The sequence below is a fragment of the Neoarius graeffei genome, chromosome 11 (genome assembly GCF_027579695.1).
Source record: "Neoarius graeffei isolate fNeoGra1 chromosome 11, fNeoGra1.pri, whole genome shotgun sequence".
Classification (NCBI taxonomy): domain Eukaryota; kingdom Metazoa; phylum Chordata; class Actinopteri; order Siluriformes; family Ariidae; genus Neoarius; species Neoarius graeffei.
In genome coordinates this window covers 66,913,247-66,974,175 of record NC_083579.1, presented here as the reverse complement: position 1 = coordinate 66,974,175, position 60,929 = coordinate 66,913,247, and the positions used below count along the sequence as shown (strand labels likewise).

At 42.0% G+C, this 60,929-nt stretch overlaps 2 protein-coding genes across 2 annotated transcripts; one reads left to right on the top strand and one right to left on the bottom strand.

The window, feature by feature from the left end:
* The first annotated feature begins 394 nt into the window (after positions 1–394).
* Positions 395–29,287, top strand: LOC132893962 (gamma-aminobutyric acid receptor subunit rho-1). The gene is made up of 10 exons (XM_060933143.1): positions 395–501; positions 9,616–9,666; positions 10,113–10,219; positions 12,725–12,792; positions 17,545–17,768; positions 20,071–20,153; positions 21,963–22,103; positions 22,192–22,344; positions 28,195–28,391; positions 28,991–29,287. Exons 1-10 carry the CDS (start codon positions 395–397, stop codon positions 29,285–29,287), a joined length of 1,428 nt encoding a protein of 475 aa, XP_060789126.1.
* Positions 29,288–34,899: 5,612 nt separating this feature from the next.
* Positions 34,900–51,432, bottom strand: fam98b (family with sequence similarity 98 member B). The gene is made up of 9 exons (XM_060934621.1): positions 51,273–51,432; positions 50,689–50,834; positions 49,386–49,499; positions 49,113–49,291; positions 48,192–48,272; positions 45,520–45,636; positions 40,569–40,736; positions 37,700–37,859; positions 34,900–37,639 (listed from the first exon to the last, which is right to left on the bottom strand). Exons 1-9 carry the CDS (start codon positions 51,308–51,310, stop codon positions 37,446–37,448), a joined length of 1,197 nt encoding a protein of 398 aa, XP_060790604.1. The 5' UTR covers positions 51,311–51,432; the 3' UTR covers positions 34,900–37,445.
* Between the last annotated feature and the right edge of the window lie 9,497 nt (positions 51,433–60,929).

Sequence of the window (60,929 nt, the reverse complement as noted above, 5' to 3'; positions counted from 1 at the left end):
ACGAGCTGAGTAAACTTAAAAAAAAGGAGTGGGTGGGGGGATATCTCCTGTTCAGAACATCTGTACATCTGTGCAGGATCTCTTCCATCCTCGTGACTGACGTCACAGTTAAATGCAGAACACTGGATCATTAGGAGAATTGGTTCGGGGCGGTGCGAAGTGAGTGCAACACATCCGCTACTGGAGGGATCAAATCTGTGCCATCTGACACTTAGGGATTTATGGGTTAGTGAAAATTGCTTTTCCCAGTGGAGAGATTAAGAACAGAGTAGTGTTTACTGTGAGAGCTGAGCTGTGTGTTCTTCCTTGGTTCCTGTGCTAAAAGAGAATGTCCTTGGCTCTGTATTCAGGACCTGTATGTAGAATCTGACTGGATTGGCGGACTATGTGCACTATGCAGATAGATGCTGTAATTATGCTGATCTATATTTGTTTAATGGGTGCTGCTGGGAAGTCAGTCCACCAGAGGGGATATAAATCCGAGGCCTACAAGCAAAGCAGGTAAAGAGGCCATTTGCTCAGTAAAATTCTGTGTGTATACAAAAAAGTCTCTTCTTTGTTTGTAGTGACTGGGTTAGGGTCAATGGTTTAAAATGTACAATTATTCCTATAATCTACATTTTAAGCATCAAAGTGAGATTTTTTACAGTTTTGAAACTGGTAAGTCCTGATATCTGACACGTCATTCAGGTTTAGCCTCATACTTTAGCCTTCTCCCTTTTATAAAGGATATTAAATAAGGATTACAAAAAAATATTTTCTCACAATTGGCTAGAATGAGTTTGCATAAATGTTATATTAAACTGAAAGAATTCAAGGGGGAAATATGGAAAGCAACTTTGATAATACAATTTTTGGTTTGTTTTTACAAAGCAAGTTTGAGAGAAATACATTTGATAGAACATCAGAGTGGGTAGTGTTCATCTCAGCTCCATGGTCTCTGAGTTGATCCTGAGCTCAAGTTACTGTCTTTCAGTGCATATTCTCCCCATGTTTTGCGTGGATTTCTTATGGGTTCTCTGTTTTCTTTCTGCCACCTAAAAACATGCAGACAGATGGACGGGCGATACTAAAATTGGCCCAGGTGCTCTGTGATGGACTGGCCCAGTCTTCTTTAGATAGGCTCCAGAACCACTGCAACTCTGTACAAGTGGTTACTGTAGATGAATGAATGTTCATGAACTGTCACAAGTTAATATTTCGTATTATGTTAATATTTAAAGCTATATGGCCTTTTGTTTAATAAAATTGGTGAAATTTAGTTCCCTCTGAAATTTGGTCGCTGTGATACATGCTTATTTCTGTAATACCTCAGAAAAAAAACAAAACAAAAACAGGCCATTCTGTGGCTGGGAAGTTATTTAATTTGAGGGGATTCCCTAGCAAATAATGTGCATGAAATCATTCGCTTCACGCAGTCAAGCAGACAGAGTAAAGGCCAATTTATGCTGACAACGCAGTCCTCGCAGATAGCGTCGCAGATGGCGTCTGCGTAGCCCCCCCCTTCGCAGACGCTCTGTGCGCACCTCCCAAAAATTGTGACCACCGCAGAAGCCTCGCAGACAGCGTCGCAGACAAGAGGGCTCTGATTGGTCCACTCTACATCCGCTGTACACGCACTTCCGCTTCCCTACTTTCCCGGCTTGGTTTGGTTTCACTACCGCCATTTTTAAAAACACGAGCGAAGATGGAGCAGCACGAAGAGCGGTTGATCGAGGAAGTGAGGAAGTATGTACATCTATACAACTCCAGTTCTAGTCATTATAAGTAACCGGAGGATAAACACTCCACTAACCACACCCACCAACTACTCCTAGCGATTTCGCGACTTCGCGCCCCCTTGCGTTGTGCCGGTGAATAACATCGCGCACGCCTATTACTCCCCGCTCAACGATAAATTACAACTGTCTGCGAAAAGCTATCTGCGAAAGCCTTGTCGCAAGAGCATGCAGAGGCCCCAAGTCTGTATGCGCATGCGCAGGTTTATCTTCTTCTTTTTGGTTTTACACCAGCTGGCATCCACAGTGTTGCATTACTGCCATCTACAGGTTTACCTTTGACCGTGCACTGACAGTTACATCATTCTGTCGCTAAACGAACAGCTGATCACACAGAGGTGCTCGCTGACTGCCAATATTTATTAGTTTGGTCCTGCATTTCCTTTCCTTCGCAACATACCATCGTTTCTTTTCACATTCAGTTACTGTAGTCAATCTTTCACGTTTCATTCGTACACTCACGTCCTCCATTTTTCTCTCCTGTTTCAAATTTGTATCCCACAATGCCTTTGCGAACAGGGAAAGCCCACCACGTGATGCATGATGTCGTATCTTGAATTAGGTCATGGTGAAGCAGGAAAAAATAGCAGAGAATTTAGGGTCACATGGCCCTGAATTCATTAATTGTTCTATTTAAAAAAATATAAAATAAAATTAGAAGTCTGTGATTCGAATTCAGTAGCTTTCGGTCTACTAAACAAAAACAATTGGGTGTCAGGGAAAATTCTTTTTATGACCTAAAACTGAAAAATTTTAAAGGCAGTCTACCTTTAATTGCTCCAAACGTCCAAGTTAATGACTTGAAGTGGGAATTTGTCTCTGTGGAAAGCATCCTGAAACGTGATACATAGGGCCTACAATGTAATGTATTAAGACACTTGTCTTAGGGCACTAAAACAACTGGATAGGATACTCATCTGGACATTGGATACACTGAACAAACCCTGCATGAACTTCTTGTTGTGAGTTTATGATTCGAGTATTGTAGAAGAATACATTTTCAAGCTTGAAAGGAGTGAAAAATGTCTAGAAACAGTCTTAACAATCTTATATTTGCTTTATCTTAATCTCCTAATAAGCAATATTAGATAACTTCAACTATATTCAAAAGATTTTCATTTTTTAAGACTTTTCAATGCATATACAATATAATGGAATACTAAAGTCCTGGTGTATGCCCAAGACAACTAAATTCTGAAAGGGTTGTAAATTGCAATACACAATGTGCAATAACGAGGAACAACATTTTTGTTCTACACAAATTTCCATTAATTAGTAACACATTAGCTTACTCTTTATCATGGCTATACATGATGGCAACTATATTTAACCTGGTCTGCAGTATTTCATCAGTTACTTCACCTTTCTTGCCATTGTACCATGGAAATTTGTTATATGCAGTATATATTTGGTTTATTCTATCCACATTCACTGGATATGAGCAATCGCATGCTCTGATTGGCTACTCTATTATGAGGCTATTGTCAGTAACAGCATTGAGAGCGTAAGCTCGAAACAGCCTCCAAACATGTCCACCATGAACTACACTTCCCACGAACCACAGCGCCCTCTGTCTCCAGCCTATTAAGTACACCTGTCACTCATTTCCACCTTAATCAGCTCCGCTACTTAAACTCCACTCTCACTCACATTCAGCGCGAAGTATTGTTCAGTGGTTATCTCCTGTCATACCAAGCCATTTACTTTCTGCCTGCCAGTTCGCTATTCGACCTTTGTTTACGTTTCCCCAACCTAGTCTCTTTGTCTCGCCTCCGACATTCTGTTTGCCGATTGACGACCTCCGCCCGTCTCTTTGACTATGATTCTAGTCTACTGTTTTGGCTTCATCTGCAGTTTGCTTCTCCCGCTCTCCCCTGCGCCTGCATCTGTAAGTGCCTGCACCCTGATAGCTATCAGCTCATATACCGTGAGGAGAGAAAAACAAAATGGTGGCGAGTGTTGCCGAACCAACTGAGGATGGAATAAAAACTGTACTCGAAAAGAAAACCCCAAAAATTGCTATCAAGTATTTAAAAGAAAGAGAAATAGATAAAAGAATATAGTCCGTCCCGTCCCCCCGTATAGCTCCTGTTCCACACTCCAGCCCAGTCGGTGGCAGTAATGCACCGTTAAGTTGGCTTGCCAACCGCCAACTAAAGAAGAAGGAAAACCTCAAAAAAAAGCAACAAAATATGGAATAAAAGTATTAGTCATTTCGCTGGTTTGTTTAAATTCTAAGCGGAAATGATTTTGTCGGACGTTTTGTATAAAGTTTTTATTTATCGAATTTGCAAAAAATGAAAATAAAAATGTTCTGTTTCTCAAAATCCAGTGAATGTGGATAGAATAAAACAGTTATTCCACTCAATCTCATCGTACATGGCTTATAGCCGACTCAGTGCGATGCACCTCGTTGGCTATCAGCTCATGTACGACTCGATTTCGTGGAATAACTGTTAAATATAAGGTGTTAGATGTGGTAGATTTCATAATAGTATTGTGTTTAATAGAATTGTGTATAAAACATTGCACACCTTGAAGTGGGTAGACCTGCAGTTTTGTTGACTGATGTAGGCAGAAGTGGATTGGCCAGACCTCAGAGCCAAGAGCATTTGTAACCAGCTGCTGAGTGGGACAGAATGGAAAAGGACACATTACCACAACGCTCCCCCATTCTCCCGAACAGCAACACCCTGTCTTCGTCATGGCAGATTATATCAAATATCAATTTACACCTTGGCATTCCACTGCCTGATAGTCTGTGAGACAGTACACATTTTGCTTTTGTTCCTTCGGTAATCCATTTTAGGCTTTCAAATTCATTTATTGTGACCGATTTAATATTACGCATGCAACGCTTACTGTGCATAAACAGAAAATTCACGTGATGTTCACATAACAGTGCAAAAACTTCCGTGTCATCAAGACTTAAAAAGAACAAAAAGCTAAAATTGATTTAAAAAATCTTCCCAGTACTGGAAAATCCCTGTGCAGCAGCACTAGTTACCTTAACAAATTGTTAAGAAGGCACTGCAGTTCATTTTGCTGTGGTTTATTTGTGCTTATACCATAGTGCTGTTGAATTCTTGATTATGATTGGTCAGTAGGTATTGATTAATTTTCTTTATCATATGGCACGAGCTACTTCCAGTAAAATCATGTGCTCTAATTGGTTCCTTGGCAGGCAGTATTTTCCTGTAATGCCTGTGGGCGATTATAGACTTTCTTTCCAAGGCGCCGGCTCTCAGTGTTGCAAAAAACAAACAAAAGTAAAAACAAAACGACAAAAAAAATTCATCAGAAATCAAAACGGAATCAAAAACGGCCAAAAGACAAACAAGAGTCACCAAGTTATTCAAGAAATGAGCAACAAAGAGTATTCAGAAACCGCTAACCGCTAACAGAAATTCAGTTTTGAAACCGCCAGCTATTTATTCTGCATGTGTGACTCGACTACATTACAAATATGACATGACTGAAAGTAGCGTCACACCTCATTGTAACGACCGTCTATTTTAATCTTAGAAATATAAAGCTGTATAATAAATTTGTTATTAACCTCACTTGCTCTGTCTTTACAGGAAAATATTAGACCTCTGTCTTTTGTACGGACCTCGGTCTGATATTTTACTGTAAAGACCTCGCACTCATGATGGACAGATTTTACAACATGGTCATTTCTGTCAGAAATTTCAGATTCAATGTACAAAAAGAAAATACAACCAAATCGTAAAGGCTATTCCTGTACCAATCCGAACTATGGTGGAACAGGATATGGTGTACTCTGATATTTCTCCTAGACTGAGACAACTTTGGATTGAAGGTGTTGAATTTTGTAATAAAAAGTGCGATAACAAATTTTTAAGACGTTCCTTACAAAATATTTGCTTTCCTAATTCTGTCAAAAGAGATTACATATTAAAAGATTTTGAAACAGTAGAAATTAAAAAGATTAGAACTAAATATCTCTCCTTTCTAATTCCCTTCAAAGCGAAAGAAATACAGTTCAAAATTTTGAATAGAATTTACCCAACCAAAGAATTTTTTAAGAAGAAATTTAAATTTGAAACTGGTAAATGTGTGTTTTGTGAAACAGAGGAGGAGGATTTGGAACATCTTTTCTTTCTATGTGATTTAATACAAAGATTTTGGATTGATTTTCAGGCTTGGCTACAGTCTAGGGGGATTCAGTTTGCCCCTTTATCCATTAAAGAAATTAAATTTGGAGTGTTTTTAAATAATAACAAAATTGAATATGGTATTAATAATTTACTACTTTTAGGTAAACACTTTATTCACAAATGTCGTTTTTTTAAAACTAAACCTTATGTTACACACTGGAAGAATGACCTCAAGCTTTTTGCCAAATCTTTAAAGTTAGTTGAAAATAAGGATGTTGGTTATTTTATATCCTTTTTGGATGACTTTGATTTACTCGATTAACATATGTAAAGATAGTTAAGTAGCCCCTTTCTTGTTCATACTTTTTACTTTATTGCTATGTGTGTGTTTTACTTCTTTGATGTTTTTTGGATCTGTATATACATGGTGCTCTATTTGTTTGTATTTTGAATGTTTTTGGAAATAAAAAGAAAAAGAAAAAAAACCATAAAAAAAGACCTCGCACTCAGTTAAAAAATGGTTAATAACAGCAGCTCTGATAAGTAGATCAGGCTACAAGGCAATCCACAACTTTATATTAAAGTGATCATACATGAGCATTTATATAATTAAAAAAGTACATGAGGACTTGTCAAGTTTATTTGTATAGCGGTTTTAACAATAAACATTGTCGCAAAGCAGCTTTACAGAATTTGAACGACTTAAAATATGAGCTAATTTTATCCCGAATCTATCCCCAATGAGCAAGCCTGTGGCAACAGTGGCAAGGAAAAACTCCCTCAGATGACATGAGGAAGAAACCTCGAAAGGAACCAGACTCAAAAGGGAACCCATCCTCATTTAGGCAACAACAGACAACATGACTAGAACATTAACAGTCCTAACATAAAGTCAGCTCCGTTGATGCTATAAACCCCCCACCGACGGAAACCCGAGCGCAAAACTGTTCATGACAACCGCAGTCCCAAAGTCAGCAAGTCAACTGCAGTCCTAAAGTCAGCAAGTCAACTGCAGTCCTAAAGTCAGCAAGTCAACTGCAGTCCCCAGCCACAAAAGCACCACTGCAAGAGTCCAGATCGTCCTCCAGGCACGATCCCCAACTGTCCACATGGGTCCGTCCTCCACAGGAGCGATGCGATTAGACTCCAACCAGACACAGGGCACCAGGATGGATCAGGCAGGTCTGAGGAGCAGAAGAGGTCAGCATCTCGATCCCAGGACCGACATGTAACTCAGAGGGACAGATTTGGAGGGGGGGAGGGGAGAGAAGAGAGAGAAAATACAGGTTGTTAGGTATGCCCAATGTCACCTGAATAAGTAGGAACAGTATACATATTGCACTGAGTACAAGCAGGGACTCCGGCAACTAACTATGACAGCGTAACTAAAAGGGGAGAGCCAGAAGGTAACACAGGCATGAGGGAGCCCCGGGACATAAAGCAGCAGCCACTACACCGTCAACAAACTCGAGTGAGCAAGCGAGTGGGGACTGACAGCATCCATACATCCCAGTTTACCAAACCACTCTGTCTGAGGACCCTCCAGATCTACACCATTAACAAAAAGCTTAACTAAACAGATATGTTTTCAGCCTAGACTTAAACACTGAGACTTGTAAAGTGGATGCTTTGTATAAACAGATATTTTAAAAAAAACATGTAATTATTGATATGGTCAAGTTTTCTGTGAGGACCTTTATTGAGCATTTTTGGAAGGAGTCTCCAGTGTCAGCACTTTGTAATAATCAGAGGTAGAGTTGATCCTTTCAGTTTTCTGACAAGGGAAGGTTTTCATGACGAAGGCCTTTGCTGTTGCTCTGTAACATGACAAGCTACTTATTTATTCATGAGACAGAATAAAAGAGAAGCTGTTGAAAGAATGACTGTTTATAACTGAAAGAGGACATATGAAAAACTCACTTTTTCAATGCTTGTGCATATACATTTGGGTATTTGAAGCCTACCAACCCATAACCTCTGAAATAAAACAAACCAGTTAATTTCTTTTGGGCTGCCTGTTTCAGAAAACATGTGCTTTAACAAGCTGTTCAGATTTGGCTCCCCTTTCTCTGTCACAAAAGGAGTGCATTAGGATTATACCGCCCCCTTTGTGAATGAATATTCATGAGGAAAGTGTTACCTGATTGGCCAGTGGAAGAGGGGGTGGGGTAAGTAGTGGCTCATTATCATTTAAAAGAACAGGCAATCAGATTGGCGGTTTTGATCAGGGCTTTTTAGACAGGGTGAGAAGGGAACCGTGGTGTTTTATCCTTGTGGTATTTTGACCAAAGCATGTCGCAGACATATATGTTATTTACCAGCTGGGAGGTCCGTATCATGAAATACCGTGACCGAGGTCTTGAAAGTACTGAGCGAGACCCTCTGGGCTGAGGTCAGTATTCAAGGCCAAGGTCACGGTATTTCACCATACGGACCGACCTTAAGCTGGTAAATAATATATATTTTTTTCTTTACCAAATTGTAACAGAAAACGAGCGCGCCCGAAAGGGAAGACTGAACCGAGCCGAGCCGCCATTTTGAATCCTCATTCATGGCTGTAATGCAAATTGCTTCCTCCTCGGTATACAAGTGCACTTCCATGGCAGGAAAAAAAAACTACGTTTTGCCGCCTATGTAGTCCCCTATTTATACAAAATTGAGTCATTCAGGATTCAGCCATGTTTTTGCTCGGCGTTAGCAACAGTTACAGGTTTTTAGCTTTCTCCTGAAATGTTTTCTTTTATTTCTTCTTCCTCAGGGTAGTAAAACTCACTTTCGCTGTGAAGACTGTCGTTATCGCTATCCATGCTGTAAAATTAATGCTATTATGCTGAGAAATGCTGGCAAAAATTTATAAGATTTTTGATAAAAATCTTATGAATAAATCTTATAAAAAAGATAAATGTTGACAAAACTTGTACTATGTTTGTTGTTGTGAACGAGCGAGTCGCCAGAAGTCCGTAACTGGGGTCCGTACCGTAGGATACGGACTTGCTTGCCAGCCAATCAGAGCGCAGGATTTGATGGAAACCGCACTGCGAAAAAAATAAATTTCATTAAGACCTCAGGGAACTGTGTCAACTTGTGGAAAAGGGGCAGAATATTTCCCCTTCAAGTGATAACAGGAACTTGTTTCCTTGACAAAATTATATGTAATTAAAAATGAATAAAAAGTATGATGTGTGATTATTTAATGAATTAATGAAAATATTGCAAATTGCTTTGGAATAACAGATTAACTGTTCAGAATGTACTGTTATTGGAAAAGAAACTTTTCCTGTATAACAGCATCCATCCATCCATCCATCCATTATCTGTAGCTGCTTAATCTGTTCAGGGTCGCAGGCAAGCTGGAGCCTATCCCAGCTGACTACAGGTGAAAGGCGGGGTACACCCTGGACAAGTCACCAGGTTATCGCAGGCCTGACACATAGACACAGACAACCATTCACACTCACATTCACACCTATGGTCAATTTAGTGCCACCAATTAGCCTAACCTGCATGTCTTTGGACTGTGGGGGAAACCGGAGCACCCGGAGGAAACCCACGCGGACACGGGGAGAACATGCAAACTCCACACAGAAAGGCTTGAACCCAGAACCTTCTTGCTCCACTATACCACTGTGCTGCCTGTATAACAGCATGCCCAGTCATATTTTATAGTGTTATCCAAATGTTATTGAAATAATGTGACCCGATTCCTTTTTGTTTAGGTCCCGCAGAGAACTAGAAGTGGTAGATGGAGGAACTCACAAGTCTGGCAGGTCTGAATATTTTGTTTCACTTTATTTAAAGTTGAACTTCCAGTGAATAAATCTAGCTGGAAGCAGAGCTGCCTGAATTATGGATGTTTTTGTATAAATCAAACATGATCAGTATTAGAACTTTACAGTTTTATCAATGTTTCCATAGTGAGTCATTAAATGTATCTAGACATGAATATCTAGGGGAGAGTTTCACATCTGACACATTGATTGCTATTACATCCACACCAAAATCCCTAAACATTTAAGTTTTATGTTTAATGTATTAACTGTTAAACTGTGATGAGCCCATTTCAGAACAACACTAAACAAGATTTTTAGGTTAATGATATACATATTGATTAAATGTACTGTAGATTCTTTCATTTCTTGGTAAAATTGTAAATTGATGATTTCATTTTGCTAAATGAATAATTGTTAAATTATTTTTAATTGTACTGAAACAGTCCCATCTTCCGAAGAAGTCCAGATCTAACAAAATCTCCTGTGACAAAATCAGAACAATTATTAAGGATAGAGGACCATGATTTTACAATGAGGCCAGCATTTGGAGGTAAGGCTCCAATATTCTTATCCCCAGTCACTTGCATCATGATTAGCGTAAGTAGGAAATACAAATATGCCCTGATCTACTGTCAATAAGCTATGACCTCTAAAGGGACTCGAGTTCAAATTCCAGGTACATACAGCGGATATAAAAAGTGTACACACCCCGTTAAAATGATATTTTTTTCTGATGTCAAAAAAATGAGACCCCGATAAATAATTTCAAAACTTTTCCACCTTTAATGTGACCTATAACCTGTACAATTCAATTGAAGAACAAATAAATCTGTTAGGGGGAAAAACATAAAAAATAAAAAACATACAATAATCTGGTTGCATAAGTGTACACACCCTTAAACTAATATTTTGTCGACACACTTTCTGATTTAATTACAGCATTCAGTCTTTTTGGATCGGAGTCTATCAGCCTGCCACATCTAGACTTGATAATATTTGCCCACTCTTCCTTGCAAAAGCGCTCCAAATCTGTCAGATTGCGAGGGTATCTCTTGTGCACAGCCCTCTTCAGGTCACCCCACAGATTTTCAACTGGATTTAGGTCTGGGCTCTGGTTGGGCCATTCCAAAATTTTTTTAGGGTCATTGTCATGCTGAAAGATGAAATTTCTCTTTATCTTCATCTTTCTAGCAGACACCTGAAGGTTTTGGGCCAAAATTGACTGGTATTTAGAACTGTTCATAATTCCCTCCACCTCGACTAAAGCTCCTGTTCCAGCTGAAGAAAAACAACCCCAAAACATGATGCTGCCACCACCATGCTTCACCGTGGGTATGGTGTTCTTTTGGTGATGCGCAGGGTTGTTTTTGTGCCAAACATACCTTTTGGAATTGTGGCCAAAAAGTTCAACCTTGGTTTCATCAGATCATAACACATTTTCCCATATGCTTTTGGGAGAGCTGATATTTTTTTTTTTTTTGCAAAATTTAGCCAGGCCTGAATGTTTTTCTTTGACCCTACCTCATAGTCCAGACATATGGAGAATACGGGAGATTGTCATCACATGTAGTACACAACCAGTACTTGCCAGACATTCCTGCAGCTCCTTCAGTGTTGCTGTAGGCCTCTTGGCAGCCTCCCTGACCAGTTTTCATCTTGTCTTTTCATCAATTTTGGAGGGACGTCCAGTTCTCGGTAATGTCACTGTTGTCCTGTATTTTCTCCACTTCTTGATGACTGTCTTCACTGTGCTCCATGGTATATCTAATGCCGTGGAAATGTTTTTGTCCCCTTCTCCTGACTGATACCTTTCAACAATGAGATCCCTTTGATGCTTTGTAAGCTCTCTGTGAACCCTGGCTTTTACTGGAGGATGCAACTGAGTAAATGTCTGAACTTGGAGTTAAAATTTGGAGTTAATCAGAGTCATTTTAATTGATGGCAGGTGTGAACCCAAAAAGACTGAATGCTGTAATTAAATCAAAACGTACTTCAACAAAGTATTAGTTTAAGGGTGTGCATACTTATGCACCCAGCTTATTGTACGCCTACGCCCCCCCCCCCCCCCCCCCCCCCGAGTTGTTTGTTTTTCAATTGAATTGTACAAGTTATAGGTCACATTAAAGGTGGGAAAAGTTTTGAAATTATTTATCATGGTCTCAATTTTTTTAATGGGACGTGTACACTTTTTATATCCACTGTATTTAGAATGAAACTACTAGGCAGTCATGTAAAATTTCTGCAAACATACAAGCAAATTACTCGTGACATTTCAACAAGATATATCTGGAGAACTCATTGCTATGACTCTTGTAAGAGAAACTAAATTATCATGCTAACCTGCTTAATCCTCAAAAAGAGCCATTGTACTATGTCACAGACTCTGACAGACTGAATACACTGATACAAGAGCAGTATCCTGTGGTAATATTTGAATATACTCATGCTGAACATGACTGCAGGATTTGTTTGTGGTTGATGGTCAGTTTACAGGGACTTATTGTGATTTCATGGTGAACAGAATTAGAAAACCTTTGTATCTACAGTATAGACACTCTCAGTATTTTGCAATGAAAGCTGAAACTACAATAAATGGCAGTGACATTACTAATGTTCGAAAAATGTAAGCTCCATGTCCTTAATGTGATGAGGACAGTCATGAAACTGTCATCTTCTACTTTGAATGTTCTCCGTTGCCAGGTTTAGCTACTGCTGTACCACGTCATCATGACCGCTTTAAAATGACCTCATGAAGGCCAAACAGAAACCTGGTCACAAGCCAGATGTAGGAACATTAATCCACTGTGACCTAAATGTATTTTTTTGATTATGGGAAACTATTTTGAGTCAAAAACCAAAATAGGGTAAATTCCTGTGCACCATGAGCATCATATCATCAAATTCTCATGGATTGATAAACACTCTTATTTACGCAGAACACATTTCGTGACGTGTCTAACATTTGTAATTCTGGAGTGAATACAAATATATGAAAATAGATTAAAAGGAATATCCTTGCTGTGCTTATTTGCTATAATTGTGTATTTACATACAGGACCTCCTATACCCGTAGGAGTAGATGTTCAGGTTGAGAGCCTTGACACTATCTCTGAGGTTGATATGGTGAGTACTTAGATAATCAAAGAGAGAATTTTTAACTACTTTTGTCAGAGTCAGAAGGTTACATACACTTGGTTAGTATTTGGCTTTGAAATGTTGAACTTGGATTGAGCATTTTGGGTTGCCTTCCACAAGTTTCTCACAATATCTTGCTGGAATTTTGGCCCATTCCTCCTGACAGAACTGGTGCAGTTGAGTCAAATTTGTGGGCCGCCTTGCTCGCACACGCCTTTTCGGTGCCACCCACAAATTTTCTACAGGATTGAGGTCAGTATTATTTTTTTTTTTCTCCACGGAAACTCATTTTTGAGTCACTTTCAATGTTCAAAAACTCTCAAATTTTGGCACACTGATCAAACATGCGTAAAATCACAAAGTTACACTGAGCAAAGGACTGGGCGTGGTCCCAGAGCTCTATAGCGCCCCCGAGAACAAGCTATAGTTGAGGTGAAGTTGCTCGGATTGGCATGAGATTTGGTGTGATCGATACTCTTGTGATACAAGACAAAGCTCACTTGGTTGTATTTGATTCCACCCAACAGGAAGTCAGCCATGTTGGATGGAATGTGGGATTTTGAAATTTTCCCCCACTGTTTTGAGGGGCTTATGATGGTTAAAAACTCATGAAATTTTACACATACTCAGGGCTTTCTGATGGCCACTCAAATACCTTCACTTTGTTATCCTTCAGCCACTTTGCAACTAATTTAGAGGTATGCTTGGGGTCATTGTCCATTTGGAAGACCCATCCACACCCAAGCTTTAACTTTTTGGCTGATGTCTTGAGATGTTGCTTCAATATGTCCACATAATTTTCTTTCCTCATGATGCCGTCTATTTTGTGACGTGCAGCAGTCCCTCCTGCAGCAAAGCAGCCCCACAACATGATGCTGCCACCACCATACTTCACAGTTGGGATGGTGTTCTGAGGCTTGCAAGCTTCCCCCTTTCTCCTCCAAACATAACGATGATCATTATGACCAAACAGTTCAATTTTTGTTTCATCAGACCACAGGACATGTCCCCAAAAATTAAGATCTTTGTCCCCATGTGCAGCTGCAAACTGTAATCTGGCTTTTTATGGTGGTTTTGGAGCAGTGGCTTTCTCCTCGCTGAGTGGCCTTTCAGCTCATGTTGGTACAGAACTCGTTTTACTGTGCATAATGATACACTCTTCCTGGTTTCAGCCAGCATCTTTACAAGGTCTTTCGCTGTTGTTCTAGGGTTCATTTGCACATTTCACACCAAAGCACATTCATCTCCTTCCTGAGCTGTATGATGGCTGTGTGCTCCCATGGTGTTTATACTTGCATATTATGGTTTGAACAGATGAACGTCGGCCCTTCAGGCAAATTGGAAATTGTACCCAAGGATGAACCAGACTTGTGAAGATCCACAATTCTTTTCCTGATGTCTTGGTTGATTTTCTTTTGATTTTCCCATGATGTCATGCAAAGAGGCCCTTGTGTTTGAAAGTCTCATCTCATCTAATCTCATCTCATTATCTCTAGCCACTTTATCCTGTCCCACAGGGTCACAGGCAAGTTGGAGCCTATCCCAGCTGACTACAGGCGAAAGGCAGGGTACACCCTGGACAAGTCACCAGGTCATCCACATAGACACAGACAACCATTCACACTCACATTCACACCTACGGTCAATTTAGAGTCACCAGTTAACCTAACCTGCATGTCTTTGGACTGTGGGGGAAACCGGAGCACCCGGAGGAAACCCACGTGGACACGGGGAGAACATGCAAACTCTGCACAGAAAGGCCCTCGCCGGCCACGGGGCTCGAACCCGGACCTTCTTCATGTGAGGCGACAGCGCTAACCACTACACGACCGTGCCGCCCGTGTTTGACAGTGTGCCTTAAAATACATCTACAGGTGTGCCTCCAGTTAACTCAAATGATGTCAATTAGCCTATCAGAAGCTTCTAATGCCAAAACATCATCAGGTGGAATGCTCCAAGCTGTTTACAGTCACAATCAACTTGGTGTATGTACATTTCTGACTTTGATGAAAGTAATTAAAAATTCTCTTAAAAATTCTCTCTCTGATTATTCTGACATTTTACAAGTGTCTTTTTCTAAACTGTATGTAAACTTCTGGTTGCAACTGTATCTATAAATTATATTAGTTATAATGAATGCATATAAATGATATGACAAATGCATGATAAACTTTTATGCTCGTTTGGTGATAGCTGGGGGAATCGGGGTGTGATTAGTTTTGCTTTTTGCTTCATTTACCTGCAGGCATGGATATAAAGCATGGGCAATAAAACATAACTTCTGAGGTGCAGCTTAAAATACTCTCAAGCAAACCATAAAATAGATTAAAATAGTTTCCTTAATTTCCTTCAGGATGAGTAAAGTATCTATCTATCTATCTATCTATCTATCTATCTATCTATCTATCTATCTATCTATCTATCTATCTATCTATCTATCTATCTATCTATCTATAAATGACTTGTTTTATTGATTCAAATGTACAAAAAAACCCAACTAAACTGACACAGGAGCACCTCCACACTTTAACACTTGTTTAAATAACAGGATCTATGAATATACATGAATATGTTCATAAACTACTCAGATAGAGGCAGGCTTGTAGTACTCGAGTCCAGGACTCAGACTCGAGTCTGACTTGTGCCCTAATTTTAAGGACTCTTGACATGACTTGGACTTGAGCACTGATGACTCGGACTCCGGCATTAACTGCATTCGGATTTGTAAATTGGAGACGAGGACTCTGATTTTTTCTTTATTTTTTGTAACATGCCATAATAATTTGGCATAAGATATTTATATCTACATTCATTTTTGTGTCACACCTACGCATCTTGGCGCGTGCATCAGATAGACTCTCGGGTGCGCTCCGGACAGCGCGCACACCAAGCAGACTCTCACGCGCTGTAAACGACTCACACCTGCACAGGATTAAGGCACAATTAGTGCGCCTGCATAAAAACTGTGAAAACGCACATACTTTGCAAAGTATTGAGTTGTGTTGCTGACACATTACCGAGCCTTGTTTCCTGATCCCTGATTTCCTGTTTCTCGTCTTTGATTCTGCCGAGTCTACGATAGCCTGTTTGTGCCTCGCTCAACCTATTGCCTGTTTCACTGTTTTATGATTTTGCCTGCCATTCTGGATTGTTTACCTGTCTTCACTTGTGTTAATAAACACACCTTCTACACTGACATCTATCTCCCAGCCATCTCTGACAGAATACTTCACACTCCCTGACAAAGAGAAGCACATTCACCTGTTCATACGTCATGTTCAGGAACAAACTAATGTTAATGGTGCTAAAACAGCCACCGTCAAATGGTGCGGTTGGAGTCTTGTTCTCAGACTCGACTCGGATCAGTAGTGGACTTGACTCGGACTTGAAATTTTTTTTAATGACTTGGACTTGGGGTGGCACGGTGGTGTAGTGGTTAGCACTGTCACCTCATAGCAAGAAGGTCCTGGGTTTGAGCCCAGCGGCCGACAAGGGCCTTTCTGTGTGGAGTTTGCATGTTGTCCGCGTGGGTTTCCTCCGGGTGCTCCGGTTTCCCCCACAGTCCAAAGGCATGCAGGTTAGGCTAACTGGTGACTCTAAATTGACCGTAGGTGTGAATGTGAGTGTGAATGGTTGTCTGTGTCTATGTGTCAGCCTTGTGATGATCTGGCGACTTGTCCAGGGTGTACCCCGCCTCTTGCCCATAGTCAGCTGGGATAGGCTCCAGCTTGCCTGTGACACTGTAGGACAGGATAAAGCGGCTACAGGTAATGGATAGATGGATGGACTTGGACTTGAACACTGGGGACTCAAGACTGGACTTGGACTCGAGGTTTAGTGACTTGACTACAACACTGGATAGAGGTGTATATATCAGTGCTGGTTAACATCTTGAGTCTCAATTCTTGAGTCTTGATTTAAATCAAGATGTTCTCAACTATACCTGTCAAAATTAGCTAACTTAGCTTGCATGTTTTGTGGCTAAATAGTTTTTTTTTTTTTTTTCCAAGGGGTAGGCGTGGTGTTGTACTACATCATTCTCTAACATTCCTCTAATCCTCTAATCTCCAAAGTCTGGACAGTATTCATTTTACCTAGAAAATGAGACTCATGTGTTTTGTTAGTAAAGTTGACCTGAAACCCTATCTATGAAAATGGAATCATCCATCCAAGAGGAACTGTAAAAAATCATGTTTTTGAGTTCAGGGGTACTTAAAACGAATGCTTATAACGTGCTATGTTTACTTTTAACTGATTTTATTGTGTAACTATTATGAAATGTTCCAACAAAAGCAGACAGTATACAAATGTTTGACATTAATAAAACTGCAGTGATTTCTCAGTATATGCTCACTCATACAAATCTGCATCATATGGATTTATACAGTAGAATGGCCTCTATTTTCATGAGACTAGTCAACAGGAAATGTTGAACAGATGTAATTATGGTGTAGTATGGAAGAGAAGAGGAATTGAAAACAGAATAAGCATTTTAAAATCCTTCTTGATGACTGGGGCACCTAGTCGAACCATTTACCGTAATGTAAAAGGTATAACCTCTAGTTTAGCATGCGTGTTCTGGGACTAAATTATTTTTATTTTTTTCTCAAGGGGGTGGGGTTGGTGTTTATTTTTAAATAGAAAATGAAAGATATGTGTTGAATATATTGTTGAATGTCTTAGCATTAAAAAGGATATTATTGTTTTTAAATTGTGTATAAATATATTTTTATGTTCCAGGACTTTACGATGACTCTTTATCTGAGACATTATTGGAAGGATGAGCGCCTGGCCTTTCCAAGCACCAACAACCAGAGCATGACCTTCGACAGTAGGCTGGTGAAGAAGATTTGGGTGCCTGACATGTTCTTTGTTCACTCAAAAAGATCTTTCATCCATGACACTACTACGGACAACGTGATGCTGCGGGTTTATCCTGACGGAAACGTACTCTACAGTTTACGGTACAGTTGCTTCAACCAAAACATATCTAAGACAAATGGATTCATGGTATTATTATTATTATTATATTTTTTTTACATAGTTTGTGTATATGTATTTTAGCCAGCAAAGAGACTAGTTGTAGCAGTTTGGAAGTTTTGTGCCTTGCTCAGGGCAGAGCAGCTGGAGGAAGGGATCAGCTGGAGAGCAAACAACTATGTCCAAATGTTCCTTCCTCCAGGCTACTGCTGTCCACAATACACCAATTTTAGTTAAATTTAGAACATTCCACTCAATATTGAACTCATGGACCTCGGATCATGCTGCAAGGGACAGCATCACTGAACGATCACCTCTCCTCTTCTCTCTCTTCCTCTCCTGTCTCCTCCTCTCCTCTCCTCTCCTCTCCTCTCCTCTCTTCTCCTCATGCTCACACTCAGTTTAGTGTAACCTAAGGGCTACACTACACATATGTCACATTTAGGGATTTCAGTTAGTTTCTTAAAGCCTGCAGCAAAGGGGACACATGGCCTGCATAAAGTGGTAATCAAGGGAAAAACGAACCCTTTATGTCTTCCATATGCCTCTCACATGGATTATTAAACTAATAAACCTCATTACTATGAATAGGAACAATCTAATTGGCATATAGTTAAAACTAGACGGCCTTTCGATTTCATAAAATCGGTGAAATTTAATTCCCTCTGAAATTTGGTCATTGTAATATATGTTTATTTCTGTAATATCTCATCTCATTATCTCTAGCTGCTTTATCCTGTTCTACAGGGTCGCAGGCAAGCTGGAGCCTATCCCAGCTGACTACGGGCGAAAGGCGGGGTACACCCTGGACAAGTCGCCAGGTCATCACAGGGCCGACACATAGACACAGACAACCATTCACACTCACATTCACACCTACGGTCAATTTAGAGTCACCAGTTAACCTAACCTGCATGTCTTTGGACTGTGGGGGAAACCGGAGCACCTGGAGGAAACCCACGCGGACACGGGGAGAACATGCAAACTCCGCACAGAAAGGCCCTCGCCGGCCACGGGGCTCGAACCCGGACCTTCTTGCTGTGAGGCGACAGCGCTAACCACTACACCACCATGCCGCCTATTTCTGTAATATCTCAAAAAAAAAAAAAAACAGGCCATTCTGTGGCTGGGAAGTTATTTAATTTGAGGGGATTCCCTAGCAAATAATGTGCATGAAATCGCTCGCTTCACACAGTCAAGCAGACAGAGGAAGTCCATGTGTGCATGCGCGTGCTTACCTTCGTCTTCTTCTTTTCCTTCATCTTTTTTGTTTTACAGCAGCTGGCATCCAGTGTTGCATTACTGCCATCTACAGGTTTACCTTTGACTGTGCACTGACAGTTCCATCATTCTGTTGCTAAACGAACAGCTGATCACACCGAGGTGCTCGCTGACCACCGATATTGATTAGTTCTGTCCTGCGTTTCCTTTCCTTCACAAAATAACGTCTTTTCTTCTTGCTTTCCGTTATTGTAGTCGGTCTTTCACGTTTCATTTTCATCCTCCATTTTTCTCTCTGATTTCAAATTTGTATCCCACAATGCCATGCGTGAATGGGGAAAGCCCACCACGTGATGCATGACGTAGTATCTTGTATTGCGTCATGGTGAAGCAAGAAAAAATAGCTGAGAATTTAGGGCCACGTGGCCCTAAATTAATTAATTGTTCTATTTAAAAAAAAAACTAATAAAATTTAAAGTCTGTGATTCAAATTCAGTAGCTTTCGATCCACTAAACAAAAATAATTGGGTGTCAGGGAAAATTCTTTTCATGAATTACACTTGAAAAATCTGAAAGGCAGTCTGCCTTTAACATGTAATACACCATTCATAAGCTGAAAATGTGAACAAATTTTTTTAAATTCTATATTTATCAGCAAACACAGAGAAATACTTAGTGTGTTTGATATTCAACAGTGTATTCCCTGAAAACATTGTAAATTGTTGACTAATCATAAGATTACATGGGAAAGCCATGGCCCAAAGGTTAGAGAAGCAAAGCAGCTTTAGGACCAAAAGGTTGCTGGTTCAATTCCCTGGACCATCAGGAATGGCTGAAGTGCCCTTGAGCAAGGCATCTAACCCCCAACTGCTCCCTGGGCTGCCCACTGTTGTGGGTATGCCAGTCTCCTGTTAAGAATTGCCCACAATGTACATTACATTACAGGCATAGTGAATATTACCTATGAATATAACATCAAGAATATGTTTGCAAGACTGTGCCATTTGAATCGGATGAAACTGTCAAGATAATAGGATTAAATTATTATGTCATTGTGTTTTGCAGAGTAACAGTCACTGCCATGTGCAATATGGACCTCAGTCGTTTTCCCCTGGACACACAGACCTGCTCACTTGAGATAGAGAGCTGTATGTAGATTTGGAAAAAATATATATATTTATTGAATTATTGTTGTGAAGTATTATATAGAAAACATGTAGGTTTCTTTGAAAGCAGTGTAGTACAGTAATCAGTATTGGCTGGTGAACATACCATAGTGATACATTACCTAATTGAGCACTAGAATGATGTGAAACAATGACCTTAGTGACTTTGAATGTGTCACTAGGCACTAGGCTGAAAAATCCAGCTTGCAAACAATTCCAACTCAGCAGGTAGAAACGCGTAGTCAATAAACAGGCAGAGGTCAGGCGATGAGAAAACATGAACTCGGCAAGGCAATAATCAGGAAACCAGAACAATAGTCTAAACCAGAATAGCAACGTGACAATATATCAAGGCTTGGTAACGACAGGTAGGATTACACTGGGCATATACTTTGCTATGAACTGATGGAATGAGTCTCCTTATACACTGACCGCCGATATTGTTTAGTTTGGTCCTGCGTTTCCCTTCCTTCACAAAATAACGTCTTCTCGCTTTCCGTTACTGTAATCGGTCTTTCACGTTTCGTTCGCATCCTCCATTTTTCTCTCCAATTTCAAATTTCTATCCCACAATGCCTTGCGCGAATGTGGAAAGCCCACCACGTGATGCATGACGTAATACCTTGTATTGCGTCATGGTGAAGCAAGAAAAAATAGCGGAGAATCTGCGATTGTGTCATAGAGTCCAGGTGTGTGCAATCAGAATGAAGGTGAACGGGAATGGGAAAGGGAGAGTTTGTGATGGCTGGGTGTTTGGAGGCCACATTTGTTGACTGCACTGAGTTCTGGGAAGTGTAGTTGAACACCAGTTCATGCTTTGACATGACACTGTCAAGCTGGTCAAGCTGGTAGAATATCTTTGCCAGCTGGTAAGTTCTGGTAGAAAGAAAGAGTTTCTGAATTATTATTGGTAATGATGCACTGTAATAACACAACAGTAAGGTGATTAAAAAATCTTGATCATTTATTGATCAATGTAATCCTGTAATAAGGAAGCTGGAAAATAACTTGCCACCTGTCAAAGCAGAATTGTTGATTCGAGCATCTCATAGACAGGTCACAAGTGAGGAAACCACATCCAAATTCAACATGCCACTCTAAGATTTATCAATTATTTGTCTTGAATATGCTGAAAACCATATCGGGTGCCGCTGTTGCTAGCAATAACCAAGAAAGGAAACTGGAAAACAGTTGCCTGGTCAGATAAATCCAGCTTACAGTTTAATCATGCTGATGAAGAGCTCAAAATTTTGTGCAACATGAGTCCATGGAGTCATTCATGTGTGAAGTGAGGAGTGAAGGCCAGTGGTAGCAGCGATGGTGTGGGGAATATTTTACTGCAACACTTGAATTACTATGATATACACTGAAGAACATAGAAATGACAGAGTATCGAAATGTCATTGTTGATCAAGTACATTTCTTCATGGCGGCATATCATCCAGCCTGGTATGTACCATTAATGAAAGGTTACAGGCACAACTCAACAAGTTGTCATTGCTTCTGAAATCAATACAAGGTCAAAATTATTCATACAGGATCAAAAATTTACATATGGCCATTTAGGTTATTAATTCAGTGGTGCTGAAAGTTCCAAAATGTCTTTGAACTTGTCCAGGCCATGGCCTCTTAACTTCCTGTTAGTGCCTCATGCTACTAGATAGGTATACCTAATAAACTGGCAACTCACTGTACAAGCAAAACCAAAGAAAGCGAAGAAAAGTAGTGATCAAGGAATCTTCTATAGAATGGCTGGTATATATTGTAAAATATGTTGTATCACCACTGTAGATGCATACACTGATGATGACCTCATGTTGTACTGGAAGAAAGGGAATGAGTCTTTGAACACCGATGACAGGATCTCACTGTCCCAGTTTCTCATCCAGAAGTTTCACACAACTACAAAGCTGGCTTTCTACAGCAGCACAGGTAATCCATCATACTGTGTTACAGTTACAACACTACTATAAAAACTGGCACCCACTATGGTACTAAACTTTGGGGTTTTTTTTTATAGGCTGGTACAATAGGCTGTACATCCACTTCACCCTTCGGCGCCACATCTTTTTCTTTCTGCTGCAGACGTATTTCCCTGCCACGCTTATGGTCATGTTGTCCTGGGTGTCCTTCTGGATCGATCGGAGGGCCGTGCCTGCTAGAGTACCTTTAGGTTAGTTCAGAAGGACATGTTCCTACCTAAACCTAACAGAGTACAGTAAGACATCTGACTCGTATTCATTTCCAAAAATGATTTTCATTTGGAGTACTTGTTAATGCTACATGATGTAACTTTTTTTGAATTAAAAAAAAAATAAGTAGCATTATCAGTGGGTAGCACAGTGATAAACATTGTTGCCTCACAGCAACAAGGTTCTAGGTTTGAACCTTGTGGCCTACTGGGGCCTTTCTATGTGGAGTTTGCATGTTCTCCCCGTGCCTGCGTGGCTTTCCTCTGGGTGCTCTGTATCCTCCTATAGACCCTTTTCAGTCACGTGACCTTCGTAAACGCGACCACCATTTTGGACATGTAGTGGACTTCGGCTCGAATCAGTTTGAATGCGAGGAAGGCGACAAACGAAAAACATAAAAGAAAAAGGAGCGAGATGCAGAAAACACCTTCACTATCCAGCGACGTAGGGCATTTACAGGGCGAGCAGAGGGAGAGGTATTTGCAAAAATTGAGGTTAGCAGGCTTAGAGAACGACGTTTACCTGCTTCCACCAGGATTGTTCACTGACGTACGCTCCGGCTTGCTCCCCCTCAAATTAAGCAGCGCGCTCCGGCTTGCTCCCCTTCAAATTAAGCAGCGCGCTCTGGAAGCCGGAGCGCGCTGCTTAATTTGAGGGGGAGCAAGCCGGAGCGCGCTGCTTAATTTGGGGGGGAGCAAGCCGGAGCGCGCTCCGGAACCTCGGCCGGAGCACTCCGGGAGCAAGCCGGAGCGCACTGCTTAATTTGAGGGGGAGCAAGCCGGAGCGCGCTCCGGAACCTCGGACGTTGGCTCCGGCAGCTATTTACACTGGATCCGGTGTAAATAGCTGCCGGATCATAATTACAGTAAACTAGTAAATACAGTAAAGGAAAAACTTGAGACTGAAAGGTTTTAACAGTCATCCAAATGACTGAACGTAAACATTGCTACAGTAACATACTAGCTACTATGTTGTTGACATTAGCTAGTCAACAATAGCTACTACAGAAGAACAAAGAGGTTACAATGGGTTATTTTAACCTATTTGGTTACACACTCGCCGCCACAGAATGTTAACAGCAATGTAATGCCTTTTCTGGCTAATTTTATTCTTCTTACTTCCAACAAAGTGGTCACTACACAAGCATTGGTATGCCGAGGGCTGCCAATCTTTCCTGTTAATGGCCGCTATCCATCTTCTCCGTTGGGATCCGATAAAATGATAAACCTTGCCTTGTTTGTTGATGGTTACTACATCCAGGTGCACAACAATATAGTGGCATGATGGAAGTCTTGCTGAAAGTAAAAACTTTCTTTGCTGCCATTCCTCAATGTTGGCTGTGGTAAACTACTGGTAGTACATGTCCAAAATGGCGGCCGCGTTTGTCGTGACGTCACGTGAAAAGGGTCCATAGAGGCTTTGCACCGTCATGTGACCCCATAGCAATGGTAACTACGCTGCCATGACAGGGGACACACTTGTAGTGCTTCATTCAGATGAGTTAGTCGTTACTGATCAGTATGGGAAGGTTTTGCTGCGTTTTTGGATGTGCAAATCATTTTGAACGAAACAAAGACATCAGATATTTTAATTTACCAAAAGTAATTCATCATCAGAGGGAAAAACTAAAGAGATTTCTAAATGTAGAATGGAAAAATGGGGGGGAAAACATTCCGTGGGACTCGGTGTCCAACAAAGAGGTCAAAAATGTATGCTCACTTCATTTCCACAAAGGTAAGAATTCTAAAAAAAATTTATTTCACAACTGCAGCAAGGTGCACATTGTTATACAGTGAAGTGAACATGGGAAGCATAGTGGCTCGGCAGACTCTAACCTTCACCGAGACTTAAAGTGCATTTACATTTGGGGATCCTTCGGAGCATGTTGTGCGTGCGCTTGGGACCCAGTCATTATGGGAAACACTTGATGCTGATCTGAGTGGAATCAGCACGCTGTTTTGGCAGAGACTTTGTGAAGTATTCTGTCAGGTATGTGGCGGTAGATGGAGCTAACTGCAGGAAGAGTGTTTATTAGCAGGAGTGATATTTACAAAAACAAAACCGAAAGCAGAGTCATAAACAGGCTCCAAACAAATGTGACAGTGATAATGATAATACTTACCAAAGCCTCTGTGTCCTTATACGTGTGTGCTGATTGTACTCAAATCAGCATCAGGTGTTTCCCATAATCACTGGGTCCCAAGTGCACGCACAACACCCTCTGAAGGATCCCCAAATGTAAATGCACTTTAAGTCTCAGTGAAAGTTAGGCTGTGCCAAGCCGCTGTGTTGCTCATGTTCACTTCAGTGTATAACAATGTGCACCTTGCTGCAGTTATAAAATTAAATTTTTTTTTTGGAATTCTTACCTTCGTGGAAATGAAGTGAGCATACTGTCAGGTTTTTGACCTCTCCGTTCGACACTGAGTCCCATGGAATTTTTTTCTCCCATTTTTCCCTTCTACATTTAGAAATCTCTCTATTCCCCCCCCCCCCATTAATTACTTTTGATAAATTAACAAATCTGATGTCTTTGTTTCATTTCAAAATGATTTGCACATCCAAAAACACAGCAAAACCTTCCCATACTGATCAATAATAACTAAATCGGCTGAATGAAGCACTACAAACATGCCCCCTGTCATGGTGGCGTAGTTACCATTGCTATGGGGTCATGTGATGGTGCAAAGCCTCTACAGTCCAAAGACATGTGGATTAGGTTAACTGGCTACTCTAAATTGCCCTTGAGTGTGAATGGTTGATTGTCTCTGTGTCCCTGCGATAGATTGGTGACCTGCCCAGGCTGTACCCCACCTTATGCCTGAAGTCAGCTGGGATTGGCTCCAGCTTCTCCCGCAACCCTGATGGATAAGTGGTATAGATAATGGATGGACAGAAGTAGGATTATTAACTGGGAAAAATACACTACAACAATATATTCTTGCACTGAAAAGCAAAGTACAGACTTTCCAAATCCCTAAAAGTTATGTACAGTTGTGGTCAGAAGTTTACATACAGTGACATGAATGTAATCTTGGATATGAATGTCATGGCAATATTTGGGCTTTCAGTCATTTCTTTGAACTGTTCTTTTTCTGTGACAGAATGATTGTACAGCATACATCTTTAATTAAAAAAACCCCACTAGAATTTGGTGCATAAGTTTAAATTTCCTTTGGGTTTTCTGAAATCAACACAGGGTCAAAATTATACATCAGGGTCAAAAATATACATACAGCACACCTAATATTTGGGTAAAATGTCTCTTCGCAAGATTCACCTTGACCAAACATTTTTGTTTACCATGAACAAGCTTCTGGCAGAATTCTGGTTGGATATTTCATGACTCTTCATGGTAGAATTGGTAGAGTTCAATAAAAAAAAATTTTTCTTGGCATGGACTTGACTTATAAGCACGGTTCATATATTTTCAATAGGGTTGAAGTCAGGACTTGTTTTAAGCTTAATGTTAGCCTGCTTTATCCTTCACAACCAGCTCTGATGCGTGTTTGGGTTCATTGTCCTGTTGTAAGTCCCAAGTCGTGTTCAAGTTTTTGATGGTTTCTGCTGAAGAATTCTGAAGTAGTCCTCCTTCATTATTCCATCCACTTTGTGCAATGAATCAGTTCCACTGGCAGCAAAACAGCCCCAGAGCATGATGATCCTACCACCACCACCAGCTGGTACAGTGTCCCTCTGTACATGGTGGTCATTGTGGCCAAACAACTCAATCTTTGTCTCATCTGACCATACAGCTATCCTCCAGAAGGCTTTTTCTTTGTCTGTGTGGTCAGCTTCAAACTTTAGTTAAGCTTGAAGGTATCAATTTTGGAGCAGGGGGTTATTTCTTGGATAGCAGCCTCTTAGGCCCTGTCCACACAGCAACGGATTCAGGTGAATCTGATAAAATTGTTTATCGTTTCGGCCTGGCGTCCACACGGCACCGGCATTTTGGGTGCCCCAAAACGAAATCTTTTGAGAACGGGTTCCAGAGTGAAAAAATCTGGCAACGGCGCCGTTGCGAAGTCGTCTGGATGAGTAGAACGGATTTGTTTACGATGACGTCACAACCACATGACTGTCAGTGCTTCAGGCTGGGTAGAAGTGTAACGAACTCGATGCGAGTTGTCAACAAATCCTATAACTTGGTTCATGAAACGCGCTTACAAAATATTTTCACTGTGAATATTTATTGTGTAATGGTGCAAAGTGAGAGAGAGAGAGAGAGAGAGAGAGAGAGAGTGAGAGAATAGCCCTTAGGGCAGAGTCTTTAGTCCAAACACTGCGGAAGCAGTACCAAACCACGCACCGCCTGTGCGCTTTCCAAAAACAAAAACAATCCCGCCAGCAAACACAGGAAAAAAAAAAAGGAGCGATCTCACCTCTTCAGATGTTGGTTTAAGTCCAACAATACATTCCTCAAAAAGGGCGTAGAAGAACAAAGTAATCCATCAACATGTAGCATTCAATTTATTCCAGACCATTAAAGAATTCTGGAGGATATCAGAATGTTGGCGTACCGGCTTCCATCTACCCCCATTCATTCCTCTTTCCGCGTCTTTCGTTTAACGCTACTGATTAATAATCAAAACTTTATGCGGCTAATGCTACAGAAGAAGGGGTTTATGCGCATGCGTCTACTTCTTCTATTGTTCTGGTGTCTCCGATGGGACCATCTTACAGCGCACGTAGTGGTGTGGCATGTGTATTGCATCGTTTTCAGCAAGCGTTGCGTTGCCATATGTACCTGAAATTTTACTGATCCGTTGCCCATGTGGACGCGATATTTTAAAAAAAAATCTTTTTGCCGTTGTCGTGTGGATGTAGCCTCAGTCCATGGTGATGTAAAACTCACTGAACTGTAGACAACGATCCATCAGCTTCCAGTTCATGGCAGGGCTGTGCAGTGGTGGTTCCCAGGTTGTTCCTGACCATCCAAACCAATTTCCTTTCAGCTGAGGGTGACAGTTTGGATTTTCTTGAAGCAAAGTGGCTTGGCAAAATGATTACACCTCACAATAACTTGCATACAATTGTTTGAACTGATCTTGGAATTTGCAGTTTTTTTAGAAATGGCTTCAAGAAACATTCCGGAGTTGTGTACATCTGTGATCCTCTTTCTCAGACCTGCACTGAGCTCCTTGGTCTTTCCCATTGTATTGTGTGTTGGTCAATCCAATGAGTGCTGTAAACAAACCCTTTTTATGAAGGCACAGAGAAGCTACCAGCTATAATCAATCATGATCACTAACAGGAAGTTAAGAGACCTCGGCCTTGGCAAGATAAAAGACATTTTGGAAGTTTCAGCACCTCTGAATTAATTATCTAGGTAAGTGTATGTAAATTTTTTGACCCTGTATGTATAATTTTGACCATGTGTTGATTTCAGAAAACCCAAAGAAAATGAAAGCTTGTGCATCAAATTCTAGTGTTTTTTTTTTTTAATTAATGATGTATGCTGTACAATCATTCTGCTACAGAAAAAGGACAGTTCAAAGAAATTACCGAAAGCCCAAATATTGCCATGGCATTCATATCCAAGATGATATTCATGTCACTGTATGTAAACTTCTGATCACAACTTTACTGTTTCTTTAATGGTGCAAATTGTAATGCTTCCAGACCTACTATACAATAATAACACAATTTCAAAGTTATTTCTAATTCATAGTATTGCATGAAGTAGATCAGGTTAGTCTCTTCATGTGAGGCTGTTTATATATATATATATTTTTTTCTGGAAGAAATCTATCACATCTCCACTGTTGGATATAAAACGAAGCTTCTTGTAAGATCATACTGCCCTCATACAGCTGTTTACTGTTACTCAGGTATTACTACGGTTCTTACAATGTCCACCATCATCACTGGTGTCAATGCCTCAATGCCACATGTGTCCTACATCAAAGCAGTGGACATCTACCTGTGGGTCAGCTTTGTGTTCGTGTTCCTCTCTGTTATTGAGTATGCAGCTGTCAACTACCTGACCACCGTGCAGGAGCGCACAGAGAGGAAGCTCCGAGAGCAAGTGAGTATATACACAATGTCAGGCCAATACAACATAAACACACTTTATGGCAGAAAAAACAAAGTTGTAAACCAGCTGTATTAATTCATATTTGATACAGGAGCTTTTTATTGACAGGCAGGATATCAAACCGTTAACTAAAGTCATTTTGTACATACAGGAATGAGACAAATTACTGTATAGCATGCTCAGTTTGGTGCTTGTAAAACTTTAGAGCTCTTACTGACTGAGTGATTTCACTCCATATAAAAGGACGACAGTTTAACTCACAAGGTTCCGTTATGTAATGTTGCATTTCAGAAATGTTTCACATAGATGCTCTTTCAACTAGAAGGGCACTCGGTAGAGTGCATACCTCCGCCAAGCCACATATTCGGATTTGCATCAAAATCTAATCCATTGTTCCTTGGCCCATGGCTCACCTTTCCTCAAAATTGCATCAAAATCCATTCACTACTTTGAGTTACATTGGGAACAGACAAACAAATGGAGGTGAAAACATAACCTCCTCCAACAAAGTTGGCAGAGGTCATTAAAAAGGTATGTGTTGATTCCACCCACCAATTACTGTTCATCCTGTTAATGTTCTGACTCTTTAGTTACCCTGCACATGTGGTATAGCGCACCCAGGTGAGGACATGATGGTGACTACTGCCTATAGTGACATAGACCAAAGCACCACGGGGAATTATGGGATGCCAGAGAACGAAGTGAGACAAGAGAGGATCTTTGCTCAGTTCACATTAGCAGACAATCAGACCACCAGTCAGGTGAGGAACTTAAGAAGCTATGTCAACATCTGGATTGACACTCACGCCATAGACAAGTACTCAAGGGTGATTTTTCCTGGTGCATACACCCTCTTCAATATCGTCTACTGGTCCATCTACTCCTAACACACCACCGAGCAACAGGACTGGAGTAGTCCGAACTATCAAACGCTGGGATAGACTTTGTAAATGTGCAATGAATATTCACAAGAAGAACAAGAAGCTAACATCGGCGATGGAAAAAGTATCACTTCATCCATTTGCTCTTCCTTCTTGGAGTTTTTACAAGAAGTCTGAAACCTTTCAAATAATTGTTAATAGGCAACATTTTGACAAAAAGTTAGTTCTTTCATTTTGTCTCTTTTGCTGTAGGTCACCTTCATATGAGAATTTCATGAAAATTGTTGAAAACACAAGCGTAATAGGATTTCAGATAATGAAGATCATAGCTTCTTAAATATTTTGTAGCCAGGGACCACTTTAACGATGAAATTAGTTCCACAGACTTCATCAGTACATATTTATTTCATGAACATTAATAAATAGAAAAATATTATTGTATTGTACAAACTCATCTCATCTCATTATCTCTAGCCGCTTTATCCTGTTCTACAGGGTCGCAGGCAAGCTGGAGCCTATCCCAGCTGACTACAGGCGAAAGGCGGGGTACACCCTGGACAAGTCGCCAGGTCATCACAGGGCTGACACAGAGACACAGACAACCATTCACACTCACATTCACACCTACGGTCAATTTAGAGTCACCAGTTAACCTAACCTGCATGTCTTTGGACTGTGGGGGAAACCGGAGCACCCGGAGGAAACCCACACAGACACGGGGAGAACATGCAAACTCCGCACAGAAAGGCCCTCGCTGGCCACGGGACTCGAACCTGGACCTTCTTGCTGTGAGGCGACAGCGCTAACCACTACACCACCGTGCCGCCCAGAATGAGTGTATATTTACAAAAAACAACAACAATAAAATGTATCAGTTTAAACATTAAATATCTTCCCTTTGTATTGTATTCAGGCGGCATGGTGGTGTAGTGGTTAGCACTTATGCCTCACAGTAAGAAGGTTCTAGGTTCGAGCCCAGTGGCTGAAGGGGGCCTTTCTTTGTGAAGTTTGCATGTTCTCCCCGTGTCCGTGTGGGTTTCCTCCGGGTGCTCTGGTTTCCCCCAAAGTCCAAAGTTACTGAGGTTTGGATTAAACCCGTTAAATTATACAGTAGTTACCAGTCAAACAGGCTAATAACTATAAGAACTAAAAAAAAGTTATGATAATTTTGATAATGGTTAATTGTGGTGTTCTTTGTTGTATCTTTATTTAAAAAACTGCGTTCCCTAGGGTTTCCCTGGAGCCCATTTTGAGAACCACTGCTGTAGATTACAGAACATCTGAAGATAATGGACTGGATTTAGAACACAATACACTCACAGAGACATCATGGGCATTGTACTTAATTATATATTTTGTCTAATATTCCTTTGAATGCTTTAGATACTTAATCCTCTGCAGCTTAGATTTATCTTCTTGTTCGAACACTATGAACACTGTGTTCCACAAAGGTTAAGGCTTTACGGTTTAATTCTGATTGCCAGTGTTCAGAAACAGAAAGAAACCTTGGAGCCTGAAACCTGAAATAAGGCCATGAGGTTGTCAATAATGCACATTAATGTCAGGAACACTTCAGCATGTTTTGAGCTATGCACCCATGTAAATTTTTTAAATTGCTGGAGCTGGAATATGTCTGCGAAGGTTCTCAGTTACCCAGGTCATCATAAACTGTAGGTGCTAAAGAAGGCAACTGGACTCGCTTGAAATCCTTGAAGATGTTTCACCTCTCATCTGAAAGGCTTCTTCAGTTCTGTCTGACTAGTGGGGAGTTCCAGGTATTTATCCAGGTGGTTCTTCCTTGGGTTACTTTTGGTCCACATACTTTGCAACATACTCAAAAAAAGTTGGGACAGCGATATTATTACCATTGTATTATATCATCTTTCCTTTTAATGACACTTTTTAATTGTATAGAATCTGAGGATACTAACTGTTGCAGTTTTGCAATTGGAATCTTTGTCCATTCTTGCTCGATACAAGACTTCCGCTGCTCAACAGTCTGCGGTTGCTGTTGTCTGATTCTCCTTTTCATGATGAGCCGTACATTCTCATTAGGAGACAGATCTGGACTGGCAACAGGCCAGTCAAGCACACGCACTCTGTATGCATGAAACCATGCTGTTGTAGCCCGTGCAGAATGAGGCCTGGCATTCTCCTGCTCAAATAAGCATGGACTTCCCGGGAAGAAACGTTACCTTGATGAATATGTCTCTCTAAAATCCCAATACTCACCTCAATATATCAATGGAACCTGGCCCTGCGATGACCTGGCGACTTGTCCAGGGTGTACCCTGCCTTTCGCCCATAGTCAGCTGGGATAGGATCCAGCTTGCCTGTGACCCTGAACAAGATAAGCGGCTAGAGATAATGGATGGATATCAATGGTACCTTCATATACATACAACTCACCCTTGCCGTGGGCACTGATACACCCCCATTCCATTACAGATGCTGGCTTTTGCACCTATCTCTGATAACAAACTGGATAGTCGTAGTCACCTTTGGCACCGAGAACTCGATGTCCGGTTTTCCCAAAAACAAGCTGAAATGTGGACTCATCTGACTACAGCACATGTTTCCACTGTCTTTCAGTCTATCAGAAATGAGTTTGGGCCCAGAGAAATCGGTGGCATTTCCGCGTAGAATTGATGAATGGCTTCCTCCTTGAGTAATACGGTTTCAGGTTGCATTTCTGGATGCAGCGGCGGACTGTGCGAAGTGACAGCAGTTTTCCAAAATACTCTCAAGCCCATGTGGCTATATTTGTCACATTAGCATGACGGTTTCTCAGGTGGTGTTGCCTGAGGGCTCGAAGGTCACGCACATTCAACAGTGGTTTCCAACCTTGCCCTTTACGCATTGAGATGTCTCAGAATTCCCTGAATCTTTTCAAAATATAATGCATTGTAGATTTTGAAAAACCTGAAATCTTGCGCGGAGAAATGCTCTTTTTGAATTGACTAACAATTCTCTCACGGATTTTGGCACAAAGCGGTGAGCCATGCTCCATCCTTGCTCGCAAAGACTGAGCCTTTGGTGCTGCTCCTTTTATACTCAATTATGTTAACAATTAACCTGCTTATTGTGGAATCTGGGTGGCACGGTGGTCTAGTGGTTAGCACTGTCGCCTCACAGCAAGAAGGTCCAGGTTTGAGCCCCGTGGCCGGCGAGGGCCTTTCTGTGCAGAGTTTGCATGTTCTCCCCGTGTCCACGTGAGTTTCCTCCGGGTGCTCCGGTTTCCCCCACAGTCCAAAGACATGCAGGTTAGGTTAACTGGTGACTCTAAATTGACCGTAGGTGTGAATGTGAGTGTGAATGGTTGTCTGTGTCTATGTGTCAGCCCTGTGATGACCTGGCGACTTGTCCAGGGTGTACCCCGCCTTTCGCCCGTAGTCAGCTGGGATAGGCTCCAGCTTGCCTGCGACCCTGTAGAACAGGATAAAGTGGCTAGAGATAATGAGATGAGATGAGATTATGGAATCTTCCAAAATGCTGTTACTTGAATATCCTATAAACTTTTATTTTGCATCTGTTCTAACTTTTTTTTAGTGTTGCAGGCATCAAATTCTAACTTCGTTTGTATTTACAAAATACAATTAAGTTGGTCAGTAAAACTACTGAAAATCTTTTCTTTGTACTTTTGTCAGTTAAATAAAGATTCACATTAATTAACGAACCCCAGAGTTTTGTTTTTATTGCATTTTGGAAAATATCCCACCTTTTTGTGGAAATGGGGTTAGTACATCATGAAATAAGACAAAAATCTTTGTGAAGAACTGCTGAAAACATTAATTTATTGCCTATTGTCTTTATTTCAGCTGACTTATTTAGCAGCCAGTGTTTTCTCTGCTTTGTGTTTCAGATCAAAAACAATTCTTCGATTAGTGGGAGAATATCAGGCTTTATTCTGTCCATGCTTTAGCACTGTGGATCATACGTCAATCCAGTGTTGCAGTCGAGTCACAAAACCACAAGTCCAAGTCATTAAAGAAAATTTCAAGTCGAGTCGGGTCCACTATTGAGCCGAGTCGAATCCGAGAACAAGACTCCACCCGCACCATTTGACGGTGGCTGTTGCTGCCTTTATGTGAAACCGTCTCTGCTACTGTGTCGGACTAACATTACTGCTCGACTGCCCCATTTTAGTTAATAGGCGACAGATAAAAAGTTCGTTCATTGCTCAGCAAGCCCCGTCCACTATCAACAGGGCAAATAACGAGAGACGGTTAATACTAGCTAGTTCAACGCTTAGCAAGCAAGCCCCGCTATCAACAGGGCAATGAACATAGCGTGTCACTTCCTTCTCTGGGTAGAGTCTTACCAAATGACGATTGAAGTTCGAGGTTGTCCCCGCCGTCTCCTTGATAGTTCCTCTACATACGGTATGGAACACATAGCAGTGCATTTTTTTCCTACTACAAGAGAAGTCTGTATAAGCAAAGCAGACAATCCTAGGGGCGTTCTCTCCAGGCATTTTAGCGCCATTAACAGGTGAATGTGCATTCTCTTGCATGAAATTAGTATAAAAATTAATGTAGATATAAATATCTTATGCCAAATTATTATGCCATGTTACAAAAAATGAAGAAAAAAAAATCAGAGTCCTCGTCTCCAATTTAGAGTCTGAATGCAGTTAATGCACGAGTCCGAGTCATCAGTGCTCAAGTCCAAGTCAAGTCACGAGTCCTTAAAATTAGGGAACAAGTCGGGTTTGAGGTAGAGTCCTGGACTCAAGTACTACAAGCCTGCATCAATCACAGCATCGTAAATAACAGAATTAATGATTTTTGTTATTGTAAGTTTCTCATCACATCTCATTATCTCTAGCCGCTTTATCCTGTTCTACAGGGTCGCAGGCAAGCTGGAGCCTATCCCAGCTGACTACGGGCGAAAGGCGGGGTACACCCTGGACAAGTCGCCAGGTCATCACAGGGCTGACACATAGACACAGACAACCATTCACACTCACATTCACACCTACGGTCAATTTAGAGTCACCAGTTAACCTAACCTGCATGTCTTTGGACTGTGGGGGAAACCGGAGCACCTGGAGGAAACCCACGCGGACACGGGGAGAACACGCAAACTCCACACAGAAAGGCCCTCGCTGGCCACGGGGCTCGAACCCGGACCTTCTTGCTGTGAGGCGACAGCGCTAACCACTACACCACCGTGCCGCCCTATTGTAAGTTTATATTTTATAATTCAAAGCTCCCACAATCTCTGGGGAAAGCAGCTCATCGGAGCCTTTAATACAGTATTTCCTAACTTTCAAACATGCTCCAAACATTGCAAAAGCATCAGAGGAAGAGACTGCATAGTCCTGTGCAGTATGCAAAATATGACAGATACACGTATTTTACAATTACAATACTATGTTTTGTCCAAGAGGACACATTGGTGTAGCAGGTAATGCTGCCTCTTTACAGCTCCAGGGTCCCCGATATGATCATGAGCTCTGGTTATTAATGTGCAGAGTTTCTCATGTTCTCCCCATGTCCACGTGGGCTTCATCAGGATTCTTTGGTTTCCTCCCACGCAAATCTTCTATCAAAACCAGCAGAATTTGTCTCACATTTAAATTTTTAAAACTCTTAAAAAAAAACAAAACAAGACCATAATGGAAACACCAAAAAAGTTTATTCATTTGATCTACTGCCAAAATTGTTACTTGTCAGCACAGTATCAGATATGTAGGGGTTCGTATCCTCATTTTTAATCACTATTACATTTTCCTTTGCTAGTAGTGTATTTAGGATACATCAGAAATAACTCATACCACTGAATAAACTTAAATGCAAAAAAAAAAAAAGCATCAGCACCATTCTGTATGTGAAGATTCTCAGTCATCCAGGTCATAGTAACTGTGGGTGGTAAAAGAGAGCAACTGGACTTGCTTGAAGATTCTTGACATAGTGTATGCAATTCAGTGCAGTGAGGAATGCACAGACTCGTATATTGGGGAAACCAAACAACCGCTTCACAGGCGTATGACTCAACACAGGAGAGCCAGTTCCTCAGGCCAGGACTCTGCTGTCTACCTTCATCTTAACAACAAAGGACACTCATTTCAGGATTGCAACGTACGCATTTTAGCCAGAGAGGATCGTTGGTATGAGTGAGGAGTTAAAGAAGCCATTTTTGTCAACCTGGAACGGCCATCACTGAACAGAGGTGGTGGTCTAAGGCTACATCCACACGACAATGGCAACGAGATTTTATTAAAAAAATATATATATATCGCGTCCACATGGGCAACGGATCAGTAAAATATCAGGTACATATGGCAACGCAACGCTTGCTGAAAACGATGCAATACACATGTCACACCTCTACATGCGCTGTAAGACGGTCCCATCGGAGACACCAGAACAATAGAAGAAGTAGGACGCATGCGCATGAACCCCTTCTTCTACCCGGCGTGAAGCACTCACAGGAACAAGCACACAACAGCAAGAAGAAGATGGCTGCGACTACGCAAGGAAATCGTGCCTTCTGTGTGTACAAATTAGTTTTATTAGCGTGCATAGTTTTATATAACTTAATTTTCTTATTGTGTGAACATTTTGAAAAGCATTTTTATATAATTTATATAACTTTTTATATTGTGTGTGAACATTTTGAAAAACAGTCTTATCCAATAAAAAAAAGAAATTCAAGAAATGGTTCAGTTACTTGTTTATTTAAAAGAAAAGCTGTATACAAAAGTGAATGCAATGCAGTGGTTCATACAAAACAGCGAGAGTGCTGCTTGTTCTAGTCATGTGGTTGTGACGTCATCGTAAACAAATCCGTTCTACTCATCCAGACGACTTTGCAACGGCGCCGTTGCCAGATTTTTCCACTCTGGAACCCGTTCTCGTTTTGGGGCACCCAAAACGCCGGTGCCGTGTGGACGCCAGGCCGAAACGATAAACAATTTTATCAGATTCACCTGAATCCGTTGCCGTGTGGACAGCCTCTAAAGGCCAATTTATGCTGACAACCCAGTCCTCGCAGATGGCGTCTGCGAAGCCCCCCCCCTTTGCAGACGCTCTGCGCGCACCTCCCAAAAATTGTGACCACCGCAGACAGCGTCGCAGACAAGAGGGCTCTGATTGGTCCACTCTACATCCGCTGTACACGCACTTCCGCTTCCCTACTTTCCCGGTTTGGTTTGTTTTCACAACCGCCATTTTTAAAAACACGAGCGAAGATGGAGCAGCACGAAGAGCAGTTGATCGAGGAAGTGAGGGAGTACGGACATCTATACGACTCCAGTTCTAGTCATTATAAGTAACCGGAGGATAAACACTCCACTAACCACACCCACCAACTACTCCTAGCGATTTCGCGACTTCGCGCCCCCTTGTGTTGTGGCGGTGAATAACATCGCGCACGCCTATTATTCCCCGCTCAACGATAAATTACAACTGTCTGCGAAAAGCTATCTGCGAAAGCCTTGTCGCAAGAGCATGCAGAGGCCCTTAGGATTGCTTTTCCTCCATGACAGGATAAATACCTGATACTCCCTACTAGTCAGACAGAACTGAAGAAGCCTTTCGGATGAGAGGTGAAACGTCTTCAAGAATCTTCAAGCAAGTCCAGTTGCTCTCTTTTACCACCCACAGTCACCATTCTGTACTTTAAAAAAAAAAAAATCGTCACAGGCAGAGATGCTAGATTCTAGCAGCTTTATTTTGAAGAAGTGTTGCACTGTTACTGCTGTCATGTCTTGATTACTCTAATCTAATACAGTATAAAGGAATGCTAATCCCTAGGATCCATCACACAAATCTGGTTATTACACGAAATAAAAAGTGCACACAAATAATACAAAAGGTGATTTAAAAAGGTGAATGTGCACCTGAAAACTAACACTATAGTACTACAGACATGTCTCTCATTCTTCCTATTTTCATAACCATGTAAAATGAAATGCACATGGCAAATCATGATCTTTCCTCTATCATCCACTCGCCCCTTCATCCAAGTCAATGCGTCACATCTGAGGTGATTTAAATACGTTTCTGATTCCTATTTCAGTTTCTGAGTACAATTTCAGGATAATTATAAAAGCAACGGAAAACCTGTGATGGACACACAAAAGCAACTTAACACATTTCAAATCATATGCATTTTCATTTCAGTACTGTGCTTAGCTTCTAATACAAAGGAAGTACCGTTAGCGCTGATAATAACCTCCCTTACCGCCCCTTCCCCCCTGGTTTCGTCCTCCACCTCCGCCCCATCCACCGCTTCCGTGTCCGCCTCCTCCGTACCCACCCCCATATCCGCCTCCTCCGTACCCACCCCCATGTCCGCCTCCTCCGTAGCCATCTCCTCTGTAGCCACCACCTCCTCCATATCCACCACCTCCTCGTCCTCCGCCTCCTCCATATCCACCACCTCCTCGTCCTCCGCCTCCTCCATATCCGCCACCTCCTCGTCCACCGCCTCCTCCATATCCACCGCCTCTGTATCCACCTCCTCCTCTTCCTCCTCCGTCCTGTCGCTTCTGCCAGGGTGGCATCTCAGGGGGAGGAGCTTCAATCTCTGAGGGTCTTCCACCTCGATCAGGAACCCTTCCCATCAGCACCTGGCAAACAAAAAATTCCTGAGCTGAGGAATGGTTCGGTTTATACAACTGAATGTGAAAATGGGAAATGTAGATTTCACTTCACAGAATAACGGTTCACATAATGTACAGTGCCTTGCAAAAGTTTTCATCCCCCTTGGTGTTTGTCCTGTTTTGTTGCAGCTGAAATTAAAATGGATTTTCGGAGGGTTAGCACCATTTGATTTACACAACCTGCCTACCACTTTAAAGGTGCACATTGCTTTTGTATTGTGACACAAACAATAATTAAGATGAAAAAACAGAAATCTGGAGAATTTTTGCCCATTCCTCAAGGCAAAACTGCTCCAACTCCTTCAAGTTAGATGGGTTGCGTTGGTGTACAGCAATCTTCAAGTTATGCCACAGATTCTCAATTGGATTGAGGTCTGGGCTTTGACTAGGCTGTTCCAAGACATTTAAACGTTTCCCTTTAAACCACTCCAGTGTAGCTTTAGCAGTATGTTTAGGGTCATTGTCCTGCTAGACCGTGAACCTTCGTCCCAGTCTCAAACCTCTGGCTGACTCAAACAGGTTTTCCTCCACAATTGCTCTGTATTTAGTGCCATCCATCTTTCCTTCAGTCCTGACCAGCTTTCCTGTCCCTGCAGATGAAAAGCATCCCCACAGCATGATGCTGCCACCACCATGCTTCATCGTAGGGATGGTGTTCTCAGAGTGTTGGGTTTGTGCCACACATGGTCCCATGATGACCAAAAAGTTCAATTTTTGTCTCATTTGACCAGAGACTCTTCTTCCATGTGTTTGGGGAGTCTGCCACATGCTGTTGGGCAAACTCCAAACATGATTTTTTAAGCAATTACTTTTTTCTGGCCACTCTTCCATAAAGCCCCACTATGTGGAATGTACGGCTGAAAGTGGTCCTATGGACAGATACTCCCATCTCCACTGTGGATCTTTGCAGCTCCCCCAGCATTATCGTTAGTGTCTTTGTTGCATCTCTGATTAATGCCCTCCTTGCCTGATCTGTGAGTTTTGGTGGGCAACCTTCTCTTGTCAGGTTTGCAGTGGTGCCATATTCTTTCCATTTTGCTATAATGGATTTAATGATGCTCCCTGAGATATTCAAAGTTTGGGATTTTTTATAACCCAGCCCTGATCTATACTTCTCCACAAGTGTGTCTCTGACCTGTTTGGAGGCTCCTTGGTTCTCATGTTGCTTGCTTAGTAGTGTAGCAGAGTCAGGGTCCTTCCAGAACAGGTTGATTTATATAGACATCATGTGACAGATCATGTGACACTTTGATTGCACACAGGTGGATCTTAATCAATTAATTATGTGACTTATGAAGTGAATTGGTTGGACCAGCTCTTATTTAGGGGTTTCATACGAAAGGGGGTGAATACTTATGCACACTCCAGACTTCTGTTTTTCATCTTATTTGTTTGTGTCACAATAATAATAATAATATTTTTTAAAAAACTATTTGCACCTTTAAAGTGGTAGGCGTGTTGTGTAAATTAAATGGCCCTAACCATCCAAAAATCCATTTTAATTCCAGCTTGTAAAGCGACAAAACAGGACAAACACCAAGGGGGATGAATACTTTTGCAAGGCACTGCACAAACACTACAATTCATTTTTGTTGGCTAGTATTTAGATTTAACATTACAAAACACGACTGAAATGTTTATAAGAATGGCATGAAAATTCATTGTGACTAAGAACTGAACTACATATATAGAGATTTATAAGAACGTGTGGCGGCGGGGGCGTGGTCGAGCGGAGGTTTGCGAATGGAGAGTGGAGTCGAGAGAAATCAGTGGTAAATGATGAGCCTGCACCTGTGGGTGATTTACTTTACGAACAAGTCCTTTGTTTTAGAGCGCAGTGGTGAGGAGATACGGTAAAGGGGGGGGCTGTATCCGAAACCACTCACTCGTTCACTACTCCCTACTCACTATATAGGGAATTCTATATAGTGAGCTCACTGGTAAAATGAAAACACTTTCGGACACTAGCCCGTCGCACTGGTATTTATGTCATTACTGTCGCACAATTAAAACGTGCCAGATCGGTCGGCTGGTGGGTTTTCAAAATAATAAATACACGCATGTATTTTTGTGATAAATCCATATTATACTGAGCGCATTTCCCACATTAATCAATACAAAGAAGCTGCAGCTTTCAGTTCTTTTAAATCAAGCCTGAATACTTTCTTTCTTCTTTGCCACTGCCTTTTATTAAATCAAATTTGAGGGTTTTGATTTAATTTCTTCCAGCGCGACCCCAATGCATGATGGGATATACTGCTTGGTTAGTGACCATCGGTTGTACACTACTTTTCACGGTGCATTGTGGGATACTTTGAATGCACTACATATGGTGTAATAATTCCCACTATACATTTGGACACCACTACAAAATGGTGAACTCACTATATAGTGAGTAGGGAGTGATTTCGGACACAGGGAGAGTCTTGAGATGAGAGACACAAAGTGAGAACTGACCCGTTTTTGTGTGCAAAAATAAAATAAAAAATTGAAAAGACAGTGATGCTGAAAAGCGAGCGCAGAAGAAGAAAACATTAATAAAGTAATAAAGTAAGGCTAACTGCAAGCCTGCCTCCTGTTTCCTTATTTCCATCTGAACCTAAAAGTGTCACAATAGATTATATGTGCACAAACATAGCCAGAAGCTGGAGCTGCCATTATTCAATTTGCACTCACCTTATTCACAGCGCAGGCAGTCCTCTCCCTGCAGGACTCACTGCTGGTTTTCACCAGGTTGCAGATATCTTCTCGTGCTGCCAGGAGGTGAGCAAGGCTTACTGATGACTTTAATGTCAGCGAGTGTCTCTTTGGCTGATAGGCCCTGGCCATCGTGTCAGTTTTTGTCTGATGAAAAAGAATGAATGGAATTTACTTGCTTGATATACATACTCACTGACCACTTTATGATGAACACCTGTTCAGTTATGCTATTCCCCAATCATGTAGTAGCAGCAAATACAGGTCTAGAGCGTCAGTTCATGTAGGGAAAATGGAATTGGGGGGGGGAATGTAATCTCAGCGACTTTTACCAGTGTATGTTTATTAGTTCTAGAAGGGCTAGCTTGATTATTTCAGAAACTGCTGATCTCCTGTTTTTTCCATGCCCAGTCTCTAATGGTGATGATACACGGGGCAACTTTTTGGGCAACGTTGCCGAGCAATGTTGCTGGCAACGGGCAACTAGGTGAGACACAGGGCAACTTTTCAGGGCAACAACAGTTAGCAACGGCAGTTTACAGTTAGCTAAAAAAAAATTGATGTCTTAATTTTTGCTGTGACCATTTAATCGAGCTGTCTGTTGTTTTTTAGAGCTTTGGTGAGGTAAATTCCTCCATATAGAATATTAAAATAACTTACCGGTGTAAAAACAGATGAGGAGTCTCTCCATCTCTTCACTCCACTGACACTGAGCGGCCGCCATATTTGTTTGAAATTTCTGATCCGAACCTCACCGGAGGTCACATGACTCGATACTCGCGTTCTGATTGGCTTATCTCAAAAAGTTGCCAGAGATTATCAAAACCATTCAGAAAGAAGCAATGTTGCCCAATCTCAATAGAAAAGAGTCAAAACGCAATTGCCCAGCAACATTGCTCGGCAACATTGCCCAAAAAGTTGCCCCGTGTATCATCACCATAAGGCTACGTCCACACGACAACGGCAACGAGATTTTATTAAAAAAAAATATCGCGTCCACATGGGCAACGGATCAGTAAAATATCAGGTACATATGGCGACGCAACGCTTGCTGAAAACGATGCAATACACATGCCACACCTCTACGTGCGCTGTAAGACGGTCCCATCGGAGACACCAGAACAATAGAAGTAGTAGGACGCATGCGCATAAACCCCTTCCTCTACCCGGCGTGAAGCACTCACAGGAACAAACACACAACAACAAGAAGAAGATGGCTGCGACTACGCGAGGAAAAACCGACTCTCTTGTCTGGACCGATGATGAGGTGGAGTTACTCCTGCGAGTGACTCTGAACTATAAAACTTAGCAGCGACTGTAGCACTGAAACTACTACTACTCTGGGGTCCGCCATTGTTGCTGTTGTTGTTATGAATGATGCGCGCGAGAGTGCTGCTTGTTCTAGTCATGTGGTTGTGAAGTCATCGTAAACAAATCTGTTCTACTCATCCAGACGACTTCGCAACGGCGCCGTTGCCAGATTTTTCCACTCTGGAACCCGTTCTCAAAAAATATCGTTTTGGGGCACCCAAAACGCCGGGGCCGTGTGGACGCCAGGCCGAAACGATAAAAAATTTTATCGGATTCACCTGAATCCGTTGCCGTGTGGACAGGGCCTTAGTTTTACAAAGAATGGTACAAAAAACATCCAGTGAGTGAAATTTCTGCAGTGTTTCCCCTACCATTATACTGGAGGGACACTCCCCTTGGCCTTTCACCTGTTACATAACTAGGGTTACAGTGGGGGGCTGGTCCTCTGGTAACCGGGAGTGTTTGACTCCCTACTCACATCTGTATCCTTGACTTGCAAGTGACGTCAAAGCAAAATAGAAACCCGGATGTCGGCCATGTTGGTGGATATACAAATGCAGGGTCAAGCGACATTCCATACAAAACACAGTCATGCATGCGCAACTCTCTTTGTGGTATCCTACCCAGTATTAGTTTGGTGTTCCTAATAAAGAGGCCTGGTGAGTGTATTGCTGGGTTTCAATCACATGACTTTTCTTAGCGGTTTTACCGGAAGTGAAATAACTGGTGGTCTAAACGGCTGCCGTAGTGCAAACAACTAGCGATAACTTATCAGAGTACGCTCGTAATCTAGAAGCCACTGCTCGCTTTAGATATATTCAGAAGATCGCTACGTGCAATGGAATCGACCCCTACAGTCTGGGAAAGAAGGATTTGTCATACGATCTCGAAAACTACCCTTCAGTCGAGTTCCCCGACATCTCGAACTATCTGGTGTTGCAGACGTCCTTCTACACCGCAAAACAGATGAAAGCGTGGAAGAGTATGGAGGCTTACAACTGTTTTGTATGTGGCTGGGTAAAGGACCTCGGGATCAAGTCGCTGCCGAATGAATCCTGGATTGTTTTTGCCCGTGTAAGGTTTTTTTTTTTCAGCTTTTCGTTCATGTCTTTACAACGAAGCGCTGCACGTTGAAGTGTAAACAAACAACAGTTGGCTTGATTCTGACTTGTGTTGGCTCTTATGTCTCAGGCAAATCATTCACAAAGATCATCAGAAACCCCTTTAAAGACCTGGATCTTAGTTAAACAAGACGGAGAAGTGATCACGGCGCATTGTAACTGTACGGCTGGGTAAGAATTTTGTCGCGACCTTCATGCATATGGACTTTGTGAGGAGTAAACAAAGAAACAGCTGGGGACTTTAGCGCTTCCTGACTAAAAAAGTACCATAAAATAACGACACATAGCAAGAAAAGTACTTGGAAAACACTAAGGACATAGCTGAGAGGGAAATACAAACCTTTCACAAAGTGATCACTGCAAACTCAAGCATGCTTCGACTCGGCTCCCTTCGATTTCATGGTTCAAAAGCCACCTTTCTCGACGTCTTTTTGTGAAATCCTGTGTTCGTTCACCCTTTTTTATTAGTTCACGGGGAACCCTGAATAAACTTTTATCAGTTTCACGGTTTGATCGATTCGAACAACCTAAAACAACTAGCCTGGCAAGCCAGACTAAATGTGAATATTTAGTCTGGCCTCGATCCGTAGACATTTCCGAAGCGGGTAGGAGGAACAAACCGCTGTCTTTCAAACTGTCTCTGTGCGTATAGGCCAACGCTCTGACCAATCAGCGCAACAGTGACTGTGACGTAGTCAGAGCGACAGAAAGCAGTGGGGGAGGCCTTGAAATAAATAATTTTTCAAAATGCGTATTAATTAATAAACAGGTTCTAGATATTAAGAAGTTTGGAGATAATGACCACAAGTTTGGAGTCTGTACCACATACACATTTTTTTCCAAGTGTTTTTCAAGGGTTTGCTTAAACTGTTTTTGAGAGTTTTTATTTAGTGGTGTTTGGTGAAATAATTTCCCTTAAATTTAAAATAACGGGAAAATAAGAAACAATCAAAAAGTAATGTTTCAAAGCTGTTTATTAATTCTTCGTACTGCACAAACTAGCCCCATCCTTTTGGCTACGAGCGGAGCCAGCTGGTAGATCAGACTTTTGCCATAGCCGGTCGGCAAAACAGCGAAAACGTCCTTCTTGAAAAGGAATGAGCGGAGAGCCTCTTCCTGCTCATGTTTCAACGAAAACTCCAAGGCCGAATCCCATTTCACCCCTTGGACCAACCCCTTGGCCCTTCCCCTCCATTTTGCGCGTTCACGTGAGGGGGTAGGGGTATCCCAATCCCAGTTAACGCGGAGGGGTAGGGGAAGGGCTTCTGTACCCCTCCAAACGGAGATTTTCCTGGAGCAGACTCCGAACGAAGGGGTTTGAGTGATTTCCCACAATGCCATGCGGATTTCAGCGAGATTTCATGCGGATTTCATAAAGATGGCGGTTCCCGCGGCGAAAGATTGTCATAAATGTATTTTCTCCATTATTTACGTGTTTTAAGTTGTTATCCAGAGGAAACACGCCGCTTGATTCGCTTTCGAGCTGAGAATGAGCAGCGATTTCTGAAATCCAAGCTGCTGCTAAAAAGCTTTGGGAGTGAGTATTGTTTTCGGTTGCTTTACTGCGTACGTTTTGTTCTGTTATTCTCGCTTTTATTGTTTACATGAGTGTTCTGACACCTCATTCTGTCGGATGTGGTGCACGAAGCGCCAAAGATATCCCATTCAGTGGTGTTAGTTAACAAATCACACCCTGCCAGCAGAGATTTCTGGCTCTGACTGTAGCGGCTGGTCGCAGCCAATGACGCATTTGGTTGCGTTTTGCTAACGTAAACGCTGACGGAGGTACGCGATGACGTATGCGATCGTTGAAGGGCTATCCCAATACGTAAGGGTTGAATTTCAAGCCCTATCCCTTGTAGCTCAGTTTCAAGGGGAAGGGCCAAGGGGAAGGGGGAGGGGTAGAAATTAGAATTGGGATTGGGCCCAAGTCTAATTCTTCTAAAACTGATTCCAAAGCGGAGTCAAACTAGCGCTGTTCACTAGCCTGTAGCCATCTTTCCTGTTGCGCTTTCTCCAGCGTTGCGCAGCTTTGTCGTCACTCCTGCAAAAGCCCGCCCAAAGAATCCAAACAAAAACCTTGCGTTGTGATTGGCGGGCACGATTTGATGCCCGGGGTGTTTTTGTTTATATGGTGCGAGGCTAGACCCATTCGCTAGGCAAAAATATTTTTGGCCGCTAGGCGGTTGGGTCTAGTTTACTAGGCTATAAAACAACGCAAGCGTAAGGCATTTTTCATGCGAGCAATGTACCTTCTCTGTACAAACGCTTTGTCAGCTGAGCTTTGGTAGACCACCAGCTAAAGTTCTGAATAACTAATGAGGCGGATGTGACGTCACGTGAAACCCAGCAATACTTGATGTGCATTTCCACGGACACATTTTTCCAAGGTAAAACTTTACCAGTTTTGTATGACATGACTGAGTGGTGCCAAAACACTCAAATCGTGTCACATAGAAACATGATACAGAATGGTAGAAAGCTGCAGCTCAACATGCCTTGGCTCTGTCTGACCAGCTGAAAGACTGCACAGTAACATCCAACCGTTTGATCAGCATGCGCCGACGACACTCGTAATCAGCCAAAAGAGCGTCATTTATCTTCTCCAGCTGTCTCTGAGGATGAAAAACAAGTCAATTATTAGGAATAACAATTCATAAAAGGCAACCACTTACACTAGAGGCGTGCACGTGACTGAATCCCACAGACTCCTGTTCCTGAAAAATTTCTGAATAAGCTTGCCTGTTTTTGCATTTTATTGTTTTCTTTACTTACATTTGCCTATCTAAAATAAATTTAATTGCCGCTATCTCTAAACAATAGCAGCATGGTGGTATAGTGGTCAGCACTGTCGCCTCACAGCAAGAAGGTTCTGGGTTCGAGCCTAGTGGCTGAGGGGGGCCTTTCTGTGTGGAGTCTGCACGTTCTCCCAATGTCTGTGTGGGTTTCTTCTGGGTGCTCTGGTTTCTCCCACAGTTCAAAGACATGCAGTTCGGCTAACTGGCTACTCTAAATTGTCCATTGATCAAGCTTGGAGATGGATGGGCTCCACCAATTTTAAAATGCCCGAGACACACCAATGATGGAATGATGGACTGTTCACGTGTTATGGGATGAAGAAAAAGAAGGTCTCTAAACAATGTACTAATTAGTCATTTAACAGCCATGCTAACCAAGAAAAAGCATTCACTGAAGATAAATTAAATGTAGTAAACACCCCATGTCACCCCTTGTGAACAATCTGCTATGTTCAATATAATCCCATAATAAAGGAGAACTGAAGGTAAATTTTTTTTATTAGCAAAATTCTCATTTTATTAAATATGGAGCACTTGCATGTGACATCACAGCCGATCCAGATTGTGACAGACGCCATCTTGTCGGTCAAACGCCATATTTCCGCCTTCTACTTCTGGTTCTACTTCTGCTTCTACCTTTTCTTCTGGAAAACCCTACTATATACAATTCTACTACAACGGCTGCGGCTACAAGCTCTCCCTACCTGTGCATGGTTTTTATGTTTTTTTGTGTGTATTTCTGCGTGTTGTTCGTCTGTACCGGACTTCAATATCCACTACAACCGTATGGACTTACTGGACATTGGTTTCCAGCAGAAAATGACGGTTTGTAGCGATTTCCATCGCATGCACAACATTCCGGACGAGATAGCGAGACCAGCGGGGTCTCCGTGGATTGTTATCGGAAGCAAAGCAAAGGAGGCGGCGTCGGGAGAGGAAGCAAAAGCGAGGCTGCAGAGCCCGTGTTCTGTAAAGTTATCCTACCTCTTGGATTTGTCCTACCAAGCCTACTGCGCATGCACGAAATCCAGGAGAGTACACCGGCCTGTTGACTAAGCTCAGAAAACAGCCACTCAAACCTCCACTGCTAAGCCTCTACCTCTCCAACGCCAGATCCATGGTAAACAAGACGGACGATTTGGAATTACAGCTGGAATTACCTTATTCTATTCTATAATCAGCTGGTCAGTGCTATACTCAATACTTAAGTGACTTACCCGTCCAATGAGGATTGTTATTTTCTTGTTTACAAGATGCCACATCTGAGTCGCTGACAAATTCTGAATTTCTGTAAAGATAACTGTCCAGAGATTTATAAGCACGCAGTGCTTCACCACTGAACAGCGAGAGAAAGTTAATGAGTGAAAACTACGTCCGGTAAGCCATAAGGGTCACTAATCTGTAGATCGTTTATTTTAGACATATATCTAGTTATCTGTTCATTAGAAAAATGAGCCGTGTAGTCCGTCGGTTGAAATTGATCCATTCTGTACACGAGTGCAGCAGTATTCAGCTGTGTTTTTTACTGACAAGATGGCAGCTGTGTACTTTCTGGTCATGTGACTGCAAGATCTCTATAGGAATGCATTTTTGATCGCTATTTTGTCACTGCTATAGCAAGTTATGAGTGTTTTGAAATATGCTATATCAGTCCATATGTCAAAGCAATGACCATAAACAAGATTCACTGAAACTTGTGCAAGATATTGTAGGACGGAAGTAAAACGTACAGCGGAAATCAAAGTGGCCAATGTTGTCAAAAGACACGCGCGCCCTCTTTCGAATGCTGATGTAATCAAGCCGGAAGTTTTGTTTGTTTTGATAGCAATCAGGAAAGTTAAAAAAAAAAAAGTAAGCAGTAATCGTCATTTAAACTCGTTTTTGTGCAACATTTCGTTTGGAAAACAGTTTTCAAAATTGCAGCACTGACACGTGGCTGACACTTCACGCTTCGAAGTCTCGCGAAGATCGCGTGGATAAGCGACGCCTGCCGTGGACCAAACGAACTAAATTCAACATGGCTAAAAACCGAACAGGCCGATAAGTATAATATTTAATTGCAATTAGTTGCCAATACGAGTCACGATATAAGGTTACTAAAACCGAAACCGTAATTGAATAACACGTTAATTAAAAAATAAAGTAAGTTTAAAAATGACTTCAGTTCTCCTTTAATGAACGCGATCTTTCTTGGTCCTTCAAGCTTCCTATCTGATCACCTGCTACTGTGACTTTTTTGTTAGGTCCCACAGGATCCTTGCCCCAAAGCACACGTCTAAGGTACAGCACTAAGATTCTGTAAAATATCCACTCGTCATTCACACAGACCAAATACCTTTCTGTAATACTTAAGTTTGGTATGAAATACTGACCCACTGCTCACTGTTAAGGGGCTCCTTCAACACTGGTTTTCCAATGTGCTTATCTGGAACTTTCTTCAGCAAAATCTTTACCTGAAGCAATATTTAAGGCAAATCAGCAACATATAACAGACCACAAAAAAAATTAAATAAATAAATAAATAAATTTTATATATATATATATATATATATATATATATATACATACACACAACCGTTCAAAAGTTTGGGGTCACCCAGACAATTTTGTGTTTTCCATGAAAAAAAGTCACACTTTTATTTACGACCATAAGTTGTAAAATGAATAGAAAATATAGTCAAGACATTTTTCTGGCCATTTTGAGCATTTAATCGAGCCCACAAATGTGATGCTCCAGAAACTCAATCTGCTCAAAGGAAGGTCAGTTTTATAGCTTCTCTAAAGAGCTCAACTGTTTTCAGCTGTGCTAACATGATTGTACAAGGGTTTTCTAATCATCCATTAGCCTTCTGAGGCAATGAGCAAACACATTGTACCATTAGAACACTGGAGTGAGAGTTGCTGGAAATGGGCCTCTATACACCTATGGAGATATTGCACCAAAAACCACACATTTGCAGCTAGAATAGTCATTTACCACATTAGCAATGTATAGAGTGGATTTCTGATTAGTTTAAAGTGATCTTCATTGAAAAGAACAGTGCTTTTCTTTCAAAAATAAGGACATTTCAAAGTGACCCCAAACTTTTGAACGGTAGTATAAACAACATTTATTTAAATGCAAGTTTTCACTATTTTTTAAAAATATCCAAAACATAGACGTTTCCACTTGTGTATATTCTGAAGCTTTAAATTGTTTCAATGGGTTAAAAAATTGCAACACACTTATATTTTATTAAACAAAAAAAACACCACCACATCATTCTTTAATGTGAGACGTGTAGTCAGCTGACCTCATTTTCTACAGATGAAAAGAAGTCTCTTGTTTGCTGTTGGTCTGGCTCTGGGAGTTTCAGTACTTTACAAACTGCTTGGAGGTCTTGAAGAGGCGAGAGCTTTTTCTCAACTTTTGTGTCTTTAACCACTTTGCTTGTTATAATCTGTGCAGCCTGAAGTTCTGATACCAAAAACACTGCAAATACAACAATGTTTAATAACAACTGGAACTCCGAATCAGTAATTTAAGAACTACAGCATTACCGCGACATACGAGTGATAAAACTTACAAAGCATTTTCAGATGCTCCTTTTTGGTTTTCAGTTCACCGTCAAGCTCCTTGTATGGACAGGACAGCTCTTTCAACAGCTTGCTTATTTCAAGTTTTGCCTTTTCAGGATCTTCTGTAAAAACATCATAGATAGGCCTTAAAGTGCCATTCCACCATTGGATGTATTCTTTGGCATAAAATACAATATATTTTGACAACATATATAAATGGTATCACTAGATAGAGAAATCTTTTAGCTTCAAAATGATATATCAAACATAATTTTTTGACAACGACAAGTATATTAATTTTGCGACCAAAGTCACCTACCCTTTTAATTTCCGCGCGTGATGTCATCGGCAGGTTCCCCTTCTTGTGTACCACGTGACGTGTGACGTGGCACATATTATCAGCAATGGCGGATAGAACGCGATAAAAATAATACCAATAAATCTAGCTAATACCAATAAATCTAGCTAACTGAAAGATTAACTCAATTTTTCGCAATTTTTTTGGCCCCCATATACGAGGAGAAATGACTCTCTCACTTTGGGGGTTTCCTGGTCTAAAAATAGACCGACACGTGGTACACAAGAAGGGGAACCTGCCGATGACATCACGTTTCACTACCGCGCGGAAATTAAAAGGGTAGGTGACTCTGGTCGCAAAATTAATATACTTGTCGTTGTCAAAAAATTATGTTTGATATATCATTTTGAAGCTAAAAGATTTCTCTGTCTAGTCATGTTGTCATAAAATATATTGTATTTTATGCCAAAGAATACATCCAGGGCGGCACGGTGGTGTAGTGGTTAGCGCTGTCGCCTCACAGCAAGAAGGTCCGGGTTCGAGCCCCGTGGCCGGCGAGGGCCTTTCTGTGCGGAGTTTGCATGTTCTCCCCGTGTCCGCGTGGGTTTCCTCCGGGTGCTCCGGTTTCCCCCACAGTCCAAAGACATGCAGGTTAGGTTAACTGGTGACTCTAAATTGACCGTAGGTGTGAATGCGAGTGTGAATGGTTGTCTGTGTCTATGTGTCAGCCCTGTGATGACCTGGCGACTTGTCCAGGGTGTACCCCGCCTTTCGCCCGTAGTCAGCTGGGATAGGCTCCAGCTTGCCTGCGACCCTGTAAAACAGGATAAAGCGGCTAGAGATGATGAGATGAGAATACATCCAATGATGGAATGGCACTTAAAGGTTATAGAGATACAACAAAAGCAAAAGACAAGTGCTATGGCTTATACTTTACTGTACTGTACTAAATGCCTGTTAAAAGCATTAACAGTTTAATTACTGAACCAAATTTTAAATAATGTATAACGTACCTGGTATTTCTGATTTCGCATCCTTGGCATCGCAGTGCTGGTGCAGTTTTGCTGATAACCATGTACACACACTTGTAAACTCCTGAGAGTTAAACCCTTGCTCACATGCCACTGAAAGCGCCTTTTCATCCAGGGAAACATTGTACCTGTGGAATAAACAGCATGGTCTAAAACTCAACAATACCAATAAGTGAGACTCAAAAGGTCAAAAAGAAGGTGCTGTTTCGGTCCTTAGAGAACAGAGTTCCCTTAACAATGCTCCATGATGTAGCTACAGTCAGGCAGATGGTGGTTCCCAGTGTGCATCCTGGGGACCCAGGGGATCCGTCATGTCCAGCCCAGCCATGATTACTATCAAATATTGTCCTTATAAGTGTGTTTTTTAAGGAGTTGCAAGCCTAAATAGCTAATCACTATGTGCATTTCTCACAGGAGTTTTATTTCGACTCCACATTTTAACTCTGTAAACAGTATTTTGTTGATCTTAAACGCCATCAACACCTGTTTTTATTATTATGGTCCTCCTGCTCATGAGCTACCATGCCGTCAAATCTACATTAAAAGTAGCTATTTATTTCCCTTACCCGACTTGATCAAGTGCATCAAGTATGTCGCTTTCCATTGCACACAATTAAAACCAAATAATGAATTTAAATAAGCATAAAGGTAAGTCGGAAAGCGCGCAGTTTAGATTCAAGCGCTGCAGACGTGCGCATCGATAATACTTCCGTAGTGCAACACGAACCACGTTCCACCGTTCCGCACTCACTCCGCTAGTTACTATGCACTTTGCTCAATTTAATATTTTATTTTTTTTCTCTAAAAATAACTTTCACGTTTATCTATCATGCTGAATCAAGTTGTTTCAAGCTCTTCAAATCCGAAAGTCACAAATGTATCTTGTGTGGTGGAGAGAGAGAGAGAATATTATATTTTTAGAGTATTATATGAGGTGAATTGGGACAGTTTAACTTAGCGACATTCATTTTCTTGCCTGATAAGTGAATATCTTGTGTTACCAACAACTGCTTGATAGAAATAACATGACTTAATTCATGTAACATCATAAACCGGATGTGGTTAGCATCAAACAGGAAGCTGACCCCAAATATCCCCCCCCCCCCCCAAAAAAAAAGCCCCCCAAAGGTTATAAAATGGTCATAATTTGCTTATTTCCAGGATCTTCTGTAAAAACATCATGGATAGGCCTTAAGGTTATAGAGACACAACAAAAGCAAAAGACAAGTGCTATGGCCTATACTTTACTGTACTGTTTTGGACTAAATGCCTGTTAAAAGCATTCATTCATTCATTCATTATCTCTAGCCGCTTTATCCTTCTACAGGGTCGCAGGCAAGCTGGAGCCTATCCCAGCTGACTACGGGCGAAAGGCAGGGTACACCCTGGACAAGTCGCCAGGTCATCACAGGGCTGACACATAGACACAGACAACCATTCACACTCACATTCACACCTACGGTCAATTTAGAGTCACCAGTTAACCTAACCTGCATGTCTTTGGACTGTGGGGGAAACCGGAGCACCCGGAGGAAACCCACGCGAACACGGGGAGAACATGCAAACTCCACACAGAAAGGCCCTCGTCGGCCACAGGGCTCGAACCCAGACCTTCTTGCTGTGAGGTGACAGCGCTAACCACTATACCACCGTGCCGCCCACACAGTTTAACTCCTGAACCAAATTCTAAATAATGTATAACATCTCATCTCATTATCTCTAGCCGCTTTATCCTGTTCTACAGGGTCGCAGGCAAGCTGGAGCCTATCCCAGCTGACTACGGGCGAAAGGCGGGGTACACCCTGGACAAGTCGCCAGGTCATCACAGGGCTGACACATAGACACAGACAACCATTCACACTCACATTCACATCTACGGTCAATTTAGAGTCATCAGTTTCCCTAACCTGCATGTCTTTGGACTCTGGGAGAAACCGGAGCACCCGGAGGAAACCCACGCGGACACGGGGAGAACATGCAAACTCCACACAGAAGGGCCCTCGCCGGCCCCGGGGCTCGAACCCAGGACCTTCTTGCTGTGAGGCGACAGCGCTAACCACTACACCACCGATCCGCCCCCCTGTTAAAAGCATTTAAAAAAAAAAACAGTTTAATCTCATCTCATTATCTGTAGCCGCTTTATCCTTCTCCAGGGTCGCAGGCAAGCTGGAGCCTATCCCAGCTGACTACGGGCGAAAGGCGGGGTACACCCTGGACAAGTCGCCAGGTCATCACAGGGCTGACACATAGACACAGACAACCATTCACACTCACATTCACACCTACGGTCAATTTAGAGTCACCAGTTAACCTAACCTGCATGTCTTTGGACTGTGGGGGAAACCGGAGCACCCGGAGGAAACCCACGCGGACACGGGGAGAACATGCAAACTCCACACAGAAAGGCCCTCGTCGGCCACAGGGCTCGAACCCAGACCTTCTTGCTGTGAGGTGACAGCGCTAACCACTATACCACCGTGCCGCCCACACAGTTTAATTCCTGAACCAAATTCTAAATAATGTATAACATCTCATCTCATTATCTCTAGCCGCTTTATCCTGTTCTACAGGGTCGCAGGCAAGCTGGAGCCTATCCCAGCTGACTACGGGCGAAAGGCAGGGTACGCCCTGGACAAGTCGCCAGGTCATCACAGGGCCGACACATAGACACAGACAACCACTCACACTCACATTCACACCTACGGTCAATTTAGAGTCACCAGTTAACCTAACCTGCATGTCTTTGGACTGTGGGGGAAACCGGAGCACCCGGAGGAAACCCACGCGGACACGGGGAGAACATGCAAACTCCACACAGAAAGGCCCTCGTCGGCCACAGGGCTCGAACCCAGACCTTCTTGCTGTGAGGTGACAGCGCTAACCACTATACCACCGTGCCGCCCACACAGTTTAATTCCTGAACCAAATTCTAAATAATGTATAACATCTCATCTCATTATCTCTAGCCGCTTTATCCTGTTCTACAGGGTCGCAGGCAAGCTGGAGCCTATCCCAGCTGACTACGGGCGAAAGGCGGGGTACGCCCTGGACAAGTCGCCAGGTCATCACAGGGCCGACACATAGACACAGACAACCATTCACACTCACATTCACATCTACGGTCAATTTAGAGTCATCAGTTTCCCTAACCTGCATGTCTTTGGACTCTGGGAGAAACCGGAGCACCCGGAGGAAACCCACGCGGACACGGGGAGAACATGCAAACTCCGCACAGAAAGGCCTTCGTCGGCCACGGGGCTCGAACCCGGACCTTTTTGCTGTGAGGTGACAGCGCTAACCACTATGCCACCGTGCCGCCCACACAGTTTAATTCCTGAACCAAATTCTAAATAATGTATAACGTACCTGGTATTTCTGATTCAACATATTTATGACACATACGCAGAGGTGGACGAAGTACCCAAGTTTATTACTTAAGTCAAAGTACAGATCCCACTGGTTAAATGTTACTCCAATACAAGTGAAACTTCTCCAGTCAAATTTTTACTTAAGTTAAAGTACTTGCTTTTAAAAATACTTAAGTATTAAAAGTACATTTTCTGTCAACGCATTGTTGTATTATTACCACAACACTTAACAAAACCTAATGCCTCTGAAACAACCGACTGGATTTTCTGACTAGTTGGTAGAACCTGTAGAGCTGAAGCGCCACCTGATATGCTAGCAAACTCTTTTCAAACTCGAAATCATATTGGGTAGCTAACGTTACTAGAAAAGAAAGATTTCTACATTCTGTTTATTTGGCAAGATTATGCTAAAGTTAACATTATTCATGTTAGTGTAACTCCGTTTTTACATGCTAACTAACAGCGTCCAAGTTAACTAGCTATGTGTTATCGTTAGCCGTGGACAAGGCTACGACAACTTGGCGGGCAAATCCATCGAAAGTCATTTAACTAACCAGACTGCAAAGTTATAAAAGCACAGAGAACTTCACTGCACGCTTTCTCTCGGAATAAAATGTTTACATTCCTCAATATCCTTCCGCAAGTTGGACGGCAAGTTTTTGTAGGCCGTGATGTGGTTTGTTTTCGGCAAACAAAGCAAATATTTAAAATGAAACAAATCTTTAATCCTTTCAGAAAACTGAAACATGGGTTTATGGACCATGAGTGTGTACATTCTCCAGAAAAAACGCTTTCTTCCATTCTGCCATCAACTGATCGTGTTCAAATAATACTGCTGAGAAATTGAACTTGATTTTATACAGTCTATGGACGTGATGTGACCCTAGTGATTACTGATCGGCTGTCTCAGTGTCACCTGCGAAAAAACCAATCATGTTTTATAAAAGAAAACAAAAAACATCCACTTTCAAAGCTGCTTCATAGTAACGAGAGCCTTGATAGAAATGTAGTGGAGTGAAAAGTACAATATTTGTCTTTCAAATGTAGTGAAGTTAAAGTCATAAGTTTCCAAACAAAATAATACTCAAGTAAATGTACTTCGTTACTGTCCACCTCTGCACATACGTAAGATGCACTACGGTAATAAAATAAGTATGAGGTTAGTTAAAAGTCACGTTTCTTTATAAGCTAGAAATACATTAAAATAGTCAGTGCTTTCAGGATTTCAGAAATGTATTACATGTTGGTGTATTTTGTTTTATTAATACCAAGAAGGTTTACACAATGTGGAAATCCAAAAACTCAGCAAATTTAATTTTAGTCAGAGGCTATAGAAGTCATAGATTATTACACTTGTATAATGTCTCCCAGAAACATAAAATTGTAATTGTTAAATAATAGTGAATATCACTTTTTAATTATTCAATAATTTATTTTCTGTAGCCGTTTTATCCTGATCAGGGTTGCAGCAGATCTGGAGCCTCTCCCAAAAAAAAAAAGTGGGTGAGAGTCTTCATACATCTGGGAATGGGACGCCAGTTCGCACACAACGGTAAAATGTTTAGCTCACTAACCAACCAGTTTCTGCTAGTAACCACACTCACCAACCACTTTATTATGAACGCCTGTAGACCTGCTCATTAATCTAATCAGCCAATTAAATGTCAACAGCTCAGTGCATAAAACATGCACTTATACACTCACCGGCCACTTTAATAGGAACTTGTTCTTGAGTCTACGATTCCTGTTCTTGGCTGGCAGGAGTGGAACCCAATGTGGTCTTCTGCTGTTGCATGCTGAGATGCTTTTCTACTCACCGTGGCTGTAAAGAGTTGCTATATCCTTCCTGGTAGCTCGAACCAATCTGGCCATTTTCCTCTGACCTCTCATCAATAAGACATTTCCACCCACAGAACTGTCACTCACTCAATGTTTTTTTGCCCCATTCTGTGTAAACTCTAGAGACTTATGCGAAAAGCCCAGGAGATCAGCAGTTTCTGAAATACTCAAACCAGTCCATCTGGTACAAACGCCCATGCCACAGTGACTGAAAGTCACAGAGATCACAATTTTTCCCATTCTGATGTTTAAAATGAACATTAACTGAAGCTCTTGATTTACAGGTGCTGGTCATATAATTAGAATATCATGAAAAAGTTGATTTATTTCAGTAATTCCATTCAAAAAGTGAAACTTGTATATTATATTCATTCATTACACACAGACTGATATATTTCAAGCGTTTATTTCTTTTAATTTTGATGATTATAACTGACAACTAATGAAAACCCCAAATTCAGTATCTCAGAAAATTAGAATATTGTGAAAAGGTTCAATATTGAAGACACCTGGTGCCACAATCTAATCAGCTAATTAACTCAAAACAACTGCAAAGGCCTTTAAATGGTCTCTCATACCCCTTTTCCACCAAATCAGTTCCAGGGCTGGTTCGGGGCCAGTGCTGGTGCTGGTTCACAACTCGTTCAACTTGTGAGCCAGCTGAGAACCAGTTTGCTTTTCCATTGCTTGCGGTGCTAAGAGAAGACACGTCATTACGTCACTGTATACGTCATTATGTCGTTGTATATGTCATAACGTCACTGTGTACGTCAGTTACGTGGCTACGTTTGCATAAACCTTGGCGCGAATATCGAAGCAAAAACAACGCGGAAGAAGCAGCAGTAACAACAACAATAATAATGGATGACTTCGCGTTTGTACAGCTGCTGCTTCTCGTCGCTTAAAAATGGCGATCTTTCACGGTCTTGTTATTGTTGTCGGTCTTAACAACTCCGCCCCCCCCCGCTGACGTAAGTGGTTCTTTCCTCTGGCCCAGCAGAGAGTTGGTGCTAGCCTGGAACCGGTTTTTCTGGCCCCAGAGCCAGTTCTTTGTCAGTGGAAACAGAAAACCCGGTTCCAAACTAAGCACTGGCCCCGAACCAGCCCTGGAACTGCTTTGGTGGAAAAGGGGCATCAGTCTAGTTCTGTAGGCTCTACAATCATGGGGAAGACTGCTGACTTGACAGTTGTCCAAAAGATGACCATTGACACCTTGCACAAGGAGGGCAAGACACAAAAGGTCATTGCTAAAGAGGCTGGCTGTTCACAGAGCTCTGTGTCCAAGCACATTAATAGAGAGGCGAAGGGAAGGAAAAGATCTCATCTCATCTCATTATCTCTAGCCGCTTTATCCTTCTACAGGGTCGCAGGCAAGCTAGAGCCTATCTCAGCTGACTACGGGCGAAAGGCGGGGTACACCCTGGACAAGTCGCCAGGTCATCACAGAGCTGACACATAGACACAGACAACCATTCACACTCACATTCACACCTACGGTCAATTTAGAGTCACCAGTTAACCTAACCTGCATGTCTTTGGACTGTGGGGAAAACCGGAGCACCCGGAGGAAACCCACGCGGACACGGGGAGAACATGCAAACTCCGCACAGAAAGACCCTCGCCGGCCACAGGGCTCGAACCTGGACCTTCTTGCTGTGAGGCGACAGCGCTAACCACTACACCACCGTGCCACCAATGGAAGGAAAAGATGTGGTAGAAAAAAGTGTACAAGCAATAGGGATAACTGCACCCTGGAGAGGATTGTGAAACAAAATCCATTCAAAAATGTGGGGGAGATTCACAAAGAGTGGACTGCAGCTGGAGTCAGTGCTTCAGGAACCACCACGCACGCACAGACGTATGCAAGACATGGGTTTCAGCTGTCACATTCCTTGTGTCAAGCCATTCTTGAACAAGAGACAGCGTCAGAAGCGTCTCGCCTGGGCTAAAGACAAAAAGGACTGGACTGCTGCTGAGTGGTCCAAAGTTATGTTCTCTGATGAAAGTAAATTTTGCATTTCCTTTGGAAATCAAGGTCCCAGAGTCTGGAGGAAGAGAGGAGAGGCACAGAATCCATGTTGCTTGAGGTCCAGTGTAAAGTTTCCACGGTCAGTGATGGTTTGGGGTGCCATGTCATCTGCTGGTGTTGGTCCACTGTGTTTTCTGAGGTCCAAGGTCAACGCAGCCGTCTATCAGGAAGTTTTAGAGCACTTCATGCTTCCTGCTGCTGACCAACTTTATGGAGATGCAGATTTCATTTTCCAACAGGACTTGGCACCTGCACACAGTGCCAAAGCTACTGTACCAGTACCTGGTTTAAGGACCATGGTATCCCTGTTCTTAATTGGCCAGCAAACTCACCTGACCTTAACCCCATAGAAAATCTATGGGGTATTGTGAAGAGGAAGATGCGATACGCCAGACCCAACAATGCAGAAGAGCTGAAGGCCACTATCAGAGCAACCTGGGCTCTCATAACACCTGAGCAGTGCCACAGACTGATCGACTCCATGCCACGCCGCATTGCTGCAGTAATTCAGGCAAAAGGAGCCCCAACTAAGTATTGAGTGCTGTACATGCTCATACTTTTCAGTTGGCCAACATTTCTAAAAATCCTTTTTTTGTATTGGTCTTAAGTAATATTCTAATTTTCTGAGATACTGAATTTGGGATTTTCATTAGTTGTCAGTTATAATCATCAACATTAAAAGAAATAAACATTTGAAATATATCAGTCTGTGTGTAATGAATTAATATAATATACAAGTTTCACTTTTTGAATGGAATTACTGAAATAAATCAACTTTTTCATGATATTCTAATTATATGGCCAGCACCTGTATATCTGTATGATTTTATGCATTGGGCTGCTATCAAGGGATTGACTGATTAGAGAACTGCATAAAACAGCAGGTGTGTGGGTGTTTCTAATAAAGTGGCTGGTGAGTGTAGGTCAAGAGCTTCAGTTAGTCTTCACATCAAACGTCAGAATGGGGGAGTCTGATCTCTGTGATTTTAATAATGGCATGGTTGTTGGTGCCAGATGAGCTGGTTGGAGTATTTTACTAGTTACTGATGTGAGATATATTTTTCTCTCTCTCACCCCCCAGTCTCTAGTATTTACACAGAATGGTGCGAGTGGGGAACCCCACCACAAAAAACAATGAGCAGCAGTTCTACTAGTGGAAACACTTGAGATCCAACCAGATCTACAAGTAATTCTAATGTACTTATTTTTAGGCCTAGTAAATGTAAAACTGTAACTTTTCAAAGATCGTACATAAGTAGAATTACTAGAATTTGGAACACTCTTCCGGACTATCTTAGACTAAGCACAATTACTCTAGCTGATTTTAAAGTTAATCTTAAACTCTATTACGAACAGGCCTTAGATTTCTTTGATCCTGAAAACCCAAGGACATGGCGATCCATTTGTCCAGTATGCAATAATACCCGAGGTCTAGCTGGACCAATAATTTGTTGTTTCTAATTTTGTGTAGGCGGCACGGTGGTGTAGTGGTTAGCGCTGTCGCCTCACAGCAAGAAGGTCCTGGGTTCGAGCCCCATGGCCGGCGAGGGCCTTTCTGTGTGGAGTTTGCATGTTCTCCCCGTGTCCGCGTGGGTTTCCTCCGGGTGCTCCGGTTTCCCCCACAGTCCAAAGACATGCAGGTTAGGTTAACTGGTGACTCTAAATTGACCGTAGGTGTGAATGTGAGTGTGAATGGTTGTCTGTGTCTATGTGTCGGCCCTGTGATGACCTGGCGACTTGTCCAGGGTGTACCCCGCCTTTCGCCCGTAGTCAGCTGGGATAGGCTCCAGCTTGCCTGCGACCCTGTAGAAGGATAAAGCGGCTAGAGATAATGAGATGAGATGAGATAAATAAATAAAAATAAACACTTGTTGATGAGAGAGGTTGGAAGAGAACGGCTAAACTGTTGAGCAAACAGGAAAGCTATGGTTGCTTACAGTATAATAAGCACTCTTTACAACCATACTGAGCAGAAAAGCATCTCAGAAAGCACAAACACACTGAACCCTGAGGTAGACCGCCTACAAAAGTAGAAAACTACATCTGGATCCACGACCCAGTTGTTTTCTAATTTGCTGTGCTAATTGCAGCCTCAGGGTTCTGTTCTTACCAGAGAGAAGTGGAACCTAAATGTGGTTGTCTTTTGTCACAGCCCTTTCTACAACAAGGTCTGTTGTATGTATTGAGATGCTTTTCTGCTCAACACCGTTGTAAAGTGCTGAACTAGTCTGGCTGTTCTCGTCCGACCTCAGTCACAAGCAAGGTGCTTCTGCCCACAAAAATACCACCCAGTGTATGTTTTTGCACCATTCTGCATAAACTTGAGACTGTTTTGGCGTGAAACTTTCAGATCAGGGGGGCGGCACGGTGGTGTAGTGGTTAATGCTGTCGCCTCACAGCAAGAAGGTCCGGGTTCGAGCCCCGTAGCCGGCGAGGGCCTTTCTGTGCGGAGTTTGCATGTTCTCCCTGTCCCTGCGTGGGTTTCCTCCGGGTGCTCCGGTTTCCCCCACAGTCCAAAGACATGCAGGTTAGGTTAACTGGTGACTCTAAACTGACCGTAGGTGTGAATGTGAGTGTGAATGGTTGTCTGTGTCTATGTGTCAGCCCTGTGATGACCTGGCGACTTGTCCAGGGTGTACCCCGCCTTTCGCCCGTAGTCAGCTGGGATAGGCTCCAGCTTGCCTGCGACCCTGTAGAACAGGATAAAGCGGCTAGAGATAATGAGATGAGATGAGACTTTCTGATCAGCAGTTTCTGAAAAACTCAACCCATCCCATCCAGCACTAACAATCATGCCATGATCAAAATTATGGGGATCACATATTTTTTCTTCTTGTGGCATGAACATTATCTGAAGTTCTTGATCTGTATCTGCATGATTTTATGTATTGTACTGCTGCTACACAGAGTAATTATCTGACTGCTGATTGGATAATTACATGAATGAACAGGTGTTCCTAATAAAGTGGATGCGTAGTTTATATTCA

Coding starts and splice junctions, on each gene's coding strand:
- LOC132893962 (XM_060933143.1), top strand. CDS start 395: ATGCAGATAGATGCTGTAATTATGCTGATCTATATTTGTTTAATGGGT. Junction 502..9,615: donor GAGGCCTACAAGCAAAGCAG/GTAAAGAGGCCA, acceptor CTTTTTGTTTAG/GTCCCGCAGAGAACTAGAAG. Junction 22,345..28,194: donor GCCTGCTAGAGTACCTTTAG/GTTAGTTCAGAA, acceptor ACTGTTACTCAG/GTATTACTACGGTTCTTACA.
- fam98b (XM_060934621.1), bottom strand. CDS start 51,310: ATGGAAAGCGACATACTTGATGCACTTGATCAAGTCGG. Junction 40,737..45,519: donor GCTGGTCAGACAGAGCCAAG/GCATGTTGAGCT, acceptor CTTTTTCATCAG/ACAAAAACTGACACGATGGC. Junction 37,860..40,568: donor CTGCCTGCGCTGTGAATAAG/GTGAGTGCAAAT, acceptor TTTGTTTGCCAG/GTGCTGATGGGAAGGGTTCC.